The sequence below is a fragment of the Triticum aestivum genome, chromosome 7A (assembly GCF_018294505.1).
Source record: "Triticum aestivum cultivar Chinese Spring chromosome 7A, IWGSC CS RefSeq v2.1, whole genome shotgun sequence".
NCBI classification, from domain to species: Eukaryota; Viridiplantae; Streptophyta; class Magnoliopsida; order Poales; family Poaceae; genus Triticum; species Triticum aestivum.
The window spans coordinates 59,501,867-59,573,314 of NC_057812.1; the positions used below are offsets into that span (position 1 = coordinate 59,501,867).

Genomic DNA, 71,448 nt, shown 5'->3' on the forward strand with positions numbered 1-71,448 from the left:
GGCAACATGACATGAACTTGGCCTCGGCATACTCTTGAGCAAAGAAGCAGCAAGCCTGGTTCGGTGCACAAACCCTATTTGGTGTTGTAGTATCAATAACAGGCGTTTCCGCAATTTGGCGCACAACCTCTCCTTCGTTCGATTCTTTTTCGGCCGCCCCGTTGAGCATTTTTTAACGACAGCATCGTTGTGGTTTTTGAGAAGCTCCCAAAAGCTTCCTGTGTCGCTTTTAGGGAGCTTCTGCAAGCTTCCGATACATTACACTTTTTTATTTTTTTGGATGGTTACTCAAATTGTTGGAATTATCGGATAATTAAATGTTGGAAATAAATTCATTCTCTTTGTACATAAATGTCCATGTCCCCTTATAACTAGAGATGATGCTGAGTAGGAGAAAGTTTGATACTTTGTGACAAAGTTTGCAGCTATGGATGTTCCTTGTTTTGACGCTTTATTGACTTATAAATCCACATCAAGGTGTGACAAGCATAACCGAGTTCACACCTGGCTTCTGCATATTTAGGATGCACATAGCCGATGCAATCCAGATGTGTACACTTACTTGCTGCATACAAGCACAACTCACACAAACCATATGCTAGTGTTCGAGATGTTGTAGACCAAGAGCAAAGCCAGTGCATAAACTGGTAAATAACCTGCTATGGAGAGGAGCCCTTCCTTTTGTTAAACACCAAACCATTTCTACAAAGTAACAGCGACCAAACTAGTGCCCTGCCCCCATCAGGCTAAGCGCAATAATTTTGTACCAAATCCACATAACCAAGTGTCAAACATATTTGGGACACTACGGGGTGGATACAAGCTAGATTACACTTGTATTTTTTTTACTATGTCGCGAGCGGACTTGCGTTGGACAAAATAACATCAGCTACCTCCCATCTAATTTCGTTTCGCAAGGTTTTCTTTAGTGAAAATCACCACTTAGCGGAGAAGTGATCCATCGATTGAGAGCGAGCTCGTTTTGTAATGCGGAATCTCCGATGATCATGCGAGTACCCAATATCTTCCTTGGCTTACATTAACCAATGCATATCAAGCAATGCAAAACTCACATGACGAATCACCAAAAAATGCTCGCCCTCACTTCTACCACAACCTTTTTTCACAGAAGGAGCAAAGAATGTCATCCAGGTACACGTTCGGTCTGCCCAGGAAAATATTTTATTTTCCATCCGCTTAATTTGTCATGGAAATATTTGGTCAACACATACATGACAATACGTGTTTCTCCAACATCTTTTGTTCTGATAGTGTACCTAATATGGCAGAATTTTTTTTTGTTTCGGCCAAAATATCATGGATGTATCATTTTCTTGTGTGATGGACTCTTTGCAGTCCTACCCCTAGATCAAACTGTTATTTGTGGAATCTTTGCGCGAGCATTCACTATAGCTTGTTGCGGCTTATGTAGAATTCAGGTAGCTTTGCGAGACCTCATGGGGTGGGTATGGATGCAAATGCAGGTATAGGTGCTTTAGTCATTATGGACTTCCATGTGTCAAAGGCCTATTGTTTCTCTTCACTCCAATAGAAGCCATTTTCTTTAAAGCTAGGAACAATGGCTTTCATATAAGCGCATAGTTTTGTATAAACCTCTACTAGCCTGCTAGCCTTAGAAATCCTCTCGGTAGAGTGGGAACCCATTCTACAAATATAACAAGCCCCGAAAATTTCTACTTTTGTCTTGTAGAATTCACACTCGCTGCGTTTTGCAAAAAGTTGTTGTTTCTAAGCACCTCTAACACTTCCTTGGCATGTTCCTTGTGCTCCTCTGGTGACTTCCTATAGATGTGGATGTCACCAAAGAATACTAGAACAAATCTCCTAAGGAATGGGGCTAGAAATCTGTTCATAAGAGATTGGAATGTTGTAGGGCATTAGTCAGCCCATGACTAGACACGCAGAGTATGCCACATGAGTGCCAAAAGCATCTTTTCCAATATCCCGAGTTCTCAGATTAATCTTAGGAAAAATCAAATCATTATGTAATTCATCTATTAGATCCTCAATGACAGGGATGGTGTATTTGTTCTTGATATTAGAGCATTGAGTTGCCCGTAGTCAGCGCACAACCTCTAGGTACCATCTTTCTTCCTCACAAGTGTAGATGAAGACGAGAAATGGTTCCTGTTGGGTCTTATGGTCCCATTCTCCATGGAGTTGCCAATAATTTCTTCCATAGTATTCCTTTGGGAGCACAACAATCTATAAGGCCTGATATTAACTATCTTTCACTCTGGGTGAGGAGAATGGTATGGCCACAACCCCTTTGTGGAGGCAACTTAGTAGGTTTAGAAAAAGTATCAATCAATGAAGTTAACATGTTTTGGAATTAAGTGGAAATAATGTATGTCTTTTGTAGGGCTCTGCCTTCAAGGCTATTAATATATAGCACAACCCCCATAACTCCTTACTTCATCATTTTCTATAGTTTCTCCACTTATATGACCTTTACTTGTTTTGGAATGGTCTCATCCCTTCGTACAATCTTTTTTTGTCTGTAGTAAGTAGTAACGGATACAAATGGTTTTGAGCTCATAGTCCATCTCAATTGGTTTGTGTGTGAACATCCACTCTGTCTCCAATATGGTGATATAGCCATTCAGGTTGACAATTCTAAAATTTGAGTGAAAGGGAAATTATCGTATGGTATGACTGCAATCCTAATATTGTATCTTTCTCACAATGTGTGCTTCATTCGTAATAATGACGTTAAGTTTTGGGGCAGCAGTTAGTAGCAACTTTGACTTCAGAGCAAACTTAGTGTCCATGGAAGTGGGCCGCATGGTCTGTGGGAACACCAAGAGGGCACGATGAGGTGGGTGACTTGTGAGTGGCTCTATGGATTCGGAGAGTAACGCCCGGAGGGGGAGGGGACGACTTGTTTCGGTGGAGGGTGGGTGGGGGCAGCGGGGGTAACCGGCGCTCGAATGGACAAATTCCATCGCGCCAATACAAATACTGGTAAACCAGAAAAAAAGTGTTAGAAACAGACATGCCTAGTACATGCGCGCGAAGAAATAACAAAGAGCAAGAAAATAAACACGTCACTTAGGCGCACATAAGGTGTCAGCGACCTGCGACCTGCCACGCCTAATTGGCATGCAGCACTGAAGAAGGCCAGCCTCGCCTAATTGGAAGGCAACACTGTCGACGCCCTACCACACCAAATTGGCAGGCAGACGAACTACCACGCCTAATTGATAGGCGGCACTAACGATATGACTTTCCACACCAAACAGCTGGGCGTACTAAATAATGTGTATGCAACGCCACCGGTAAGGCGAATCATCTGAAGACACGCAAAAGAGATGGTCGTGTTCACTTTCAATTATCGAGGCCTATCTGATAGACGTATCAGGTGTAAATCAGAACATCCAATTAGGACAAAAGATCTACTGATGCAAGGATGCTAGGGATTATAACAAAGGAAGCTATTATAGCATATATAGCGTTGTTTCATCCGGCGCGTTCACACCAGCACAACGCTGGTGGCATGGCCGACGACCGTGGACCATGACCGGTCAAAGGTGCCTTCAAGGGCAGCGTCATAACGTATAGGTTACACGTGTATCTGTAAGGCGCGAATTGTTTGGGGGGGGGGGGGGGGGGGGGGTCAAGCGAGGAAATAAGTTTTCGAGGGATCATTGGGCGACATAAGTTCCATCAGGGGTCATTCAGTAAAAATATACCCCCTTGTGGAATCTTTCTGCTGCAGCAGGCCAGCAGTACGGAAATTTCCCTATAAAATATTTTGCATTGCTCAATGGTTCTGTCGTTAAATTGAAATGCCGAGCAAGTATTGCTTTTCGTTTTCCTACTTTATTATTTTGTTGTAGCATAATCAATGAGGCATCAAATCTCTCCCCGCCGCGGAAATGGTGAACTGGTGATGCATGAATCGGTGGAGGCACACATGGTCTGACTCACCTATCAACCTGGCCTGCATCACTTTTGACAAGTCTTGTTAGCAGTAGGCTGCCTGAGGCCTACAACATGCTGCCTCACGAGACACCTGCTGCTTGAACCCCAGAGCCTAATATAGTCTCCTATGAGGATCGCAATTAGAATAGTCAAATGGCCTAAATAAGCTGCAACCATAGAACACCATACGAATCTCAATGGGCCAGACGGATAGCATAACCGGGGATACACCCGGGAGCTACCACACCTTTTGGTTTGGCAGTTCGTACCGAGTCTTTCTCCCTCCCTTTCTCTCTCTCCCCATTAGATCATCGGATGGATAGCCAAAAATATGAGACGTTGAGGACCCTGAAAGTAAGCGGATTTACTGAAGTAGGGTTCAACCTCTTCATTCGTAATTTTGGACTTTTGCCACATTGTTCGAGCTATCAAATCCATGTATCCAAGTCTTAGTACTGGTTGTTGGCCCTGGACCGAGCAATCTGTTCTATCCAACAATCACAAAAAAACTTCTAGGACCAATGCTTTTGGCTTTGGTTGTCTGGGCCCAGATCAGTTGTTCTCGCCGTCTCGAAACACACACGAGACATACGACACCGATTTATTCCAATACACTTGTTTCGTATTTTAGTTCTTCTGACCTACTCCCTCCGTTTATAAACATTAGTAGTTTTTAAATATTTTAATATGGACTACATACGGATGTATATACATGTATTTAAGTGTATAGATTTACTCATTTTGCTTCGTATGTAGTGCATATTGGAATCTCTAAAAAGGCTTATATTTTGGAATGGAGGTGGTAGTTGCTAGGCAACAAAGTGTTATATGAGTACATACATCAGCTAAAGGAGCCAGCACTAATCCTATTAGGTATCGTTTCCATGCCAGTACAGGACACGGCCCCACGTCGTGGTTAATCCAACTCGTGTGGTCCTTCCGATGTCATCAAGGCGAGGTAGCTCGTTGCACGAGCACAAGGAACAGCAGCGGGCCATCTACGGAGCCTGTCCTCTGAGGAGACATCTAAAACCTCTGTAGAAGAATTGAGTATAGAACATTCATGGACGTCACCAGCACACCGATATTTTCTGGCAGGCAATGACAAATTTGTTCTCCACGTTGTACAACATTTTGAGCACTGATCTCCCCGTGGCTCTGACTTGTAAGTTTAAAAGGACATGCAGTTCTATTTCTGATACCTCCTAACCCTAGATTGATCTGGCGTAGTGTCAAAAAACGTCCTATATTAATGGGACGGAGGGAGTAAATAATTGTGGAACAATTATTCAGAAATGTTATAACCTTGCAAGACCTCAGTTGGTGGATGTGTATACAGATACATACACTCTTCGTTGTCTTTTTGGGCTCCCATCAACCTGGTTGTATCCTCCATGGTCTTTGCCCCACAGGCATCTATGGCCTCCACATGTGCACAACATTTCCGTCAGCTGACAATGGGCAGCCACCGTTCATCCAGATGCACTTATCTTTAATTGGGAGGAAAAGTACAGTATGGCTCTTTAATCCAATGGTCGACTCGTTTGTGGTCCTACAGGACAATGGTAGTCAGATTAGAGCGCCACGTAAAATCCGACTGTTTGTTCTCCAGTGCGTGAGAATTGGGTGGGCTCGATAATTGCGCTTTTATTGACTTGTTAATCTAACAACCCGCCAATATTTGTATGATCTGTTCTACGTACTAGATGACCCGTTGCGTCAATGGCGCAAAGGCCAACAACAAGCCAAGTATTGTAAGAGTAGTGATAGAATAACTCAGACACAGATCGAAATAATGAGTACTTATTGCTGGTTACTATCTCAGTACATGATTACTGTTTCTACTGGAACAGTCTGTGCTAAATGATAGTGCTATATCCCTTTGAGTGGAAGGTGGACGCTGCCAAGTAGGGCATGCCTCTTCCTTGCTTAGCACATTCGTTGTTGCTGGTGAGTACTCAATGTTTGAAACAGAGAAAGTAGTAAAAACAGATAATTATAGATAAGGGTGGCATTATGTATATTAATAGATTGATGAGGAACAACAACAGAGGTTATATAGTTAAAATCATAGGTGGTAGTTGTTCAAAAGCAACAAATAGCATCGTCGAAAAACAGAGGAAGGTTTCATCGTATCATAGAGCTTGATTAGCAGTCCTTAGAATGCTAGATGATATTTAGATACGACTTTCATTGTTGTCGATAGTTTATCTAAAGGCAATGCACAATGAGAACCAGACGCTACTTTGTGGTGACCTTGAAACGAAAGGCACGGATGTCTCCTTCATGGATTTTTGCAAGGCGGCAAAACTTAGACCAGTTGGTTGTTATTGTAGCTCTCTTGTGGGTTCCTAGCATGATGCGACAGGTGGCGTGTAGATAACTGCGGTTGCGCCAATGACGTAAGAAGCCAGTTAGAAGCAATGTTATTAGTGAATAAGTAGAGAGATGTAAATGGAAATATAATGCAATGTGAATTGTATTACAAATAGTAGGATGACCTAATAAGCACATACATGTAGCATTACACTGAGTAGAACATCTGAAAATGAATAATCAATATCATACAATATTAATGCAAGGATGTCATGGACAGATCAAAATGAAAATAGGGCCTATATAAAACCCTCTTTGAAATTCTAACTGGTGAACAGTTGTGAATGCTTGCAATTTCACTCAATGAGTTATGGTCGAAAACAGTAAATGTATACTATTCTTGTTCTGACGGGGGATCATAATACACACAAAAACAACTTTTAGATATAGACATCATCGAGGCTCCAAATTAAATGCACCTCTATAATTAGAAAATTAAGAGAAAGCTAAATTCATAGTTTCCAACACCACCTCATTGTTGTATAGTGACTGGACAGCGGGGACTCACATCTTGCCAGGATAGAGTTATTTCCGGCACCATTCACCATACTGCATATTCCAAACATGCACTCAAAAGAGCTACCCTTCACGCCCAATTAAATCAAATAGTGCGCAATCATAAAAGGCCGCTTAAGAAATCATTTAAAAAACCAATGAAAACACACGTGAGCTCCATCAATCCATGGTAAATAAAGGCATACTGTATTTTCTTTCGAAAATTCATCGAGGCAAACATATAGAGCCTTTAGCCCACGACAGAGAAGACGTGTAACTTGAAACGGTTTGGTTCTTTCAACCCACCCAACTTTCTAAAACCATATGTCATTTTAGATTTTATATTTTGTAAATCATAACATGAATTCATCATTAATGGGTGTCAAAATTGGATTGATCTCAGATTTGATGCTCTGTAAAGAATAAAATATGATAGCAGATAAGAAAGTAAAACTAATAGTGCCCACTCTTTTCTGTCTGGTTTTGGCATTGGGCATAATTAGGAGAAGCAGTGGGAAAACTACATGTAACCTGTCGAAGCAGACCACAGAATGCCTTTCTCCAAGGCAGGGTATACCTTGCAACACTGCAACTAAGAAGGAAAGAATACAAATGAATTAAGAGGGTGGGGGGTCCCTGAATAAAAAGCATGAAAAGACAATACGAACAACATACATGTGTTGACGCAGGCAAAAGAAGCAGACCATGTAATGCATATATAATCTATTGCAGACCTTGCCAAGTAGAAACAGAGTGACAAGCTACACAGGATGCATCAATTTACATATTTTCAACCCAGAAAGAGGGCACCAAAAAAACAAATGCACTAAATTGAAGAAGACATAATGTAACTAATATCTGAACTGGACCTATATTTTAGTTGGAAGAAAAGTACTGAGTATTAACACAATTTACTAATCATCATGCCTTGCTATTTATGCAGGGTTCACATTCCAGGTTGATCTGCCAAGTGCTAAACATGGACCAAGTAACAGTTCCACATGCCAGTATAAAAGTTTGCTTACTCGCGCCTAATATATTAGACATGCACATAGATTTTCTTTGGATTGGACAAATGGAGGCCGGCATTAGTTTGAGTGTAACTCCAAATAACCAAAGCATAAAGCATTGAGAACCATGTATATTTTCTACTTTAACCTGAAAGTGGCATAAAATGAAACTGAAAGAAACAAAAATCAAAAGGTAAAGGTTTGACGTATTTCCAACAAAAACCCACCTTTCAAAGAAAATAGGATTATTTTAGTACACAGTATAAGCCTTAGATAAAAAACCATTGGGCATATAGGGATACACGATGCACAAACTATTGTATCATGTCCAAACCAACATTCACATGAAGCAGCAGTGCATTTTTTTCCTTTCGAAACACGGAAATTGGCAGCCACAAATAAGAAGAGTGAGATCAGTTAGAAGCACCTTGATACTCTTGGACCTTGGCCATCTAAATATTCCAAATAGATGTAAGTCCAGCCTGCTTTTCTTGAAGCATGACACATGACAAAAATCATCCTGTGTAATGAGAACTGTGACTGGCTTCATCTTAAGTAGGCAATAATATATCTAAACAAACAAGGTCATGGCTATGGAAGGCGACGGCACCGACATCTTAAGTAGGCAATAATATATCTGAACAAACTGGGTCGCTAACCTTGACGATCTTCCCCTCCAATTTGTTTTGGCCGAGGGATTACCTTAAGTAGGCTTAGTTTTCTGCATAAATGGAAGATAGATCATGATTTGCAAGAAAATATCGAATGCAATAAACTCAGATAACTGTTTTTTTTCTCAAACACATCCCGAAGCGTGTCATTTCATTGAGTAGAAAGCACCAAAGAAGCGTGAGCAGCCAAGGTCTACAAATATTTGTAATGAGCACCACACCCGCCAATGACAAGGCCATAAAAGAAAACAGAGAAAAACACGACCAACCTCACCAAACAACCTACAACCAGCTGAGACTGTTTTGAGAGATCCGTCAATAATTCAATATTTTCTATGTTTGTAACCTCCTTCCATTTTGCTATAATAACAAGGTGCCACTTTGCCTAAGCCAAATTGCATCTCAGCAGAAACTACTACAAAGTACAATTACACTTTCGTAGTTCATATCATTCAGAAAAATGGTTTTTCAGGTACGTACTTATATTTCTTTGCAAAAAGTGCCTATTTGGCATATAGTAATACTACATGACATGGACCTCAATAGAACTGCAAGCATTGCAGCAACTTCTCATTATCTTAGCTCATTGCAAATGAGTAAAACATACCTGCTCACCAACTACATTTAGTACTGGAACAAGGCTGACATGGACCAGGCAGAAATTTCCAGGTCCTACAACTCAGAATAAGGAAGCTAAATGTGTAAAAGCGAGCAAATACCAAAATATATATAGACATTCAGGGAAGAGCTGATCTTTACTGACCTACACGGTATGAAAATTGACCTAATGCTTCAATAAAAGGCATTGATTTAATATCGCCTGCATCAAGAGTGCCACTGTCATTATGCGCGGTGAGAAAAGATTTTGTCCCTGCACTGGGCAGGCTTACACAGCTATGGGAACAACAGAAGGAAAATAGGCTAAACTACGCAATTTCACATGGTATGCTTCAAGCATGCGGCATTGCAAGCTGTGCTACATATGAAATTATTTTGTTTACCTATAGTTCCACCGAGTTCTATCACACAAACATCAGGAGGCCCTTCTTTACCGTCAACCGGCTTTATTGCCACGCGTTCGATCCAATCCTAAGTTTCATCTGTGTTATGTGGCACAACCTGAAAAGGAAGATAAATTAACACCCAGTAATCTTTGTCATGTATGTTTTTCCCATGAATGCTCCAGCTACACTATATACTGACGACAAACCTGGACGGTTTTCCCCAAGTAGTCTCCTCTCCTTTCTTTGTCAATGACAGCCTGGTCTGAGGACTTTAGAAGGAAAAATGCAGTTAACTTCCAGAAGATAGAAGCAGCACCTACAATTGATAATAAAAGAACACAAAAATAGTTTGAACACAAAAAATCAACCGGTAACCTGCAAAAACAAAAGCTAACAGGGACAAGTTACATGCATGTACACTAATTACAAGCGACTAAACCAAGCAAGCAAATTGCATACTAAAAATACCAATAAATTTAGAAAAATGGATGATCAATGCTAAATGGACCAAACCAAATAAGGTCCAGATACTACAGGTCATAACTAATCACTTGAGTAATTGCAGGTAATCCCAGGTCATCATGGGAACATAAGGAAAGGAAAAGAAAGAGCTGACATGTGCTCGACTCTCCCGTGGTAACTGGGAGATGTCCTCGAACTCTCCGCCTGGGTGGGAGCTAGACGAGGATAGATTCCTCCGTTGTCGTTGTTGCCCTCACTGCATCACACAGTCATGCCGTGGCCTTCCTAGACCGTGTGCGTTGCGTCCAGCCTGTCTGAATGGAAGAGATTGGAGGATGAGCAGCTGCAGGTAGAGAAAAAGGTAGGGTAAGTGGGAAAAGAGAGAGGGGGCTCACCTATTCAGAGCGGCAGCTAGCACCATGGAGGTCACATGTTCCTCGAGATGCCGCCGGCAGCGAGCGCCATGGAGGGACAGAAAAAAAATATGTGCGCTTGGCCATGGAGGCAGCAAGGACGCGGCGAGGAGTTGAAGATGGGCGACGGACCTAGTTCGTCTTCCCCGCCGCTGCACCCACCGCGACCGAAGCGCAGTCCCCGCAGCTCTTCTCCGGCACGGATCCACCGCTCATGTGCGCCTTCTTTTGGCACCGCCACCGGAGAGAAAAGTGAGAGAGGAGGAGGCGGCATAGACATAGTGGAGAGCAGAGAAGGAGGGGAACGGGCTCAGGGGACGAGGTGCGGAGGGAGCGGGGAAGGCGGCTGCGGAGGAAGCAAGGAAGCGGCTGCGAGATTGGCTCGCTCCGGAGGGAGCAGGGGAGGCGGCTGCGGAGGAAGCGAGGGAAGTAGCTGCCGAAAGCGGGATTGGCTCGTGGGTCTAGGGTTCCTTTTACCCGGATTGCGATTGGCGACCACGCGACCCAGACTTCACGTACCAAAATCTGAAGAAAACTCACGTTGATCTTGCGACCCCACGGCTACAAGCCCCATTTGTCATTCTCTTCTGAAGCAGGCGCAAAAGTGAAAAAAAAGCGAACGGTTGACCAGATGCCAGCAGCCAAAAAATTACTGTGGAAGTTCGATCGGGCGGTCAAAAGTGCGAGCGCGAGCGAGGCCCCAGTTATGCGGGTAGTCTACCAGGGTTTATATGTTCAATTCTTAGTATGATAGGTTGGCAAATGGGGAAAAACCTATTTCACGCATAATGCGTCAAACTATCGACGAATCACACACGGAACCGACTAGCGAGCGATTTGGGCCGGCCCATCCGTAGCGTCCGTACAGGTTCCGGTTTCGGGAACCTTCTAGAGCGTTTCCAGCCGGTTGTTACTGGTTTTGGGAACTATTTAGAAGGTTCCGGAAACGTTTTTTATTTTTTCCTTTTCCTTTTTCCTTTTTTACTCTTTCTGTTCTTTTCTTATTTTTTCTGGTTCTTTTTCCTTTTCTTTTCCTTACTTTTTTTCCTTTCTTTCAGTTTTCATTTTTGAGTTAATTTCTCTTTTCAACAAATTTGCTTTCATCGGTTTTTATTTCTTTTCATTTTCTTCTCTTTTTTTCAAACTTTTTTCAAAAGATTCAAGTTGTGTTCGTGTTTAGAAAAAATGTGCATTTTCCAAAAAATGTTCTCAAAATTGAAATTTTTTTCTCATTACACAAAAAAGTTCACGTATTCAAAACAATTCAGAGAATGTACCAGATTTGATTTTTTTGTTCACGTATTAAAAAAATCACGCTTTCAAATTTGTTCGGGGTTTTTCAAAATTGTTCTCCGTTTCAAAATTTGTTCTCAAGATTCTAAAAATGTTCGTGCTTTAAAAAATAGTTCGCGCTTCTAAATTTGTTATCCATTTCAAAATTTGTTGTCGAGATTCAAAAAACGTTCATGCTGTAAAAATTGTTCACAAATTCCAATGTTTTCAAAAAATGTTCTCAAAATTTAAAAACTGTTCTCATTACACAAAAAAGTTCCGTTTTTAAAAAATGTTCAGTTTTCGAAAAAATGTTCTCAAAATTCAGAAAAATGTTCTCAAAATTCAAAAACAGTTGTCATTACACAAAAAGTTATATTTTTTGTTCATGTATTCGAAACAAATTCACGCTTCCAAAATTTTTCGGAATTTTTCAAATTTGTTCTCCGTTTCAAAATCTGTTCTCAAAATTCAAAAAATGTTCGTGCTATAGAAAATTGTTCACGCTTCGAAATTTGTTCTCCATTTCGAACTTTGTTTTCAAGATTCAAAAAATATTCATGCTTTAAAAAATTGTTCACAAATTCCAAAACCTTCATGTTTTCAAAAAGCGTTTGGTAAATTGAAAATTTGTTCATTTTCATCAATTTTGTTTTCGTTTGTGAAAACTTCGTATGTTTAAAAAACTGGGGAAAATATCGGGATTTTGTCAAATAGTGTTAAGCCCAGAACCGTAGTTAGTTTCTTTTAGATTAAGGTTGTATTTCAGTCAACAAGCCAGTTCTATCGCAGTGGTTACCACCGAGCTACCTTTTTTGAGTTTTTTCACACTCGTATTCGAAGTGCACGGCCTAGTCGGCGCCCCCCCCCCCCCCCCCCCCCCCCCCCTGTGCAACAGGGCGTTCCTGGCAAACGGCAGTTTATGGCTTCAGGAGACCACACATTTTTCTATAAAGAGTTGAATTTATTGACTCAAAATAAGATATCAAGATGATACAAACACAATGAGCATACATTCGGCCTGTTGATAGTTAGGATGCACATAGCCAACACCAACGCATGCGCGCCCACACACACACGCACACAAAAACACTGGCAACGATGACTTGATAGTTAGGACCAAAACAATACGTAGGTGAGGAAAAAAGCAAAATGATCAAATCGGCCTATTCACTCTATACTTCCTCCATTCCACAATGTAGTGCACCCGCTCTTTCCGGGAATTGGTATTTCGATACGAATTCAGTGTTATAATTTTTGCTCCCGCCGCAATCGGTCTCGTTGGCTAAATTTATGGTCAAATTTAGATTTCGGGAAACGCGCGCACTACACTGTGGAATGGAGGGAGTATTAAACATGCCTTTCGTTGCATTCAAAATACATAATAGAAGTAGAGGGCACGATACAAAAATATTAGAAGTGGAGGGTGTCGGTGCTAAAACCAGTGGATCTCGGGTAGGGGGTCTCGAGCTGGTGGTCTTGGAACGATGGTAATAGGAAGAATGGGGACACGATATTTTACCCAGTTTCGGGCCCTCTCAAGGAGGTAAAACCCTACGTCCTTCTCTTGTTATATTGACTGTGGATGGGGTACAAAGTAAAGTATGATCTACCTCAAGATTGTATGAATGAGTTCCAAGAGCTAGACCTTGAAATTCTGCCTCTACAGACTAAGCCCCTCTGCTTAAATAGGCATCGAGGTTATCTAGGGTTTACACATGGTTGGTTACAATCTGGTGATAAACATGCCAATCATTCAAATACAGCTCGAAGTGTATGCCAAAGTTTGGAGAACTCCATCTTAATGACGTCGAGGACCAGTGCATGCATGGTCCATTCTTCAGTTGTTGGTGGGTCGTCGGCTCGACACAGAACTGCGGGACGACGTGGTGTGCACCCCCTAATCCAAAGAGGAGACTTCTCCTCCTAGTCTGGCTGGAACAAATTTTGACAACCCCAAACAAGTCTAGACTTCCAATTAGGCCCTAGAGCCTCACGTACAAAGTACCAAAGAAATTTGCCAGCCAGGCAAGCGAAAAATATATGGGTCCTAGTCTCTAGGACACCACAAAAGACGCATAAACCATTGCCAGGAACATTCCGCTTGACAACCTCTATTCCTGATGGAGACAATTCCGTGGAAGTTGCCACGCGAAGATCTTGATCAATCAATGTGAGGGTGCCTTCCACAAAGGTGTGGTCCACACAAGAGTCAGTCGCTAGCATAAGGTGTTAATATATAGGTCAGCTCTTTCATTGCATGTATATATGATTATCCTCACTATATTATGTAGATTGAAGATCGTCAAGTGCAGAAAAGCAGAAATGTATGATATTGGGTTGAAAAGAACGCCGATGATGTTGAGGCCAACTTGCTCAAATCATTGATAGTAAATCAAAACAAAGATAAAATACTCTTTCCTTACAACTTCGAGTGAGTGTTACTGTCTTGTGCATATTCGGTTTCCCTTATTACTCGAGCGAGGTTATAGTAATGTAATTGATGAGTTATGCATGCGTGCACAACTTTCACTATATTCTCCTAGAGATTAAGCTTGAGCAGGGACTAGTAACCGTCTTAGACTCGAGACGAAAATCTCCCGAGACCTATGCAGACATGACTAAAATGCTCGAGAAGTAAGTTCAATTGATCATTATCGCACCATATCGGCAACTTTTTGTTCATTTCTTGATATCAAGTAATTGTTTTCTTTGTCTCGCAGGGTTTGGAAAGTATTCATCGCACAAGCTCCAGGACTGCCGGGGGAGCTACGATGGACATACCCAAAAGTAAGTAGTACTAGCTAGCTAGTTCCGCGCATCTCGATCCCGTTGATTCTAGCTACTTTCATCAATGCCATTTATAATGCTTCATTATCAGTTTGATTGACCTCTATTTCTCGTAAAGTGCTTGTGGCAGGAACAAGGGAATGATTTCTGTGGATACTACGTGTGCGAGTTCATCTACAATGCGACTTGCAAAGATAAGCGGGGTTACTCTAAAAGACAATTTGATGTGTGTAAACAATAATATTCACAATTTCATTTTATTACACCATCATTTCTGTTGAGTTTCATTCATATATATGTATTAACCCCCTTCTTCAAATTAGACGTGGGAGATGCAGAATGAACTCCTACCAGAAGATCGCATGAAAGCAATTCAAGAGGAATTAGCGGGATTCTTTCTTGACCACGTTATCAATAAAGCCGGAGAATACCATGTGGAACTTGATTTCAGATGCTAGGGGATTGTAACAGATCTTACATATTGTATATGTATGTAGCCAGTAGCGTCAGATAGATAATACGAAAACTTGTTGTTCGACCAATCTCTCGGAGAAGGAGAGGTCGATCACTTCTCTCGGTATGCATGACGAACTTCTGTACTTAATGGTTTTCTTCATTTTCTTACTAGCTAGCGTGTCGAGGGCCTCTCTATACGTATAGTACGTAGCGTCGATCAAGCACGGAGATAAGAGAGGACACTTCTCTCTATTAATTAATTAGCTACCTAACACAATATATGAAACACCTTAATTAACCATACAAAACCCCAAATCCACCCCCCTTTCAGAAAAAAACAAAAACCCTAGCCCCTGAATAGCTGACGCGTGGATGCCGATTGGTCCTGGTTGGTGCCACCAACCGGGACTAAAGGCCCTCCTGCGTGGGCTCACCATAGCGGCCACGTGGAGGCCCATCTGTCCCGGTTCGTATAAGAACCGGGACTAAAGGCCAAGGGCATTAGTAACGACCCTTTAGTCCCGGTTCCGCAACCGGGTCAGATGAGCCTTATGAACCGGGACAAATGACCCTTTTTCTACTAGTGAGTGCTGGTCTGAAAAAGCGCTACTGCTAAGTTAGCTATAGCGATTTCCTCCAAAACGTGCTACTGCTACATGAAGTAGCTATTTCTTTTTCTTTTTCTTTTCCTTTTATTTAAGGAACTTAGCTATAGCATTGGATAACGAAACGCGCTACTACTAATGTAGCTATAGCGCCTTGTGAGAACAAGCGCTACTGCTATGCCTTTCTCCATTATTATTATTTTTTTCTTTTTTTCATTTCTCCTTTTTCTATTACTTTCATTTTCATTTACTTTTCTACTTATTTTTTTTCTTAGCAGTAGCGCTCTACAACAAAAACGCGCTGCTACAAGGCACTTAGCAGTAGCGTGTTTCCAGCAGGCTCGCTACTACTAGTCCTAGCCTACCGGCAACAGTGTGGGAATTATAGTAGTAGCGCTTTTTTGTGCAGACGTGCTACTTCTACAACTATAGTTGTAGCGTGCTTTTGTGACAAGCGCTACTGCTACTTAGTAGTAGCGCTTAGTTTTGACTAGCGCTACTGATATACCTCTGTGTATAAGGTTTTTCCTAGTAGTGAACGCCGCTGTGCGATCCCGGCCGGTGTAATGAGAAAGAGGATTCCGGCTACAAAGAAGCTACCTCCTTCATCCACTCCCTCCGCCCCGGAAAGAGGTTCCCCGGCGATGCCGCTTGGTGCTGCTCCCACCGCGATCGAGGTGTTTGACGAAATGGCCGGAAGGTATGCGTCTTCGGTCATGGCAATTTGCTTTGCTTTTCGCCATTTGCGATAGCTCATGACTTGTTGTCGTTCACTATAGCGGTGGTTCGAATACATATAAGATCACCTGACCCTTCCATTGGTATTATTCACAACGTGTAACTAGATTGACTATTGGTATAAACTATTGAATGAAAATAATGATGCCACATTGCAACATAAATGCAAAAAATGAGGGCACTTAGGTTATCATTGAGGAGAGTCTCGTAGTGATGTACTTGAATTATTTTCCCTATTGTCATCATTGGGTCCTAGTGCAACTGCCGAGACTGTGTTACATTGTTTGAATTTGAACTTATTTGTGGGAACTTATGACAAATTCAAGAATTGGACATCTTTAGTTTGCAGGTCGACGCAGCGGTGCCCGAGCAGAATCCGTAAAAAAGTATATTCCACGAATATCCTTTTATACGGGTCCGTTTGGGGGGGGGGGGGTCTGCCTCTATGGCTGTTCGCGCCGACCCGCAAAGTTTTTTTTCCATGAACTGCAAACGCGTTTTGTGGGCCGGCGGGATGCGGGGTCTGCTAGAGATGCTCTTATACATACATTTAAGTGAATGGTAGACATGGACACTTGATGTATATATCTTTTTTTGTCATGAACACGATGCCATTGGTGCGAAAGTGATCACAATTTAGTTTACTGAACTTTATAATAAATTAGTGTAAATATTTGCACAACACCAAAATTATGTCAAATCTCACCAAAATATCTGAAATTTATAAGATTTAGAATTTAATATAGAATCAGTTTGTCTAAAATTCTTTGGATTTGAACAACATTAGTCCAATTATGACTTCAAATTAACTTTGGTTCGGATGTAGGCCAAAAACAATTAGGGTAAAATCTACTTCAATGACCACTAACATTACCAAATTTTATTTTAACTGATTGGCGCTAATTGTTTATCTGTGGAAGATGAGCCGTTCCCATAGAAGTTTTTTTTACTCGGTTCCCATAGAAGTTATCCTTGCTGCATAACTTTCTTTTGCGATTTCATCCCTACAAGAAGGGTTGGACGCACTTAGCTTTGTTGTTGTTGGATTTCACAAAGATATTTTTTGGTTTGGCGTGGCGTGGGAGAAAGATGATGGAGGTTTTTTTAATGTGGTTCTTAGTGGGATTTGTTGGCGGTGTGATTATGTGTTATCTGCTAATCAACAAATACTTATGTGGAGATGTTATAGTTCAAACAAAAATTACTTATGTGGGGAACTTTCTTGCCTTGGTAGCCTCATGTACTATATTGGTGACATAGTGTCACATGTGGGCGCTTCTTTCTTTAGATGGTGAGAGGGCGCACAACATATGACAAGTCTGCTTTTACAAGCTGGTTGCCGTCGATTAATTTGAGAAATTATTGACCCAGTAAAAATCATGAATCAAATCTAAAATAGAATACCTCAACCAAATGAAAGAGTTTGTTGAGAAATAGTTGACCTGATCAAAATCATAAATCAAATTTAGAGTTTAAAACTTCAATTCAGTAGGAGGGCTCCAAAATCAAGGAGCATAGTGAGTTAAATGATAGCTAGTAAAAACCTTTACATTATTTGGCGATCAACTTTGTATAAGACCGCAAAAGGTGCCGCCGCGGACGAGGGAGAAGATAGGAGAATAAAAAGGGTATGTTTAGCTAGGCCTGGGCAATTTTATTAAATTTGTGGTGGGTCCCATCTATCATATCCGACATGGCGGACACAACCAGGCCTTCCCATATCCATCCCAGATATGGGCTGGATAAGAGGAGTGCCGGTCGGCCCGGACGTATAAGACTGATTTGAGGGAGTCGGCTGGGTTGCTATTTCTTGAGCAGTCAGTGACTGAATGTCTTCCCGGATATACAAGGCCAATATAAGGTGTCCGGTTGTAGATGCTCTAAAAATTCAGTGCTAAGAGCATCTCCAGCCGTTGCCCTCAGGAGGTGCTAAAAATCGCCCCTGGGGGCGCACCGGCGCAAACCGCGTACTGGGGCGTGATGCCCCCCAGTCGCGGCGCCCACATTTTTTTCAAAAAATAAATTCTGGCACAAACACAGCGCAAATTCATCGAAACTTCGGCGAGTTCATACATATTTAAAGTATTTAAAAAAAGAAAAAAACGCTACTAGGCCCGCCGTCTCCCTCGCCACTCCTCGCCGTCCGCCGCCCTTGCAGCTCTACATGCTGAGGAGGCTGTAGAACCGTGTGTAGTCGCCGCCGCCGTCGTCGTCGCCTCCTCCACGGCCGTCGTCCCTGCTGCAACCCTCCCCAGGTTGGCGCGGCGGGTTGGACGGTCCGGGGGCGACCTCGTCCTCGCCGCTGTCGAGGATCACCACACTGTGCTCGTCCTCGCGCCCACTATCTCCACCAGGGCCCGGCGTTGCCGGACCATCTCGTCGCGGAAGTAGTCGTCCCGCGCCCACCGTAGGGCGTCCTCGTCGGAGAAACCGTGCCGGGCTATCTCCTCGTACTCCGCGGGGAGGCCGGGCTCCGGCTTCGGCCTGACGAGGACGAGGCGACCAGAGGTGGGGGCGGAGTCATCGATGCGGACACTGGAGCTGCGGTTGCGCGCGCTGACAGGCGTATCTTGGGGCTCCGGCTTGACGGGGCGGAGGCAGGGAGAGTCGGACGAGCGGCCGGCGAGGAGGAGGACACCCCCGGGTCCATGCGCCTCGGCGTCCACGAGCTCCCACGCCAGCGAGAGATGGACGGGGGAGCGGGGTACTACAGCCTCGGCGTGTTGCCGCCCTCGATGTACTCGAGGACGGCCTCAAGCGTGCGGCTGGGCACGCTCCACCATCGGCGCCGGCCTTCGGAGTTGAGCCTTCCGGAGGGCACGATGCCGTTGGTGGCCTCGAGCTGCTCGGTGTGGCGGTAGCGGAAGTAGGGCTCCCAGAGCGGGCTGTCGGGGACGTACCGTGGACCTTCCCTCGCCGCCCGCGGTAGAAAGGCGCGGATACGCGCGACCTCCGCACGCCGCGCCGCCTCGGTGGGCTGTGGTGGTACCGGGACCCCGCCGACGCTGATCCTCCATGAACCGGGCCCCCGCATGTCCGGCGGGACCGGGTACTCGGCCTCGTAGAGGAGCTGAGCTTCGTCCTCATGAAGATGGCGGCGGCCGAAGCCGTTCGCCGCCGCGCCGTCACCTGGGGAGCGCTCAGCCATGGTTGAACTGGGGACGGCGGGAAGAGAGGAAGGAATGGGGGAGAAACGGCGCGTCGGCGGTGGAGAGTTTGTGGGTCTCCGGCCCGCTGGGGGTCGGCTTATATATGCGGGGGCGCAGGGCGTACGCGTGGCCGCCGTGTGCACGCGTGGCGGGCGAGGGACGCGCGTCGTCCGATCTTCACTGCGCCGCCCGTGAGGCATCAATGGAGGAGGCTGACCGGTGCGGCAACGCGCGGCAGCTTTGGCATTAATTCGCTGCAGGAAACGAGACGATGAGGACGACGAAGCGGCTAGAAGAGAGACGAGTCGCTGGCAAGGAGGGCCCGCGGCTCTTTCGCGCCAAAAACGATTTGCCCGACACCACCGAACGCCCCCCAGCACGCCGGGTTCGGGCTGGGTCCGCCGGCGCTGATTTCGGCCCAGGCCGGCGAAAATCGAATTCCTGGGGACGCGACTGGGCCGTTTTTTCGATGCCGGCGCGAAAAAATCGTTAGGGAAGGCTTTTCTAGGACGCGGCTTGAGATGCTCTAAGGACTGGCCGTGTTCACCGACGCGCGCAAAGACAACCACTACAATGCTAGGGAATTTCTAGCTAAAATGAGTACAGTGTATAGTTATATGTAGCTCAAATAAATTTGAATTTAAAATTCATTTGTAAATTTTGAATGGTATCCCATCAGTATTTTTTGGTAACCGCATTTCTAGTCCTCCTTTGGTATTTTTTGGGTATTTGGTAGCCAAAACCTGGGTGAGATCGAGATTCGTGACGACCGGAGATATACGGTGGTGGTGCGAGCGGTGACGGGGCTAGCTAAGTGAAAACCTTTTACGTCATTTGAACAGGTGATCAACGTTATATTTTCCGGCAACCAAGGTGATCGACGCACATGTATAATGCTCAAAGGTGCATATCAACCACTGGCTTTGTACAGTGGGGAACGACGGCAGCCAAACAAAGGATCTGCAGCACACCGCTCGCGGAATTGGATTGCGGCCGGGTTGGCGGAAAACAAGGAGCGCCGGGGCAGATCGCCGACAAAACGGAGGGCACCCTCACTCACATGCTCCCTGCCAACTCCTATGAGGCAGCACCTACGCACGAACAGAAAAAACGATCCCTGCCAACCCCGATCGATCTCGATGCCTAATCTTTATCCAGTTGCAGTGCAGTGGTCACCAAAAAGTAACAGAGGCGTGTCACGTGGGATGGTTTTTATATGTGGACCAAAGAGGCGGCGCCACCTGTGTTCTGCCGCAGCTGCGGCCATCACGCCCGCCCGCCGCTCGTCTCAAAACCACGGTCTCACTTCCCACCATATCAGCTAGCACTCCTCTCTGCACGCCGGTTTCGCGGTTTCTTGCATGCAGCCTATAAATCCGGCCGGAGCACCCAGCACTACCGGACTCGCGGTCTATGCCTACGGCCCGTGGCCGTCGGCATAGATCTATGCCAACAGTTGCCGTCGGCATAGGCCCGTCAGCGTAGATGTTGTCAGCGTAGTCTTGTCAGACCGTCGGCATAGTATAGCCGTCGGCATAGGGGCCTATGCCGACGGCCTGACGTCAGCCGTCGGCATAGTATAGCCGTCGGCAGTGTTTTTCGTCTGACGGCAACGGATGGCGTCGTCAAAAGCGCTAACGAATCACGCAATGCCACGTCGCAGAGCTATGCCGACGGCAAAGCCGTCGGCATACCTCTGCCACGTGGCAACCCGTGGTACTCCTGGTGGCAGGGCTATGCCTACAGCAAAGCCGTAGGCATATCTCTGCCACGTGTCATCTCCTGGTTCCTCCTGGCAGCAGGGCTATGCCTACGGCAAAGCCGTCGGCATAGATTTTCAGCTATGCCTACGGCTTTGCTATAGGCATAGATGTGCCACGTGGCAAGCCTAGTAACTCCTGGGCGTATATATGCCGACGGCTTTGCCGTAGGCATAGTTTTTTCCCCTGTTTTCTCTTTTCCAATTCATTTGACAGCATTTCAAAACAGAACAATATGAAATTATGCAGAAATATGACAATTCATCATGTAAACATACTCAAGTTCATCTAAACATACTCAAGTTCACCATCATCATCTAAACATACTCAAGTTCATCACATCATCTAAAGATCATCACCGACGGAAGTTCATGAACATAAAAGTAGTGCAAGACATGAAACATCATAAAAGTAGGAATATGAAAGGCATGGCACGATGGCCACATGCACGGAATCATCAAGCAAGACCACCTCCGCCAAAACCACCACCTCCGCCAAACCACCACCACCTCCGCCAAACCACCACCTCCTCCGCCAAAACCACCACCACCTCCGCCAAAACCGCCATCGCGACCACCACCACTCTGCCAGATCGGAGTGACTGGGGTCGACGGAGCAGGAGTCGAGCCACCGGTCCCCTACATGTTTCAGAAAAGATTCTAACGGTAAATATGATATGATAGTGTTTCATGAACGAGAACTAGTTTGCCAGTAGTTAGGCAAATGTACTAACCGGACCATCACTGCCTAGTGCCACCCATTCATCGAACGTGGGCACGTGTGGGGGTTCTCCCGCAGGTGGTGGTGGGGGTCCCATTTGTGGTGGATCCGTGCGGTTAGTCCAAGACGCCAACATAGCCTGAATGTTAGTTAAACAAGCAAACTAGAAGATCAGAAGGAATGAAAGTGCAAAAATTTAGCTTGGTTTTAAGAGGGCAAAACTAACCGTCATCATCTGACGGTTGTAATCATCGTTTGCCTTCACTCGTTTCAAGTACTCCCGCACCTCGAGATTCCTATGCTCGACAAACTCCTTATATGCCTACATAATTTAGGTTGTTTCTAAGTGAGCAATGCTGAAAATAAACTGAGAATGCTAGATAGAAAAAGATAAAGAGGAAGTACTTACAGCATGCTGGCGGGCTAAGGGAGTCTGTGAACGCCCCGTACTCTCTAACTGGCTCGGGTTGGTAGCCCGAAGCTGTGTGTACGAGATCGAAGGAGTGATCAAGCCGTCGAAACACGGATACCGGCCATTCTTCTTCCCCTGGATGGCCACCACCGCCGTGTCGTCGATCTGAGACTGGGCGACCTCAGCAACAGGAACATCCGGATGCAACTCCTGATAGTGATGAATGTAAGACCCCAGGTGCTCCTCGGTCTTGCCGTAGTACTGGCTCTCGCCCTCCTTGCGATGACTCCGCTCGCGGGCCAGCTTCCACGACTCCATGTCTGAGAGCGGCCTCTTCAACTTGTCCTCCTACAACGTCAAATAGAAGTCAGCCATACATAAGAACATGACGGTAAAGAAGAACAAAAATGCATTATGCACATAGATATACCTTCATGGCCTTGAAGCCCCAGTGGTTCCTGTTTCCTTGGACGTGTGTCCCGTCCTCTCCACGGTTAGCCCGGGCCTTGATGCTCTTGGCAGCAAACTCTGCATCGGCGCCGAGCCACCTATCCACCAAACTCGCCCATCCGTCATGCCTTCCATAGCACCAACGAGGAACAACCTATGCAAATTTTGGAAGCATGACATGTGAGCACGAAACATATAGTTGACTGCTTGAAACAATGAAAAGTTAGTAATAGTTACCATCATGAACTGCTCCCTGTTCAAGGTAAGTCGTAGCTTCTGCGCTTGAGTTTTGGTCATCTTTTGGTGCAGGTAGATGTGGTAGTACTGCGAGACGGCAACCCAGCGCACCTCGTACTGCAACTGACGAGCTTTCTTCTTCGCAGCCGCAAGCAAGACCACGTCGGCTCTGGTCTTATGCTCGTCAAGAACTCTATAGAGTTGCTACAATCATGCATAAACCAGAAGCAAACAAGGCATGAGTTGAGTGATTCAATGATAAACTATGAACGAAACTGAAGACAAGTGATTCAGAAGAGAACTTACCCAAAATTTGGTGATCACGGCCTTAGTGGCCGTCCCGTACTCCGCGTTGCTGCAAGCCTCGTAGTGGGCCCAGCTCGTGGCCAAAACCCACTGCCGCGGGTCCCTGTCTAGCCACGGGCAGAATAGGCCAGGCCAAAACTCCTTCAACAGGACAATGATAAGGCCGTTCGGTTTACGGCCCTTTCTGCGAAGGATCCAGTTTCTGCAAAAGAATCAAATGATTGCCATGTGTACAATAAGAAAATGTTGTCATGTGTTGAAAATATGATTGAGAGGCACTTACTCTATCCCCACAGGTTCAATGAGCCACTTGTGCTCCTCGATAGAAGGTGGTGTAGGTAGTCCGGCATTACCACGCAGCCACCCCTGCGGAGCACCCGGTGGCAAGTCACCCCACAACGCGGGATCAACCTCCCCTCCACCCTCCTCGCCCTCCTCCTCACCCTCCTCCTCGGCCTCCTCCTCCTCACCCTCCTCCTCGGCCTCCTCCTCCTCGCCATCAGGAACATACTCCTCCTCCTCAGACTCAGAAGGTGCCTCTGTATAGGAGGGCATCGAAGAAGACCCTCCTATTTCGGACACGACCCGGAGTTTTTTGCCCCGGTTGCCTCTCCCCCCACCTCCTCCTCCTCTAGGGGCTCTCCCCCCACCGCCTCCTCCTCTAGGGTCTCCTCCCCCGACCCCTCCACCTCCCTGTGAGGTGTCATCCTCGCGTAGTCGGGAGGGAACCTTGTGGGCTCGTCCACTCCGAGTAAGTCCTTTAAATTTACTGAGGAAACTAGCGCCGCTGGACTTGCCCATGATTAGCAAACCTGCATTGAGAAGAGAATAAACAATTAGTAAGGATATCAATTAAACAAGCATACAGGAAAAACATTAATACCAGAAGAGCACATTAAGCATACTATTGTAATGATCATTAAAAGAACTTACATTTTCTAGAACCCATATGAATCATCACTATTGTAATCTATTTGTGGACCGGTCTCATCATCACTATCACGCATATCTTCTTCGTTGTCTGACGGAGGTGGAGGCTCTTCCTCATCGTCAGCGTCTTCATTTAACTTTTCAAGCATAATTATGTCTCTTTGATTCACAACTGCCTCACCATCAATCCGTGCGTCGTCGTCGTTTGGGTCCAGGTCAACATAACCCAAGTCATCATCCTCGTTGTTTCGGACCACGTCATCATGTTCCTCTTGATAGAACACTCCCTCGTATGTCATGGGGTTTATGTTGTAGTAATCATCATCGTTCGGGTCCGGTAGCTTACCATGCGGCGACACCTTGAACACAACTTCCCAACCCTTTAGGTACTCTTTCTGGCATGGGTAAGGCAGATAATATACTTGTGTGGCCTGGGTAGCGGCGATAAAGAGATCAGCTCCGGCATAGACGGTTGATGGTTTAACTTCAACTAAACCAACAGAAGGCGTATGTCTCAGACCCTTTTTGGGGTCGAACCATCGGCATTTGAACACAGTGAGACTTAGGTGTTCGCGGCCACGTTTGAATGTAAGCTCGTATATTTTTCCTACCCTTCCGTAGTAATCTACTTTATTATCTCCTTCAGTGAAGACTCCGGTATTTATGGTTTTGGGATCAGGCCGACTGTTCTGGTGCTCCTCTGTATGGAAGCGATACCCATTCACATCATACTTTTCGCATGTCATGACGACAGGATCAAAACCCATGGAAACCCATCTCAATTCTTCATCCATTGATTCGGTCGGATCATTTCCCTACAAGTTTAATTGAAATTATAGGGTGCATGAGTTTAATTGAAATTATAGGGTGCATGAGTTTAATTGAAAGTGTGAAAAATTACTTTCTCCATGAACCACGCAACGAAATTTTTCCTTCCATCAGCACCCTTTCGGAGAAGAGCAAGTGCCTCCGCTTCAGTAGGAGGCAGCATTCCCGTCCATTCTTCTTCAACGAATCGACTACAATAAGAAAAGCGGTATAAGAACTAGGCAAAGTGAACATAACGAATTGACTAAAAGAATGGTGCAAAGGTATTACCTCATCCACTCATCCTCAACTTCCTTGATGTTGTGCAAGATATAGAACATGACATCCTCCCACTCATCTCGTGGCATGAGATAAGGTTTCGAGCATCCAGCCCTACCACCTTGCCCGATGAATAGAGGCAACTTGGGTTTATACTTGGGTTCTTCTGTATTGTATCGAGACACCTTATTGTGCAACGTGGGAACATGGTCCGGATAGTAGGCTGTCCTGAGGTCTGCCACCTCCTCTAGGATAACTGCCTCAGCTATGGAAGCTTCAATCTTAGCTTTGTTTCCACATTTCTGTCTCAGATGCTTGTTCTGTCTCTCAGGGCCGTACTGCCAACGATTCTGCACAGGGCCCCCCAACAATACCTCGTTCGGGAGGTGCAAAAGGAGATGTGTCATCGGAGTAAAGAAGCCTGGCGGGAAGATCTTCTCTAGCTTGCATATCAACTCCGGCGCCTTCTTATGCATTTCTTTTATCTTCTCAGGACATACTTCTTTAGCACAAAGCGTGCGGAAGAAATGGCTTAACTCCGCAAGCACACGCCAGACACGCTCGGGAACATAGCCCCGAACCATCACCGGCATAATCCGCTCAATCCATACATGATAGTCATGACTCTTGAGCCCGGTCACTCTGCCCGTTGAAAGATTGACCCCTTACTTATATTCGACGCATAACCATCAGTGAACTTCACGACGTGTTTCAGCCACTTGAATGTCTCCATCTTATGATCCTTTTTAAGTACGAAGTCAGCATCTGGCTTGAACCAAGATTTTCGACTGCCTGTGGGAGGCTGCATGTGTAGACGTGGTCTATCACAAATATTCTGTTGATCAACTCTAGCATTAACATTATCCTTTGTCTTATCAGGAATGTTGAGGATCGTGCGAAAAAGGGACTCTGCGACATTCTTTTCGGTGTGCATCACGTCTATGTTGTATGGAAGTTTGAGGTCCTTAAAATAGGGAAGCTGCGTGAAGGGGGTAATGTGAGTCCAGTTGTGCGTCTCACCATATCCTTCAAAAAAATTTCCCTTTACCTTTTCCTTTGCCCTCGCCCTCGTCTTCGCCTGTGGCTTTGCCTTTGCCTTTGCCTTTGCCTTTGCCTTTCCCCTCACCGGCAGGCTTAAGAGCTTTCAGCTGAGCAAGCACATCCGCACCAGAAAACGTTGGAATCTCGTTTACTTCATGGACAACTTTGCCTTTTGTGAAGTTCTTCTTGTCTTCCCTATCAGGATGGTCTGGAGGGAGGAACTGTCGATGCAGGTCAAATGCAACATACTTGCCACCCTTCTTCAGCCAAATGAAAATCAAGGCCTGCATGCACACTGGGCAAGGCATCTTTCCACTTGTACACCATCCGCAGAACAGGGCATAACCGGGAAAGTCATGCATGCAATATTGTAGCCAAACTTTCATCAAGAAATTTTTCTGCAGATGTCGGTCGTATGTCACCCTCGGGAAGTACCAAGAATGGTGCAAATCATCCACCAACGGCTGCATAAACACACTCAAATTCTTCCCCGGATATTCAGGCCCCGGAATTATAAGCGACAGGAACATGGTCTTGCGTTGCATTATGGCGCCGGGAGGGAGATTCAGCGGAATAACAAATACGGGCCAACAGCTGTATGGATTAGACGACATACCATATGGATTGAACCCATCACCTGTTATAGCAATTCTGACATTCCCAGCCTCGGCTGCTTCCTCCGGGTACTCTATATCGAATGACTTCCATGCTTCACCTCCTGATGGATGTACAATTTTTTTTGGATTGTACCTTTTCCCTTCCTTGTGCCACTTCATCATTTTGGCAGACTCCTCGGTGATGAAAAGGCGCTGCAGTCTTTTTATAAAATCAAGATACCGAAGAACCTTCACAGGGATTTTTAGCTGCTGCTTCTGACCATGCTTATCGACCACCTCAATATACCGAGAGGAACCGCACTTCCTACAGTACTTGTCATCCGCATACTCATGCCTAAACAAAAGGCAATTCTTTGGACAAACATGTATTTTCTCATAGTCCATCGAGAGCGCCTTCATGATTTTCTTCGTAGCGTACATGGTTTTCGGCAGTTCATGGCCCTCAGGCAGGCTGTTAGCCCATACTCCCAGAAATGCTTCGAAGCAACCTCGGCTACAGCCGTACTCAGCCTTGACTGCCATCAGTTGCGAGATGGCATCCAGCACAGACAGCTTGGCACCCTCATAGAGAGGTTTCTTTGACGAGGCCAAGATTTCCAGGAAGGCCTTTGCGGTTTCCTCCGGCTCCTCCGGTTCATTCGCTGAATGTGACGGAGGTGTCGGCTGTGCAGCAAAGACATCATCTAGCATGTCTCTAACCCCATCGTCCTCATAACCAGCGACGCGTTGTCGTATCACATCCTCTCTACCACGGTCCCGCTGGGCAAAGTTTATCGGCATATTAAAGTTGGGCACAAATCCATGCGTGCGAAGGTGCTTAGTCATCTCACTCTTATCTCTGCGGATACGCCTCTTACATCTGGCACACGGGCATTCTGGCACCATCCTCATTGGACTACGGAATATCTCTTTCAAAAACACATCAGTTTTCTCGACCCACTCTGTTGTTACTTGATTCCGACGGAAAAACCCACTATACATCCACTGATTATCTGCCATCTCTGCTTTATTGGAAGCCACACAACAAAATTAAGGATTCATTTAAATTACCCACATCAATATTTTATTTTTTACAAGGTTGACGAGAAACGACATTTAATACACCTACATCTCTAATAGGTAAAGATGGGTCCTAATCCCACCCGAGAATGTGTAGATTGAGTACGGTCCATGCTCTACCCCATTCCGAGACAAAATTTCGGCAGCACCTCCCCGCTGTTCTCCAAATACACGTCTCGGCAAAATGCCGAGAGAATGTGCATCCGGAGAACAACAGGGAGGCGCCGCCGAAATCCTGTCTCGGAACGGGGTAGAGCATGAACAACGTACCCAATCTACACATCCTCAGGTTGTCCATGGAAAGCGCTGGACAATCCGAAAGAGCTGCGGTGATAAATATGCAATTGAATGCATATTTATCGATGCAACCCTTTCGGACGGAAGACCTAGGTTACGCGACTTGATGTGAAAATTTAATCTAGTGACATGGAAAAAAAGTGGACGAGGTCATGGAATTGTTGATCACCCTCCGATGTAGAGGATGTAGTCGATCAAAGGAGGGACGATCCTGGACCAACACCTCCAACGTCGACGGTCACTCCACGAAGATGGGAACACCACAAATCCTATTATTCCATCAAGTGAAAAAAATTAGGTCTTCACCTCACATTAACCATTTGACACAACATTATGAATCGACATGAAACAAAATGTCAAATTGCAAAAAAAAATCTTTATTAAGTGTTTTAGAAACCAAGTGCCTCGATTTGCTTCTTATATATGAATCAACATGACCATAACACTAACTTGACCAATATCCATCCATCTATCACAAATTTGCCCAACATCTAATTCATCTATATTCACAAACTTAGTAAAAACTATCTAGTATGTATCTAAATACCTAATAAAACTACACAAAACTATCTAGTATGTATCTAAATATCCATCCATCTATCTATTCATCTAGCATCCATCTATATATTCATCTAGCATCCATCCATCTATCTAGCATTTATCTATTCATCCAGCCACCACGAACACAAGCAACGAGAACAACGGGTGCTCACTGGGGCTGGGAGGGGGCACGACGGCGTCTGGCGGTGGAGGGAGGAGCTCACTGGGGCGGGAGTGCTTGTCGAAGCAGGGCCGGCCGAAGCCGCGCCCAGGAGTGCTCGTCGGGGCGGCCTGCGGGCTCCGGGAGGCCGAGCCAGGGGCGGGGAGCCCTGCGGCCGGCGGCGGCGCGAGACGGGGTCGGCGCGGGTGGACGGCGGCGTTGTGGGGTCGGGGTGGGGTTGGGAGGCCGAGGTCGGGGTCGGGTGGACGGCGGCGCCGCGAGGAGGGGGCGGAAAGGGTCGGGGCGAGGGGCGGGGAGGGGCACGGGCGGCGGCGGCAGGCGGCGGGGAGCGGCGCGGGTCGAGCGGGCGGCGGGGAGCGGCGTGGGTCGAGCGGGCGGCGGGGAGCGGCGCGGGTGGAGCAGCGACGCAGCGTGGCGGGCCGGGGGCGCGATGGGGAATGAGTGGAGGGGGTTCACCCCGCGGGTGGATAAGGCAGCCTATGCCGACGGCTAAGCCGTCGGCATACGTGAGGAGGCCACGTGGCACCTATGCCGACGGCTTAGCCGTAGGCATACTTTATTTATTTTTATTTTTTTATTACCCACGTCACTGATCCGCGTAACGCCTACCGTATGGCCGCAGCTATGCCGACGGCTTGCCGTCGCATAGTTTTATTTTCCTTTTTTATTTTATATAATTTTTTTAATATTTTCTTATAGTTATATATTTATTCTTTTTTATTTTATATAGATATTTTAATTTTTTTATAGTTATAATTTTCCTTTTTTATGTATTATTATTTCATATAGATTTTTTATTTTTTTAAACCGCTCAGCCCTCTCCTCTCCCGGAACCACACAGAGGGGAGGGGAGGGGAGGCGCCGAATTCGAGCAGCTTCGTCCGCCAAGGCCGTGGCCTGGTCGCGGGTATGGGAGCGCCATGGCCGCCCTCGATCGCGTGCTCGATCTGGAGCTTAGTTCGTCAGGTGAGTGAAGGGGGAGGGGGTCGTCGACGGTGAGGGTGGGGGTGGGGGCGGGGGTAGCTTAGTTCGTCAGGTGAGTGAAGGGGGAGGGGGTCATCGACAGAGGGACACCTGGGAGCAACATCCGGGCCAAACCCACTGCTACATATCCACACCGTGTAGACCCGACACGTTCGTTTCCCCCCTCCCGGTGCCGGCGGCGGCGCCGTCCGTTAGGGGGGCCACACCCCGAAGATGCGTGCCGCCTCTTCGGACATGCCACAACACCACCCTGCTTGTATGAGGGCCCGGTACGACACTCCGGTGGCATTGCTACCCCCTAGGGACCCCGTCCCGCCTAACCCTGGAGCGGTTGACCACGAGATCTAGCCCTTTGACTTCCTACGGACGGGCTTTGACTAGTGGACCTCTCCACCCGATTGTGTCAGGTCAGCCCAGAGGGACACCTGGGAGCAACATCCGGGCGAAACCCACAGCTACATCCACTCTGTGTAGACCCGACACGTCCGTTTCCCCCCTCCCGGTGGCGGCGGCGGTGCCGTCAATGAGGGGTGCCACACCCCGAGACGCGTGCCGCCTCTTCGGACATGCCACAACACCACCTCGCATGTATGAGGGGCTGGTACGATGCTCCGGTGGCATTGCTATCCCCCAGGGCCCCCGTCCCAACTAACCCAGGAGCGGTTGATCACGAGATCTAGCCCTTTGACTTCCCACGGACGGGCTCTGACCAGTGGACCTCTCCACCCAGTTGTGTCAGGTCTTCCCATAGGGACACCCGGGAGCAACATCCGGGCCAAACCCACAGCTACATCCACTCCGTGTAGACCCGACGCGTCCGTTTCCCCCCCTCCAGGTGCCGGCAGCGGCGCCGTCCGTGATGGGGGGCACACCCCGAAGATGCGTGTCGCCTCTTCGGACATGCCACAACACCACCCCGCATGAATGAGGGCCCGATACGACGCTCCGGTGGCATTGCTACCCCCCAGGTCCCCCGTCCCGCCTAACCCTGTAGCGTTTGACCACGGGATCTAGCCCTTTGACTTTGCATGGACGGGCTTTGACCAGCGGACCTCCCCACCCGGTTGTGTCAGGTCAGCCCATAGGAACACTTTGGAGCAACATCCGGGCCAGACCTACAACCAGATCCCCTCCGTGTAGACCCGATGCGTCTGTTTCCTCCCTCCAGGTGCCGGCGGCGGCGCCGTCCGTGAGGCGGGGCACACCCCGGACACGTGTGCCGCCTCTTAGGACATGCCACCACACCACCCCGCATGTATGAGGGCCCGATGCGACGCTCCAGTGGCATTGCTACTCCCCAGGTTCCCCGTCCCGCCTAACCCTGTAGCGTTTAACCACGGGATCTAGCCCTTTGACTTTGCACGGACGGGTTTTGACCAGCGGACCTCCCCACCCAGTTGTGTTCGGTCAGCTCATAGGTACACTTGGGAGCAACATCCGGGCCAGACCCACAACAAGATCCCCTCCGTGTAGACCCGACGCGTCCGTTTCCCCCCCTCCAGGTGCCGGCAGCGGCGCCGTCCGATATGGGGGGCACACCCCGGAGATGCGTGTCGCCTCTTCGGACATGCCACAACACCACCCCGCATGTATGAGGGCCCGGTACGACGCTCCGGTGGCATTGCTACCCCCCAGGTCCCCCGTCCCGCCTAACCCTGTAGCGTTTGACCACGGGATCTAGCCCTTTGACTTTGCACGGACGGGCTTTGACCAGCGGACCTCCCCACCCGGTTGTGTTAGGTCAGCCCATAGGAACACTTTGGAGCAACATCCGGGCCAGACCCAGAACAAGATCCCCTCCGTGTACACCCGACGCGTCCGTTTCCCCCCTCCAGGTGCCGGCGGCGGCGCCGTCCGTGAGGGGGGGCACACCCCGGACACGTGTGCCGCCTCTTCGGACATGCCACCACACCACCCCGCATGTATGAGGGCCCGATGCGACGCTCCGGTGGCATTGCTACCCCCCAGGGCCCCCGTCCCACCTAACCCTGTAGCGTTTGACCACGGGATATAGCTCTTTGACTTTGCACGGACGGGCTTTGACCAGCGGACCTCCCCACCCGGTTGTGTTCGGTCAGCCCATAGGTACACTTTGGAGCAACATCCGGGCCAGACCCACAACAAGATCCCCTCCGTGTAGACCCGACGCGTCCGTTTCCCCCCTCCAGGTGCCAGCAGCGGCGCCGTCCGTGATGGGGGGCACACCCCGGAGATGCGTGTCGCCTCTTCGGACATGCCACAACACCACCCCGCATGTATGAGGGCTCGGTACGACGCTCCGGTGGCATTGCTACCCCCAGGTCCCCCGTCCCGCCTAACCCTGTAGCGTTTGACTACGGGATCTAGCCCTTTGACTTTGCACGAACGGGCTTTGACCAGCGGACCTCCCCACCCGGTTGTGTTAGGTCAGCCCATAGGAACACTTTGGAGCAACATCCGGGCCAGACCCAGAACAAGATCCCCTCCGTGTACACCCGACGCGTCCGTTTCCCCCCTCCAGGTGCCGGCGGCGGCGCCGTCCGTGAGGGGGGGCACACCCCGGACACGTGTGCCGCCTCTTCGGACATGCCACCACACCACCCCGCATGTATGAGGGCCCGATGCGACGCTCCGGTGGCATTGCTACCCCCCAGGGCCCCCGTCCCACCTAACCCTGTAGCGTTTGACCACGGGATATAGCTCTTTGACTTTGCACGGACGGGCTTTGACCAGCGGACCTCCCCACCCGGTTGTGTTCGGTCAGCCCATAGGTACACTTTGGAGCAACATCCGGGCCAGACCCACAACAAGATCCCCTCCGTGTAGACCCGACGCGTCCGTTTCCCCCCTCCAGGTGCCAGCAGCGGCGCCGTCCGTGATGGGGGGCACACCCCGGAGATGCGTGTCGCCTCTTCGGACATGCCACAACACCACCCCGCATGTATGAGGGCTCGGTACGACGCTCCGGTGGCATTGCTACCCCCAGGTCCCCCGTCCCGCCTAACCCTGTAGCGTTTGACTACGGGATCTAGCCCTTTGACTTTGCACGAACGGGCTTTGACCAGCGGACCTCCCCACCCGGTTGTGTTAGGTCAGCCCATAGGAACACTTTGGAGCAACATCCGGGCCAGACCCAGAACAAGATCCCCTCCGTGTAGACCCGACGCGTACGTTTCCTCCCTCCAGGTGCCGGCGGCGGCGCCGTCTGTGAGGGGGGGCACACCCTGGACACGTGTGCCGCCTCTTCGGATATGCCACCACACCACCCCGCATGTATGAGGGCCCGGTGCGACGCTCAGGTGCCATTGCTACCCCCAGGGCCCCCGTCCCGCCTAACCCTGTAGCGTTTGACCACGGGATCTAGCCCTTTGACTTTGCACGGACGGGCTTTAACCAGTAGACCTCCCCACCCGGTTGTGTTAGGTCAGCCCATAGGAAAACTTTGGAGCAACATCCGGGCCAGACCCACAACAAGATCCCCTCCGTGTAGATCCGACGCGTCCGTGAGGGGGGGGGGCACACCCCGGAGACGTGTGCCGCCTCTTCGGACATGCCACCACACCACCCCGCATGTATGAGGGGCCGGTGCGACGCTCCAGTGGCATTGCTACCCCCCAGGGTCCCGTCCCGCCTAACCCTGGAGCGGTTGACCACGAGATCTAGCCCTTTGACTTCCCACAGACGTGCTTTGACCAGTGGGCCTCTCCACTCGGTTGTGTCAGGTCAGCACAGAGGGACACCTGGGAGCAACATTCGGGGCCAAACCGACAGCTACATCCCCTCCTGTAGACCCGATGCGTCTGTTTTCCCCCTTCAGGTGCCGGCGGCGGCGCCGTCCGGTAGGGGGACCACACCCCGGAGATGTGTGCCGTCTCTTCGGACATGCCACAACACCACCCGGTTGTGGTAGGTCATCCGATATATATAAACACTTGGAGTAAAGTCCCCTTCGTATAGACCCGATGCGGCTGTTCCCCATTCCAGTTGCCGGCTGGCGGCGGCACCGTTCGTGAGGGGGGTCACACCGCTCTGTACAGAACCGAAAAATAATGTAGGTATGCTTATTAACACATATGGTATGTAAGTTAGTTAAATAATAATAATAATGAAAACAGTGAAGAAAAGAAAAAAACTATATGTATGCTTATTAACACATACTATATGCTTATTAACACACTATATGCTTATTAACACATATTATATGTATGCTTATTAACACAATCTATATGTATGCTTATTAACACATACTGTATGCTTAATAATAATAATAATACTATATGGAAAAAAAGAAAAAGAAAAAAAAACTATGCTGACGGCAAAGCCGTCGGCATAGCTGCGGCCAGGGCAGATGGACAGCGCCGCAGATCGATGACGTGTCAGATATGCCTACGGCTGCCGTCGGCATAGGTCCTGGTCGGTGCGCTCTGGATCGGTGACGTGTCACTCGTATCTATGCCGACGGCCGCTAGATTTGACGTCGTTAGCTGGCCGTGATGCCCGTTGTCGACGGGCCCGCATCTATGCCGACGGCCTATATATGCCGACGGCAGCTGTAGGCGTAGTCTCGGATAAGCCGACGGCTGTTGTGTGCCGACGGCTGCTGTCGGCGTAGACGTGGATAGCCCAACGGCCGTTGTACGCCGACGGCCAGGAGCTAGCTGTCGGCATAGCTCAGACTAGGCCGACGGTAGCCGTCGGCATATATTTGGCTGTCGGCTTAGAGCCCTGTTCCGGTAGTGCAGCTCTGCCCCATCTCATCTCACACACCGCTACTCATCTTGCCTCACACACTTCACTGCCAGCTACTAGTTCACTTGCTTGGGTTCTCCTGCCACCAACCTCGCTCGCCAACATGTCGACGGTGACCCGCGCCTACCTCGACCAAAGGCTCGACGCCGCCAACCGCTGCTCCAGAGGTAACCAAAACGACACGATGGCCTGGCCCGCCGGTTCACCGTGCCGGCTCTTGCCACTCTGTTCTACTCCAGTAGTACATTGCAGCTTTCTGTACTGTCTGTGCTGAAACTTGGTCGTCATTAACACCCCGGTGTTGGTTCGAAACTGCAGAGGCCGCCATGGCGGGAGCCAAGGCCGTGGCTGTCGCCACCGTCGCTGCTGCAGTCCCCACTGTAAGTGCCCCCGTTTCTCAGCCAACACAGCTAGTTGCAAGGACGAACAATCATCTCACCAAGTTCTTCCTCCATGCCTTTCTCTGCAGCTGACGAGCGTGAGGATGCTGCCGTGGGCGAAGGCCCACCTCAACCCGACCGGGCAGGCCCTCGTCATCTCGACCGTCGCCGGGATGGCCTACTTCATCGTCGCCGACAAGACCATCCTCTCCATGGCCAGGAAGCACTCCTTCGAAGACGCGCCGGACCACCTCAAAAACACCTCCTTCCACTAGTTTGATCCATTATTAGTAATGCCCAATAAACCTTGTACGCCAAAGTGCATAGCGTACTGATCAGCAAGGGAGGTCAGGGATGCTCCCGTCCCGGATAGTCTTGTACTGCGAGTGCAATTGCTCATTTCGTAATATATTTTTCATCATGCAAGTAGCCATGTACAGTATCTTTTGAGCTGGCAATACTGAATGATGCACCAGCATTTGTTTAACCAGATTTTTCCAACTATCGTGGCTATTTTTATGAATCAGTCAGATTATATAAAAAGTTAAGCAACCTCAAGCTGACGTTTAGTTTAATCTTGTTGGCTCGCTGCCACCCACGTGACTAAGACATCAACTTTTTTTAATAATACATACACAAGCGCTCATACATACGCGCATGCACTCACATCTGTGAATGCACACACGCACCAGGACATTGACTTGATCAGCTAAGAACATCTAGTACTCACATCCTAGTTTCCACTTAGCAAATTCACCGACAGTGCTGTTTTGATCCGAGGTGATCTCAGAAAGATGCCGAAATTTCTCAAAGCGGGGTATTTACACACCATGCATCATGTCAAAAACCAGTATTACATTTTCATTGCTTGCTGCCAGTGATCTTCCCAGAATATATAGTTGTTTAACTATCAATAAGTCAGTCCACACAACTGAATCGTCATGTTCGGTGGCGTTTGGTTGTGTGGTTATCCACCATAGGGACAGGGATAACCAGTTTTCCTGAGGATGCCACTCGTTTGGTTGGAGAGCAAGAGAGGATATGGATAGCCAGATGCCTGGGAATATTCGGCTAAAAGCTGGCTGAGGAAAGTCGCGAGATTCTCGCGAATGAGGGCAGCCACTCGCGTGCGAATCGTTTTCCTTTTCCTTCTTCTGTCTTACCCCTCACCCGAGCGAACCTTCACAGCTCCCTTGACCGAACAAAGAAGCGGCGGCGATGATTTGGATCGGGGTGGCGGTACGAGTCAACAAGGACTCCGGTGCATTTCAGGTTCAAATCCTCAGCGTCTCTCCTCCCCCTCTCTCTTCTCCGTCTCCTAGTGGCGAGATGTGGCCATGGGCTGGTGGGGAGTGGGAAGCGCCGGCGGCTGGGAACGGGGAGATCTGGCGGCGGGGAACGTTAAGCTCCGGTGGCTGGGAACCGCGAGATATCTGGTTGTGGGGATTGGAGAGAGCTTTGGCTAATTAGGAACACGAGAGGCAAGCTTCTCTGTTCTTTCTATACATGTGACCTGATGCTCTTCTCTGTCTCGTTTCTTTTTGCAGGTCAGACGAAGACACCCGTAGCATCGTGCCAGTGAAGAAATAGTTGTAACTTGTCTATGATGTTGGACTATAGTGTTGAGTGTTGGATTATGAAGTTCAACTTTAATTCTATTCACAGCAAACATACAAATGCCTATCCCTAGCCACCTCTTATCCTCCCAACCAAACAATAAGATGTGGTCATCCAACTCACCCAATCCCTCACAACCAAACAGCATAAATTGGCTATCCCCAACCACCTGGTTAAGGATATCCTCAGCCAAGTCATTCTCGCCCACGAACCAAACGCCAGCTTCGTGTTCAATCTGGCAATTACTCCGGCGAATCACACATCTCGTTTTGTATATGCATATGCGATGTATAATATGTTTTTATGTGTACTTATTTATAGTACATAAATTTAAGTGAATGGCAGACATGCACATGTGATGTGCTCCCTTCATTTCTTTTTAGTCTGCATATAAAATTTGGTCGAAGTCAAACTTCGTCAATTTTGACTAAGTTTATATAAAAATATATCAACATTTACAACATGAAATTAGATGCATCACGAAAAATTAATTTCATACCATATAGCTTTAATATTGTAGATTTTGATATTTTTCCTACAAAGTTAGTCAAACTTTTCAAAGTTTGACCGTGACCAAATTTTATATGCAGGCTAAAAAGAAATGGAGGTTCTCATATAAGTTATCATTGCTACATAACTTTCTTTTGCGATTTCATCCCTACAAGAAGGCTTGGACGCGCTTCGCTTTGCTGTTGCTGGATTTCAGAAAGATAGTTTTTGGTTTGGTGTGGAAGAAAGATGATGGAGTGGTTTTTTAATGTGGTTGTTAGTGGGATTTGTTGGCGGTGTGATTATGTATTATCTTCTAATCAATAAATACTTATGTGAGGAAGTTCCGTTCAAAAAAAATACTTAGGAAAGTTTCTTGCGTTGGTAGCCTCATGAACTATATTGCCGCCATAGTGTCACATGCTGGCGCTTCTTTTTTTAGATGGTGAAAGGGTGCACAACACAGGACTAGTGTACTTTTACAAGCTGGTTGTTGTCCATTAATTTGAGAAATCATTTACCCAGTCAAAATCATGAATCAAATACAAAATTGAATGCCTCAACTAAATGAAAGAGCTTGTTGAGAAATAGTTGACCTGATCAAAATTGTAAATCAAATTCAGAATTTAAAACTTCAATTCAGTAGGAGGGCTCCGAAATGAAGGAGCATAGTGAGTTAAATGATAGGTATAGTAAACAGCCTTTACATTTTCTGAATGAGCGATCAACACCTGGCAAAAGGGCTAGCATGAACACTGGGGAACGATACCAGCCAAACAAAGGATATGCAGGGAACCGCTGGTGGGGTATGATTGCCGTCGGGTTGGCGGTAAACTGGGAGCGCCCACCCCACACACATCGCCAACAAAACGGAGGGCACCCTGACAGACACTGCATTCACGCACATGCTCCTACCTACTCCCTTCGTTCCGAATTACTTGTCTTAGATTTGTCTAGATACGGATGTATCTAGCACTAAAATGAGTCTAGATACACCTGTATCTAGACAAATTCAAGACAAGTAATTCGGAACGGAGGGAGTATGTCTTATCCTACGCACGAACACGCTCCCTGCCAACCCCAATCATCGATCCACGCCTTATCTTTACGCGGTTGCAGAGGCGAGGCGCGTGTGCTCTGCCGCAGCGCCGGCCATCCCGCCTGCCGACAAGGGCAGGCCCACGTTGGCCCAGGAGGTAGCCCATGACACCGGGTAAAAAATCATCTTACCTTATACATTAGAGCCCATGTAGGCTTAGACACCCCTAAATTTCTTAAAGGGACACCCGGTCCAGACCAAACGGCTACAACTAGCCAACTAGGGCCCAGACGGTCCAGCCGACAGGCAGCGCGTGACGCCCTGGAAAAGGCCCACTACACACATTGATCGATACGTACCTGCCTTCGCCTGTCGCCTCGCCTGTTCCTCTAATCGCCGCTGCGCTTCGTGCCCCTGTACGCCTCGCTCGCAGTCGCCGCCAATCGTCAGATCGCCCCAATTCGCCCAATCAGTGTAGAAACAGATAATAGGTATCTTGCACTATGCGTCCGCCTCCATTGCAATTTCCAAATTCTGTTCTAATTCTTGCGTTCTTTCTCTAACCCTTGGAAATTAGGGCTACTGGATAAGACTAGAAATTTTGATTGTATTGGCTGTTGGACTATTTGGCTATTGTAGTGGTAAGTGGAGAAGAATATTTCAATACTCTAGGAGACTAAGACGGCTGGAAGCACCGGCAACATGTAAGTAAGTTTTATTTTACAGCCATGCAATTGCAATTCAAGTAGACATGATTCGTAGTTTTATACAGTTTGCCAAAAAATTGAACTACTTGTCTGCTCGGCGGCTTTGATCCCACATGAATCATTTCATGATTTCAACTTAGAGCATTTGATGAGTCTAGCTAAACATTATCCAAAAGATTTCGATGATGGAGAACTCACGGACCTCAGACATCACCTTCATCTTTACATTGCGTATGTCCGAGCAAATGACCGCTCCTCTGGTATATCCCTTAGTTTATCGACTTTTGAAGCTAGTACTAATATTGACTGTTGCCACTGCTACAGTTGAGATATATTTTTCAGCTATGAGAATTGTGAAGACATATTTGCGGACTCGTCTTGGTGGCGACGCCTTGATGCACAACCTTATTTGTTATGTGCAGAAAAATGAAATGAGGAAGGTTAGTAATGATCCGGTAATTGTGATCGCTTTGAGGCCATCAAAGAATTTAGGAAACCATTATAGAAAGGTAATGGTTTTAACTTACTTATTACATAACTGTAATTAATATGTATACCTGGTTGCTAAGTGGTTTCATTTCTTTTAATTTGTAGGCAATCAAGATCAAGTGCTGCATTTCCTCGTCATCAGTTATACTTTATTCACTAATTGGGGACTTTAATTTGATTTCCTTTACCGTTCAATTTCCTACAGTGAATAAATATTTCCTTTACCGTTTAATTTCCTACAGTGAATATTATGACTTGATATTCACATATATGTGATAGACATGGGACCCCGGGTCATTTTTGTCCTGGGTCCGCCCCTGCCTGCCGATACCACCGCTCGTCTCGAAACCACGTTCTCGCTTCCCGCCGTATCAGCTGAGCTCACCGTCCTCTCCGTGCGCCGGTTTCGCGGTTTCTTGCAGCCTATAAATCCGGCCAGAGCACCGAGCTGTGCCCCATCCCATCTCACATACCACTACTCATTTTGCCTGACACGCTTCACAACAGTTCACTTCCTTGGGTTCTCGTACCACCAACCTCTCTCGCCAAGATGTCTACGGTGACCCGCGCATACCTCGACCAGAGGCTCGCCGTCGCCAAGCGCTGCTCCAGAGGTACTAACCAAAACGATATGATGCATGGCCCGCCGGTTCACCATGCTGGCGATGCTCTTGCCACTCTGTTCTACTCCAGTACATTGCGGGTTTGTGTAATGTTTGCGCTGAAACTTGGTCATGGTTAACATCCCGGTGTTGATTCGAAACTGCAGAGGCCGCGGCTGTCGCCACCGTTGCAGCAGCAGTCCCCACCGTAAGTGCACATTGCTCAGCCGGCACGGCTAGTTGCAAGGACGAACAATCTCACCAAGTTCTTCCTCCGTGCCTTTCTCTGCAGCTGGCGAGCGTGAGGATGCTGCCGTGGGCCAAGGCACACATCAACCCAACTGGGCAGGCGCTCATCATCTCCACCGTCGCCGGGATGGCCTACTTCATCGTTGCCGACAAGACCATCCTCTCCATGGCCAGGAGGCACTCCTTCGAGGAAGCGCCGGAGCACCTCAAGAACACCTCCTTCCACTAATTAGGCTGTAATAGATCCATATTAGTAGTGCGCAATAAGCCGTATGCGCCGGCTCTATCGTACGTATCCGCTGAAAGATAGTATAATGTTCAGCACTTACCCGAGATCAGGCGAGGCTTGCAGACAGTGAGTGGTGTGGTGCACCTGCTCTTCTCTGCGTGCAATTAGCACTTATCTGATGAACAGTGGCGGAGCTTGGGCAAGAATCATGGGGGGGCCACTGGCTGGGGGGGGCAAACAAATTCACTATAGGTTGATTTTTGGTGCAAAAATAGGCCTAAAACTAAGATATATACATGTATTTTCTTGTGAGCTGGGGGCCACCACCCAGATTGGCCCCATGAAGCTCCGCCACTGCTGATGAAGTAATCATGCATGTATCCAGCCAGTAATCTTGAACTAATTATAACTTGCGTTTGTCCAACTTAGGTTCACCTACCATCACCCATATTGCATTTTCTTGTTTGTGGTTATCATTTGACATGTGGCAGTGTCAGAACATGCACAAGACCGAAATAACTCTGCATTCTTTGGACCCCTAATAATCCTCCCCTGTTTTGCGATGCACATGGGGATCATGCCATCTCACTTGTTAAATCGGATTTGTCTAGGACACATCTAGATGTGCCTTACTTATTGCATATCTAAGTGACACAATCAAACATAAAAATGAAAAGAAAAAGAAAAAAGAAAATATCCACACGAATCTTCGCGTAAGATCAATGACATAGGACTTAGATGTGCAATACTTACGACACATCTAGATGTGCTTTAGCACAGCTGTAAATCATTTGATAAGATTTAATAGATGTTGTGGCAAATTAGGAAAGTTTTTAAAGAAAAAGGAAAAAAAATCTCATAGCACTCCTTCATTTTAACAAAGCAGAGCACAAGAGCATGACGTACGCATACGGCGTTTCCCCGATGTTGATCATCATCATCAACTCTACATCATCATCGTCCAATTCCGATGAATCGATGAACTCTTTTCGAATGAATTCATCAAGCTCCTTGTCTTTATACTCCCCATCCAATGAGCTCGACGAATCCATCGTTTTACCTACAAAAGAATCCATGAACTCTTTTCGAATAAATTCATCAAGCTCCTTGTCTTTATACTCCCCATCCAATGAGCTCGACGAATCCATCGTTTTACCTACAAAAGAACCCATGAACTCTTTTCGAATGAATTCATCAAGCTCCTTGTCTTTATACTCCCCATCCAATGAGCTCGACGAATCCATCGTTTTACCTACAAAAGAATCCATGAACTCTTTTCGAATGAATTCATCAAGCTCCTTGTCTTTATACTCCCCATCCAATGAGCTCGACGAATCCATCGTTTTACCTACAAAAGAATCCATGAACTCTTTTCGAATGAATTCATCAAGGTCCTTGTCTTTATACTCCCCATCCAATGAGCTCGACGAATCCATCGTTTTACCTACAAAAGAATCCATGAACTCTTTTCGGATGGATTCATCAAGCTCCTTGTCTTTATACTCCCCATCCAATGAGCTCGACGAATCCATCATTTTACCTACAAAAGAATCCATGAACTCTTTTCGAATGAATTCATCAAGCTCCTTGTCTTTATAGTCCCCATCCAATGAGCTCGACGAATCCATCGTTTTACCTACAAAAGAATCCATGAACTCTTTTCGAATGAATTCATCAAGGTCCTTGTCTTTATACTCCCCATCCAATGAGCTCGACGAATCCATCGTTTTACCTACAAAAGAATCCATGAACTCTTTTCGAATGAATTCATCAAGCTCCTTGTCTTTATACTCCCCATCCAATGAGCTCGACGAATCCATCATTTTACCTACAAAAGAATCCATGAACTCTTTTCGAATGAATTCATCAAGCTCCTTGTCTTTATACTCCCCATCCAACGAGCTCGACGAATCCATCGTTTTACCTACAAAAGAATCCATGAACTCTTTTCGAATGAATTCATCAAGGTCCTTGTCTTTATACTCCCCATCCAATGAGCTCGACGAATCCATCGTTTTACCTACAAAAGAATCCAAACAAACTGCTCGGACATTATTGAACACATAGAGTGTAAGATGTAGACGGGAGGAGCAAGACGTACCGCGACGCCGAGAATGGCGGGTAGGAGTTTTGTGGCGGTGATGCCAATGTTGAGGACGGCGGCGAAGCTAGTGAAGGGCCGGCACGGACGAGGGAGAAGAGAGGAGAGAAAAAGGGCAGGTTTGACTAGGTTGGGGCGATTTGATGAAATTTGTGGTGCGTCTCGTCTGTCGAATCCAACATAGCAGACGCATCCATACCTCCCCATATTTGCTCCAGATATAGGTTGGATATGAGGGGTGCCGGTCGGCCCTGACATATAAGACCGGTTTGAGGGTGTCGGCCGGGTTGCTATTTCTTGATCGGTAATAAGTGACCGGACCATCCGCCCGGACATATAGGGTCAATATAGGGGGTCAATTGTAGATGCTACTAAAGTCCCGTGCTTGACCAGACATATAAAACCTGTTTGAAGGAGCCGGCTGGGTTGCTATTTCTGTCAGTGATCGAACCGTCCGCTCGGACATATAGGGTCAATATAAGAGTCTGGCTGTAGATACTCTAAACTATACTAAAATTCAGCCCAAATGAGTATAGCGCATAGTTATACCTAGCTGAAATAAATCTAAATTTGAACTCATGTGAAAATTTTGAGCGGCATCCACTTGGTATTTTTCGGTACACGTGTTTCTCGCCCCCTCTTGGTGTTCTTTTTGGTATTGCGAAAAACCTTGGTGAGGGTCAAGATCCACGACGACGGGAGATCTACGATGGTGGTGCGAGCAGTGACAGTGAAAACCTTTACGTCATTTGCACCGCAAAAAAAGCCTTTACGTTATTTGAATAGGTGATCAACTTTATATTTCCCGGCAAGCAAGGTGATCAACAAAGGATTTGCAGCGAACTGGATTGCGTCCGGGCTGGCGGAAAACAGGCAGCGCCGGATCCGGGTCCTCCCGGGCGTCGGCAGCGCGGATCTCGTCGAGAGGGTTGGTTCCGGGGGAAACCCCTGGCCGGCGCAGCCACATCGCAGGCGACGCCCTAGGCGCCGTACCCCTCCCTGGAGGCTGTGGTGAGGATCCTTCCCCCCCTCCTTCCGTTCCCTGCTAGGTGAAAGCCTAGGTCCCCTGATTCGGGCGGCGACGACACATCCGTGTCGTGTTCCTTCTTGGAGGCGCAGTCCGGGGATTGTAGGGGCGGCGAGAGAGTCGGGTTGTGGGCGTGATGGTGGAGGGTGGCAGCTTGGCTCGACGCTTCATTGCCTTTTCTTCGGTGGCTCATCGCTGTTGCCCTTGTTGCTGCGACTGTGGCCGACAGCTCTAGCCCTTCGGTGTGGCTTAACCGCGGACGACGACGGTGCTCGGAATGGTGTGCTCTGAGCTAGCAGGTCTGCTCCTAGTTCTTTCTTCATGTGCAGCTTGGGCGTCTTCCTCTGGGTTCTAGGGTGAACCGAGCTGCCGCATGGCGGTGCGGCATCCTTCGAGCCAGGATGGAAGGGCAGGGGCCCTTTGCAGTGGCAGTTCCAGAGGAGTGTCAGTGCTGTCTTCGAGTTTGGCTACGATCACGAAGCTTGCGCGGTGGTGCATCCTCTCAAGTCCGTAGCTTGTCCGGTTGGTGTAGGTCGTCCTGTAGGGTGTTGGCGGCAGCATGGCGTGTTCTTGCTATCGCTGCTGCCTTTATGAGTCTGTTTCGCTTTGCTCCTTGTATCAGCCGCTTGGTTTTCTTTTTGCTTTTCTTGTTAGTTGGTGTTTTTGTAATCCTGACCGGTTAATGGCTTTGTTAATTTAAAGAGTCATGTTTTTCTTGGGCCTTCGTTCTAAAAAAACAGGCAGCGCCGGGACAGATCGCCAACAAAACGGAGGGCACACTCACGCACATGCTCCCTGCCAAACCCGATCCATCGATGCCTTATCTTTACCCAGTTGCAGTGTAGTGGTCACCAAAATGAATCAGAGACCGCGGGGTAGGATGGTTTTTATATGCGGACCAAGGAGGCGGCGCCACCTGTGCTCTGCCGCAGCGCAGCGTAGCGCCGGCCATCTATCCCGCCCGCCCGCCGCTCGTCTGAAAACCACGGTCTCCGCACGCCGGTTTCGCGCTTTCTTGCAGCCTATAAATCGGGCCGGAGCACCCAGCTCTGCCGCATCTCATCTCTCACACACACCGCTACTCATCTTGCCTCCAACTTCCCTACTACTCTTCCTCCTGCTGCCGCTTGCTACTAGTTCACTTTCTTCACTAGCTAGCTACAAGTTCACTTCCTTCGTCACCAAGCTCTCTCCGGCGAAGATGTCGACGGTGACCCGCGCCTACCTCGATCAGAGGCTCGCCGCCGCCAACCGCTGCTCCAAAGGTAACCAAAACGATATGCTGGCCTGCCGTTCTGTTCTAGTATTACATTGTAGCTTTCTGTACTGTCTGTGCTGAAACTTGGTGATCATTAACATCCCTCTGTTCATTCCGAACTGCAGAGGCTGCCATGGCCGGAGCCAAGGCCGCGGCCGTCGCCTCCGTCGCGGCCGCAGTGCCCACCGTAAGTACTTCATTACAAGCAACCATTCACTCTGCACGGCAAGTAGAGAATACCGTCTGATGTCGTCCGTGCGATTTGTCTGCAGCTGGCGAGCGTGAGGATGCTTCCGTGGGCGAGGGCGCACCTGAACCCAACCGGGCAGGCCCTCATCATCTCCACCGTCGCCGGGATGGCCTACTTCATCGTGGCCGATAAGACCATCCTCTCCATGGCAAGGAAGCACTCCTTCGAGGACGCGCCGGACCACCTCAAGAACACCTCCTTCAACTAATCAGCCTATAATAGATCTATTAGTAGTACTGTAATGTTCAGGCAGCACTTATGTGATATCAGGCGAGGCTTGCAGACAGGCAGTGGTGTAGTACCGCGCTTCTCTGCGCGCAAGAACTTATCTGATGAAGTGATCTTGAATTAATAATGACTAGCATTTGTACAACTCTGCTTCAAATGTGGTGAACTTGTTGGTGGTTATGATTTGAATTGTTCACTGGCAGAGCATCCTTTGACATCCCCTGCTCCTCCCCTGTTCTGCGATGGACGTCAGGATGATGCCACCCCACTTTGTTAAATCTTTTGCAGACCGGGCTGAGGGAGGCAGGTGGCTCTGTAGGGTGGCCCCTGTAATCTTTCACTTCAAATGTTGTGTACTGCTATTTTGAACATTTGTGATGATAAATGTGAGTTTAAATCGCCACTTTTCATATACAATAGTAACCTACATTTAGTATTTTCTTTGACCTTTTAGTTGAAAAACACATCCGTTTCTAAATATAAGCCCTTTTAGAGATTTTAATATGAACTATGTTCGGATGTATATAGACATATTTTAGAGTGCAAATTCATTCATTTTGCTTTATATGTAGTCAGTATTGGAACCTCTAAAAGGGCTTATATTTATGAACGGATGGAGTAATAATAAGTAAAAGTTGTCAAAAGGTTAAAATTTGACACGGTGTCCTAATATTGGTACATGAACTTGCCATGGAAATCTCACATGATTTCTCAAAAAGTGGAGAAATCATTTACTACAAATGGCCCCTTTAGGCACGGCATCCGAATATTGGTACATGCTTAGTAGTTTCAAACCTTGGGCAGATTTCACTAATATAGGCCAAAATTTCTCCAAAAATATATATTTTAGAAATTCATATAATTGCATAGCACAAGCATTCAACCATTTGAAATACATTGTTCGCCAAACGGAAACATAACACATCAACTCCAGCGTATTAATAGGGATCCCCATACATTACCACAACTACAAATCCCTACATTTTCCGCTTACTCCTTGTACTTGTGTTCTCCGGGAATGTAGAAAAATAATACAACGAAAATGGCACAGTCTTTCTTCTCTTCCTGCAATTGATTTCCCACTCTTGCTCATATGCATTCCACTATGCTGAAGCAGGTCCGCGTCTCTCGCTTGACAGCAGAGTAGGGCAGGTGTGTGACTCCGTGTTAACCTTGGCCTGAAATGAACAAAAATTATGATACCATAGGGAGAACAACATTAATAAGATATGGAAATACCCACTATACATAGGGGATTACCTAAAGTTGGTGATCATATTTCATTGCAGGTGCATGCAATCATCATTTACAACATTTCGTTTGCCTACAATGCACCCTAAGCATTTTTTGGTTAATCTTTTTTAGTGATAAACTCAAACTCCCTTCTATAGGCATAAGTTACAAGTGCATATCTGCAGTCCTCCACGGAATCAATGACAGTCCCCACTTTCATATCAGAGTCACCCTGTCAAAGGAGATCATAGATCTATCATCTTCTTCTAGACCGTGAGCTGCCACAGCCTATTCCTTGTCCTCGCCACTCAAATAGCCAACCGCATACACATGTCGATAAGTTTTCTCATCATTAGTGACTAAATGTTAACAAGTCTAATTGTTAACAACATGAAACAACATCCACACAGTCCTCATAGACACGTGTCTACCAAACATCAACAACAAACAATCATCATCGGCTACGTCAATAAATTTCTCTAGTGTCATAGTGCCTCATCAGGTAATGCTCGTTGGGATGATAGTGATACTTCTCAATTGCTTAATCGGATCCTTCTGAGTTACTACAATAGTGTCTACAGGCAATTGATAGTGAGACCCGCCACTAATTGCCAAGCTACCACCGGGCAAGCGATGGGTGTGACACCCATGCAGAATCTTCAACAACATCATGAAGTTGTTTGGAGGTACAATCCAACGCAAAGTACCAAAGCATGACCGCGATATTCGAGTAAAAAAGGTGAATCATCAAAAAGGTACAAGATCATGGTGGATTTCTTACCCCCATGGGAGAAACAACGCTTTCACCGGGCTCCATAGGCCCTGGCCGTCGTAAAGATCCGTCCGAGCGGAGGTCATGAGAACAACTAGGCAGACGCGGTGGTGGCCGCGGAACAGTGGGGGAACGCGACTGCAAGTGGTGGGAAGAAGAGGGCCCAACCGGCCAAAATTTAGGAACGTGCCACTATCGACAGCTGTAGGTGGCCCACAACAGACGAAGACATCAGGTTGGCAAAATGGAGATTATGGGCTCAATTGTGTTTCCCCACATTGGCCGGAATGGTCAAAGAGGCTCCTTATCAATATTGGTGGCACGATGTCAAAGTGGATTTTTTTTTGGAAATTATTGCCTCAACGGTGTTCCGCCACATCGGCCGGAAGGGTTAATTGAGTCTTCTCGTCGCCGCGGTTGACGTGGGTCCTAGATGGAATGAGATGGTGTGTGGGGCACATCTAACTCCTTTGTAATCGCTAGTGGTGTCGACTAAAATACAGAAGTTTGAGTGACAAGACTCGAATATGCAACTTTGTCAGTGGCATAGATCGATTTTTCCATAGATATAATATTAAAAAATGTCTGATGGGTTTGATGATATTGATTGGAAATGTATATGTTAATATTCCTTTCCTATAAACTAGATCCAAGCGTTATTAGACAAAACTAATATACACTCTATTTTGAAATGTAGGGAGTATGCCATATCAATAAGATATCATGACCATGGCTATTGATGATTTCTCTATACTACTCATGACATTTACTAGGATTTATTGGCATTTATTTGGATAAGGATAAACTTTTGTTGTGGGTCGGATAAGGATAAGCTTGATGCAAAAGAAACTGAAACATGTCGTTTAATGACATTAATTGGATAAGGACAATCTTAATGCAATCACATCTATATAAGACGACTGAACGGTACTAGTCATGACCACAAAAAACATATCGATCGATAGACTATTGCATAACTACATATTCTCCGTTGGTCTGTGTTCTTAAGCAATGGCGAAAAATAGCATCTTCCAAGTGATCATTGTTTTACTTATGGTGCAAGTCTGCTTGCTCATGATGATGGCAGCACCGACAGCACATGCAGGTGCTAGGCCAGTGGGGTACAATCCAGTGTGTTTCCCTAGGAACATTTACTGTTGCGGGTTCGGTGGCGCATTCGCCAATGCCACTGGTGGAAAAAGGGCCTTTGGTCGCGGTTCGCAACTGCCATTAGTCGCGGTTGCGCAACCGCGACCAAATAGGCGCGACTAAAGCCCCCCCCCCCTTTAGTCGCGGTTGCTTAAGAACCGCGACTAAAGGTCCGTCCACGTGGGCGCCAGGCGGCCGTCGGGGCGGAGGACCTTTAGTCGCGGTTCTTCTGGCCAACCGCGACTAAAGGCCGCCGCAGGTTTAGGGTTTTAGCCCCCCCTAAACCTGTTTTCTGTTTAATTTGTATTGTTTTATTTCTTTTATGCTTTATTTTAATTTTGAAGGAGTTTCACATATTCTACGGTACTACATACATGCATATGAATGTACAATTTCAAACAAATTTGAAATTAGAACCAAAAAGAATTCAAGAGGAATATACAATATATATTCAATATCATCGGATGACCATATACAATTTTGAACAAGTTTCCATACATAATTTAATGCATATAAAGTTCTACGTCCTCGTAATGGTGTTCTCCTTTAGGATGGAGGACTTCCCTCCTGAACCATCCAGCTAGTTCCTCTTGAAGTGGTCGGAAGCGAGCTTCTGGACTAAGCATCATCCGGAGGTTATTCCTCTGAGCATTGGTATCACTCGGAACCCGCTCAGAGGTGTATCTCCGGATCATCTCACAGACATAGTATCCACATAGATTGGTCCCCGCTGGCTGAATATCCCCACCATTCTTAGCCTTTGACCTTTTGAATTCTAGCTCTTTTTTGAATTCACCGACCTTTGTATCTACGAACCGTCTCCAAACCCTACGAGGCAAAGAAAATTAAATGAACAAGAGAGTTATTAGTTACTTGATATTAGGAAATGAACGAAATAGGCCGATCGATATAGAGCGCAAATGAATGAAAATAATTACTTCTGCAGCATTCTTCTCATGCCGCCCCAAAGCTTTGGATCCATATTCAGAGAGTCGTGGACGAGACATTCTGAGGTGTCAACTTTAATTACTAGCAGAATCCAGTGGAACCTGCGGACACGATACATGCACAGTACGTCATGCATAACTCATCGATTAGCCGGCCACATACCATGCATGGAGTAAACAAAAGAGAATGTGCTCAAGACAGAAACACTCACCCAAAATGGTAAGGAAATAGAATATCACTTTTGAGTTCCTGCTTTGTAAGAAACTGCCACAGGTCTGCCTCCATGTCGGCGGGGTGATGCTCCAACACATATCCATTAACGATGTGTGGGTCAATGAACCCAACATCATGGATGTTCCTTACTCTGCATTCCTTAATCTTCATTCTGCATGTATAATAGCGGACACAACAATATAGTTAGGACATATATATAGTGCAGGCAATATGAACGAGATGGGGTAGAAATAAATCACTTACAGAACGTAGCAACTGATGATAGATTTGTCGAGCTCGCGCAGATTGAAAAGCTGGAACAATTCACTCAGATGAATTTGTACATAGTAATGTTTGAAGTGATGCTCATATCTAACTTCCGCATAAATATATTCTTTGGCGTTTTTATTTTTTATGTAACCCTTGTACCATTTCAGCAGACCTTTCATTTGTGGAGGTAGATCCTCTTCCTGCGCAGGCTCGACGAGAGGCCCATTCTTCACATATGTAATTACTACCTCCTTCACTGGCGCCTCATCAAGGCCTAACAGTTCACGAAGAGTAATACCTAAGTTGGCCGCTTGTTCTCTGGCACTCGTTACAGTCAATCCATGTGCTGCCGCAGCTGCTATGATATCGGGGTCATCCGGACCGGCGGCTTTCACTATAAGCGGGGCAATCGATTGTTTACTTTGTTCCCCGAGCTGGGCAACTCGTTTCCCGCTTTTTTTACTTTCTAATTCCGTTTTCTCGGCCTCCTCCAAGGCTTTGTTCTCCTGGTTCTCCGCCCGCTCTTTCTTCTCCTTCAACATGAGTGCCTGCCTACGAAGTTCACGTGCATAGTCGTCAGGCAGATTCTTCGCGGCTTGGGACGGTGTGCTCAAAAATGACTTAGCCCACTTCTTTTGCTCATCAGAAAATACTGGCTTGGGCTCGGGCTCTCTTTTCTTCTTGCAGTCCGCCTTCCATTTCTCATGATCAGCAGCCGCGGCCGCGGCAGTTTCCTCGGCACTACGTTCCCAAGGCCTTGTGGGGAGAGGCTTCAGTGATGGCTCCGGTACCTTTGTGGTCTTAGGTACATAAGGGTCCGGGTTAATAATCCAGGACTGCTTCTGCTTCTTTGCCGGAGGTGGATTGGGGGGCGGCGTCTGATCACCCGCCGGACGAGGACTGGGGGGCGGCGTCTGATCACCCGCCGGACGTTGTGGACTGGGGGGCGTAGGCTGACGTGACGGAGGTGTAGGTGAACCGCCACCACCACCACCACCACCACCACCGCCACCGCCACCACCACCACCGTAGGGGGGTGGACTTGTTGTCCTTGGCGCCTCGCCTGGAAACTTGATAAACTTCTTTTGCCATAGAATGAAATGGCGCTTGACATCTCCAAGTCTTTTCTCCCCTTCAGGTGTAGCAATGTCAATCTCCAGGTCCTCAAACCCTTGGACTATGTCCTCCACCGTGACACGAGCATAGCCATCTTGAATGGGGTTGTTGTGGTGGAGTGCTCCAGGTAAACATGGTAAAGCACTGCCGATGGCTACCTTCATGGACATGTTCCCGATAGGATAATACAGATGACATTCTTTCATCTCCTTTATATCGTCCACGGGGTAGCGAGGAGGCTCCGGTGCAGTAATTTCGACCACCAGAGGCTCCGGTGCAGTAATTTCGATCGTCGGTGCATCTGCACCAGCCGGTGGGGCCTCCGTGGAAGCCACGCTGCTTCTCCGCTGCTGGCTTCCGAGATCCGCTGGATGATCTTCATGCTGCGCCCGAGCTGCATCTCTTTCGGCTACTAGTACACTCACGGTTTTCTTCATCACATCCATTTCCGATGCCAACCGCGCCACAACATCTGCTTCCCGATCCATCTTTCTCTTCCGGCTTCTGTAACCGTACGGGTCATCGTTCTGGGGGAACCCTATTTTCCACGGAATGTGCCCCATGCCTCGTACACGTCCTCCGTGTTCAGGATTCCCGAGGGCTTTTGTCAGCGCGTCGTTCTCTCTGTTGAACTTGATCTTCCCCTCTTGAGCATCCCTCATTGCGTCAATAAGGGCTTGGGTGGGTTTAATTATTTTGCCCCGGTAAACACACTCCCCTGTCTCCGGGTTCAGCGTTCCCCCATGCCCGTACCACCAGCTTTTGGCCCTTGGGTCCCATCCCTCCGTACCTGGACGGATTCCTCGCGCCCTCAGCTCGTTCTCCATCTTCTCCCACCTAGGCTCCCAAAGGCGATACCCTCCTGGCCCCATAATATGATTGTACTCCTTCTTAGCCGCATTTTCCTTATTTTTTTCGATATTTGAATGAACTGCTCCGATTTCTTTTGCTTCACAAATTCTGGCCAATCATGTTTCAGTTTCTCATATTGTCCTTTGAAATCCGGAGTCTTGTTCTGCTTGACAAAGTCATGGGCTAGATTTTGCTTGAATTTCCGGAATGCGTCGGCCATCTTATGAAGAGCGAACTGTTTGACTAGCCTCCTCCTCTCCTTGTTTTCCTCAATCTTGTTACCCTCCTCATCGAATTTGTTGTATTCCGGAGGTAGAACGAAATGTTCCATAAGCTTCTTGAAGCAATCTTTTTTTGTTCTCTTATCGACAAAAGTGAAACCAGCAATTCGTGCCTTCTTTGGCTTATTCCACTCCTGGACGGTGATCGAGACGTTGTCTCTAACAACGGCTCCGCATTGGTTGACAAACTTGGTGGCGTTCTTGCGGGGCTCCAGCGGCCTGCCGGTTGCACTGTCGACAACCTCGATGGTGCATGTTTCTCCTTGTTTCATCGTCTTGGTTGCGCCACGCTTTGACGACGTACTCGATTGTTTCGACGATCCGGCCGAGGGCTAAAATAAGAAAGAGAGTCGCGCGCGTTAGTACACACATATTTATTCAAATCAGTTAGTTTGTATCACCAGAGGCTCAATGTATATATATACCTCGGCGCCGGAGGTGGTTGCTACTTCCATTTGAAGATCGTCGTTTATCGACGTTTGTTCGGCATCATCTTGCTGACGGCGCCCTTCATCTTCACCGTCAAGGTTCAGATAAGAAGAGATATCATCTTCTTCTTGTCCGGTCGGCACATATAGAATATCGCCGTTTATGATGCCGAACATATGTGCTTCACCGTCCGGATCATAGTTGTCTATAATCGGGTCAGCTCTATCGTCCGCCATTATGTCAGTCCTGAAAACATGTAGTAAAAACAAATTAATTAAGTGAAGAAGGGGGGCGGTGGCGGTGGCAGTGGCGAAAGGGCGGTGGCAAAAGGAGGGGGCGAGGAAGGGGTGGGAGAGGGTGTCGTGGTAGAGCGCGAGACGGGGCGGCAGACGACGGCGTCACGGAGAGGGAGGCCAGGACAACACACATGTATAACCCTCGCCGCCCCCTCTCGATCCCAAAAAAAACACCGCGCGCATCGCCGCCCCCCTCGCCGCCCCCTCTCCGTATATGCGCGGGGTCGTGTACATTTTTTTATAGCGGGATCGTTGTACATTGACGCGCGGGGTCGTTGTATATATTGATTATCAAGTTTTACTTTTGTTGTTGTTAATTATCAAGTTTTATATACGTTTTTTTGTTAATTATCAAATTTTACGGTTTTTTTTGTTAATTATCAAGTTTTAAGTTATTTTACCATTTTTGTTAAACTAATTAACTAGTTAAAATTAAAAAGAACAAAAAAAAGAAAAAAAAGAAAAAATTCCGGTGGCCCGCGGCGCCCCTCTCTCTCTCCACGATCTCGCTCTCTGTCTGAGAGAGGCGCGCGCGTGCGCGCACGGCAGTACCGAGGCCGGCCGGCGGCGTTGAGGGCGGGCGAGCGAGGCGGCGCGCGCGCGGTGGGCGAGGGAGGCCGGTGATAGCGGTCGGCGGCGCCGTACGTGGGCGAGAGGGGGCGGCGCGCGTGGGCCGGGGCGGGGCGCGGTGTGCAAACATACGGCGGACGGGGCGACGGCGGGCGGCGTCGAGGGCGAGGGCGACGACGGCAGGCCTTCGGCGCGGCAGAGAATTGGAGAAGACGAGAAATGGAGGCGATGGTTCGGGCCCTTGTATTTATAACCCCCCCCCCTTAGTCGCGGTTGGGGAGGCGACCCGCGAATAAAGGGTAACCTTTAGTCGCGGTTGGCCAGACCAACCGCGACTAGAGGGTTTTTTGGCGGGTTTTTGCGTTCCCGCGCGCAACGACCTTTAGTCGCGGTTGGCCAGGCCAACCGCGACTAAAGGTATTTTTCAAAATACTTTTTCTTTTTCAAAATCTTAAAAATACAAATAATATATCAAAAAATTCAGAAAAATAAAACTAATTCAATTCAATATGTTAAAAACACAAATATTATATCAAAAAATTCAGAAAAATAAAACTAATTCAATTCAAAATTCTAAAAATACAAATAATATATCAAAAAATTAAGAAAAATAAAACTAATTCAATTCAAAATGTTAAAAATACAAATAATATATCAAAAAATTCAGAAAAATAAAACTAATTCAATTCAAAATTTTATACGCCTAGGCAGGAGTACGACAGCGACGACAGCAGCGACGACGACGGCGGCAACTTAGAAGGCGACGACTACCAGTACAACGGCGGCGGCTATGAAGACTACGAGTATGCATATTATACGCCTAGGCAGGAGTATGACTAAATCACTCCAAATTTCATGTATCATCAGTGGTATCTCGAATCATTCGAAAATGGACACCAAACACATCACGGGTAATATAATTCACATGATCCATTCAACAAAGTTTGGTACAATAAATTATTACACATCATTTCTTCCCTTGTGTCCCTGCTTGCTTACGATTGTGCCGTATCCATGGAGCATCCTCATCATTTAACTTAATGCTTGGGTCGGTGTTCACTTTGAAGGGCGGAATTTCAGCAAACATATTATAATCTTCTGACATGTCTGTCTTGTCCTCCACTCCCACGATGTTTCTTTTCCCTGAAAGAACAATGTGGCGCTTTGGATCATCGCATGATGTACTGATCGTTTTCTTATCTTTCCGTTTCCTCGGTTTGCTACTCATGTCCTTCACATAGAAAACCTGAGCGACATCTTTCGCTAGGACGAATGGTTCGTCAAGGTAACCAAGATTGTTGAAATCCACCATTGTCATTCCGTATTGCTGGTCCACCTTTACCCCACCTCCTGTTAGCTTGAACCATTTGCACCGGAACAAAGGGACCTTAAAGGAGGGTCCATAGTCAAGTTCCCATATCTCCTCTATGTAACCATAATATGTGACCTTTTGCCCATTCTCGGTTGCTGCATCAAAGCGGACACCACTGTTTTGGTTGGTGCTCTTTTTATCTTGGGCGATCGTGTAAAATGTATTCCCATTTATCTCGTACCCTTGGAAAGTCGTTATAGTCGAAGATGGTGTCTTGGCCAACATGTACAGCTGATCTACAACATCATTGTCATTCATTAAATGTTTTCTCAACCAACTGCCGAAAGTCTCCATGTGGGCCTTCCTAATCCAGGATTCAGGCTTCCCCGGGTTGTCCGAGCGTAAAATATTCTTGTGTTTCTCAAAGTACGGAGCCACCAAGCTGGAATTGGTCAGTACAGTGTGGTGTGCTTCAGTCAGAGAATGGCCGTCCATACATATCGTTGATTTCCTTCCGATCGTGCCTTTTCCACTTAGTCTCCCCTCGTGCCGCGATCGAGGAAGACCAATCGGCTTAAGGTCAGGAACAAAGTCAACACAAAACTCAATTACCTCCTCATTTCCATAGCCCTTGGCGATGCTTCCTTCTGGCCTAGCACGGTTACGAACATATTTCTTTAATACTCCCATGAACCTCTCGAAGGGGAACATATTGTGTAGAAATACAGGACCGAGAATGAAAATCTCTTCGACTAGGTGAACCAAGAGGTGCGTCATAATATTGAAGAAGGATGGCGGGAACACCAACTCGAAACTGACAAGACATTGGATCACATCGTTCTGTAACCGTGGTAGAACTTCTGGATTGATTACCTTCTGAGAGATTGCATTGAGGAATGCACATAGCTTCACAATGGCTACTCGAACATTTTCCGGCAGGAGCCCCCTCAAAGCAATCGGAAGCAATTGCGTCATAATCACGTGGCAGTCGTGAGACTTCAGGTTTTGGAACTTTTTCTCCGCCATGTTTATTATTCCCTTTATATTGGACGAGAATCCAGACGGGACCTTCATACTGCTCAGGCATTCAAAAAAGATGACCTTCTCTTCTTTGGTCAGAGCGTAGCTGGCACGACCTTGAAACCATTCCGGATGCCGGTCATCAGGGTCTTTCAAACGTTGCTGGTCCTGCCGTGCTTCCTTTGTATCATTTGTCTTCCCATACACGCCCAAGAAGCTTAGGAGGTTCACGCAAATATTCTTCGTAACGTGCATCACGTCGATTGCAGAGCGGACTTCTAGGACTTTCCAATATTCTAGCTCCCAGAATATAGATTTCTTCTTCCACATGGCTGCGTGCCCGTCAGCTCCCTTCGGAACTGATTGTCCGCCAGGACCCTTTCCAAAGATGACTTTCAAATCCTTGACCATATCAAATACCTCAGCACCAGTGCGTTCCGCAGGCTTCGGCCGGTGATCTGCCTTGCCGTTGTAATGCTTGCCTTTCTTTCTTACTGGATGAATTTTCGGAAGAAATCGACGATGCCCAAGGTACACGTTCTTCTTACAATTTGGCAAATGTACACTTTCAGTCTCATGTAAGCAGTGCGTGCATGCATTGTATCCCTTATTTGACAGTCCCGAAAGGTTACTAAGAGCAGGCCAATCGTTGATGGTTACGAAAAGCAACGCTCGTAGGTTAAATTCCTCTTCTTTGTGCTCATCCCACACACGGACACCAGGTCTGCCCCACAGCTGTAAAAGTTCATCAACTAATGGCCTTAGGTACACATCGATGTCGTTGCCGGGTTGCTTCGGACCTTGGATGAGCACTGGCATCATAATGAACTTCCGCTTCATGCACAACCAAGGAGGAAGGTTGTAGATGCATAGAGTCACGGGCCAGGTGCTATGGCTGGAGCTCTGCTCGCCAAAAGGATTCATGCCATCTGTACTTAGACCAAATCTTATGTTCCTTGCGTCAGCTGCAAAATCTTTGAACTCTCTGTCGATCTTTCTCCATTGCGTTCCATCTGCGGTGTGTCTCAACTCCCCGTCCGACTTACGGTCCTCTTTGTGCCATCGCAACAACTTGGCATGCTCTTTGTTCCTGAACAGACGTTTCAACCGTGGTATTATAGGAGCATACCACATCACCTTGGCGGGAACCCTCTTCCTGGGTTTCTCGCCCTCAACATCGTCACCAGGGTCATCGCCTCTGATCTTATAACGCAATGCAGTGCATACCGGGCATTCATTCAAATTCTCGTATTCACCGCGGTAGAGGATGCAGTCGTTGATGCATGCATGTATCTTCAGAACCTCTAAACCTAGAGGGCAGACAACCTTCTTTGCTTCGTACGTACTGGCGGGCAACTCGTTATTCTTTGGAAACATATTCTTCAACATTTTCAGCAAGTTTTCAAATGCCGAGTCAGCTACACCTGCCTGTGCCTTCCATTTCAGCAAATCCAGTGTGCAGCCCAGCTTTTTCAGACCATCATCGCATCCGGGGTACAACGACTTTCTGTGATCCTCTAACATGCGATCCAAATTCTCCCTCTCCTTTTCAGTTTCGCAGCGTCTCCGTGCATCAGCAATGGTCCGACCAAGATCATCAACGGTCTCATCACGTGCCTCTTCTTCACCTTCACCTTCCCCTTCACCTTCCCCTTCACCTTCAGCATCCTCCATGAAAGTATCACCGAAATGAGCAAGATAGCTTTCATCGATGAAATCATCCCCTTCTTCATCTTCTTCCATTATAACCCCTCTTTCTCCATGCTTGGTCCAACAATTATAGCTTGGCATGAAACCGTGCCGAAGCAGGTGCAGGTGAACTTCTCTTGAGGAAGAGTAACCCTTCTGATTCTTACAGTCAACACATGGACAGATAACAAAACCCTTCTGCTTGTTCGCATTAGCCACTACGAGGAAATCTTTCAAACCCGTAGTGAACTCGCGGGAGAGTCGGTTACCGTACATCCATTGCCGATTCATCTGCATTATTATAATATAAAATATATAATTAACCATCATGCATTTGTTAAACTAACTAGCTATAAACAATAGAAATTAAACAATGAACAACACACATGCATATTTTATCAATGACACACATGCATGAAAGGTTCAAGTTGCTAACCGCGATCGAGGAGGAAAAAATAAATGAGGAACCTCAAGTGTGGCTCCAACACTTCATATCATGTTTGTTTCACGCTCTTGGGGCATTTCATCAAACACCTTGTGTGCATAAGAGGAACCAAAAGCAAACCTACACCCCCTTGTGAAGCTTGTGAAGAGAAGTGGCACCAAATGGCTAAGTGAGTGTGCTGAACTGGTATATATAGGGGAGGAGCTTTAGTCACGGTTGGCCTGGCCAACTGCGACTAAAGGCCTTTGGGCACCTTTAGTCGCGGTTGGCCTGGCCAACCGCGACTAAAGCCCCTCACGTGCACCAGCTGGCCACCGAGCGCCCTGGGCCCAGTCCTTTGGTCGCGGTTCGTCTGCCGAACCGCGACTAAAGACTTCATTAGTCGCGGTTCCTACAGTTTCGCGACTAATGGGGCTGGACGGAAGCCTCTTTTTCTACCAGTGCACCCGCGCCATCCATTGAGCCATGATGTGTGGTTTTATTCTCCTCGCGGTAGTAAGCTTGGCATATAAATGATATATGTAGTGTTATTGTTTCATGTGTTACCTATTCCCGAATATTTGTGATGCTATTTTCAAGAATATATTGTACTAGCTACTTACCTAATAAAATTGGAGGAGATTATTATATATATAGTTTTAAATATACTGCAAAGAGATTCAAATTTATGTTTACTTTAGTCCTTTTGGAAACAAGATTACTTGGCCGCATTGATTTGTGGCTAAAAAACGTGTGGTGAGGTGCGTGCCTTTGGGAATTTCTGTTTTATCATTCCGTTGGTCCTCCATTTGTCTAGATTGTCTGGGGTCGTGGCAACATGCTTTATTTTTCACAGAGGTCATAACTTTTTATATCATTTATTGAGTGATGGAGTACATCACCAATTAGTAGAAACCAACCACTGTTTGGCGATGCTTGTTAATGAATCAAGGGATCCACACTCTCTTCCTTTTTTGCAAGAAGGCCAAGGCCACGTATTAAAATTGTCCAACCCTTACAACACCATCCTTACAAAAGAAGAAAAATAGAAAACATATCCTGGGTTATATCAAGGGCGTCTTCCTTCCGGACTTGTACGGTGTTAGCAAAGCTCGACGTCGCCTTTGGATTTCCAGAACAACCTTAGAGCCAGGGTAAATCATTCTCTACATTTTTCAAGTGAGTGCTCAATTTCTCAAAAAATAGTCAAATAAACAGTATATGGATACAACTTTTTATTCTTTGATGGAGCACGAAGGTTTGTTTGCCGTGGATCCTATATGTGTATTCTATCTGTTAATCTATTACTATACTAATTAGAGACTATTTCAAAATTCCCACGATTAATCAGAAAATATGAACTGCTCATCTACTGGACCGAATTATTACGGTGTAGATGTTTTAAAATTTTCTCACATTAATACAGATTATACAGTAATTTTAAGCCACCCATCTGGTGGGACTAAGTTATTAGATCAACCCATATTGTCCTTGGCCATAATTTTGCACCATTCTAGTAAATCCAAATAATAATCACTCAAAACATAGTTGTAAAAATAGAACCCTAAAAAATTACAATTCATTCTCTAGTGTCAACAATTCAAAAGAAAAAAAAGAACTCCCATCTCAATATAGGCACTACACAGTCTCTTCCTCTCCCCACTAAAAAGGTCATCAAATGGAAGCAATCTCCATATATTCCATGGTCACGCATAGCACTGTCCATTGGATCTGCGATCGACGGTCTTGGTCGTTGGCGGAGGCCTTCTTCAATGGTGTGTCCGAACTCGATCTGCGGGTGAGGTCAAGATAACGGCTTTGGTCCTAGGGGTTTGGTATAGGGTCTTACGTAAGGAAACTAGACGAAAAATGAAGTGAAGCAGAGAACCCATAGACAAAGAGAAGCGAAGTCTATGCCCCAAGGTACTCACTATGCGCACTCAATTTCAACACTAGATGATGTTTGTTATTACCAACCGTTTGTAGGCGGTTTGGTTGTTCTAACTAAACCCGGGCAAACGTTAGGCCGGGTCGGCTTTGAAAAGCCCAACCTTCATTTCTCAAGCCCAAGCCCAGCCCAAAGCCCAAAATGCTCTATTTTCTAGCCCAAACCCAGCCCAAAATCAAGCCCGAAAGCCCTGCTTGAACGTTGTTTTTAGTGTACGCACGTGCAAGCCCGACCCGAAATACAGATAAAGAGAAGCCCAAGCCCAGCCTGAATTATCTTCTAGGCTGCAAAACAAGGCCCGAGCCCAGCTTCAATGTCAAGCTCGGCCGGGACCAACCTGTCCATGCCCGGGTTTAGTTCTAACCATCACCAGTGTCGGCCTCTGCATAAGCGATGCACATAGTCATTTATTAAGAAGTACCGGGTCTCCAATATAAGTAGCATCTCAAGTTGCCAAACAAGAACAAGAAATCAAACAAATAGCCACAACTGGCAAAATAGGAATATGCCTAAACACCTATCTTATTAGTGGACCACCATCTAAACAGGTTGTACGTAGCTCGTGCTACCATCTCCCATCGGTTGCACCCAAAAGCCATAAGCCCCCACTCTACCGCACGGTGTAGTAATGACCACTTAGGGATCTTGCCAGCCGCCCTGGTAGATAACCTGCAAAAAGCTTGTGATATTTGTCCTGTTAAAAACACAATCATTCTGATAGTTTCAAATAGCACAAATTAATGCAGAAACTAATTCATGCCGTAGTATTGAGGTCAACCCCGTCTAGCCAGTTACCAAGCAAATTGGAGATAATATTAAGAGGTGTTACGTTCAATGATACTTGTATTGTTCGTCAAGGTAAGTTGGATATGGGGCAAATGAGAGACAAATGTTCCAAAACTACACTATTTACTCGATTCATCTTGATCGCAAAACTACACCATTTACTCCCCTCCCACCTACGTTTTAGGCCGACTCTAACCGATCCCTTACAAAATAGATGATGCTCCGTCCGAGTAAAGCTTGGTGTAGTGTATTTACTCCACTAACTTTTGGCCGGATATAGTCGATCCCCTAAATATAAAAGAGTAAAACTTATAATTGTCTTATGCAATTCGTCGCACATTTGGTGTGCGTATGCTTGGGGACTCCGGCATGACGAGCACCCTGATGGCGAGGAACACGGGTTAAACACATAGCTGACCAGGATGCAGACATTGACAAATAGCTGCCACCAAGATGGCAAGCTAGACATTGGCAATTGCAGCTTGTTGGTTCTGCTGGCAAGCTAGACATTGCCAATCACCGCCCAGCTCCGCTTGCTCGGCCTGGACCCCGCCTCGTCCCCATCGCGTGCTGCAGCTCCTACTGCTTCCCCCTGACGGTGGACTGCACCCCACCACCGGGCTCGACCATGTAGCGCCTGAAGAGCCTAAACTCCTCCGTTGGACAGGCCTAAAGAAAGCTGAAACTGGATGGCATCGTCGACTGCCTGCGAGATGGGCGCCGGCAGTGAGTGTGGTGCTGCATGGCACGATGGCAGCATGAGCTGCAGCTTGAGGTCGTGCCAAAAGCTCATGCCACAGTCGCTCGTGATGATGCAGCTCGAGGTCGCCTTCGACTACGGCACATGCGATGATGCGACGGACATGTCCCTGTCCGAGCCCCGCAAGGAGAGGACACTGTCGCTGTCGAACGCCACCCATGATGATTTCGACGACCATGCCGAGGAGGAGGGACATGACCCGGGGAGAAGCTAGTGGTGGCGGTGAGGTCACCGGGGGAGGGGGTGACTGAGGCTGCGGGTGGTCACCAGGTAGCCATAGAGTGGGGACGGGCGGTCTTAAGAGAGGCCACAGATTTTACCCGGCCGCCTTTAGGAGGAGTAATTTTAGTGGTTGGATAGGTGGAGGAGTAAAATTTAGGCTCCCATATAAGTTTTAGTGCTTTGGGTAGGTGCGGCATAAAGGAGGAAAACCAAATTTACCCCCCCCCCCCTTCTTTATTTTAAGGGTCGATTAGAGTTGGGCTTACCAAGTTGTCCTTTGTTAAAATCATCACTCCTGTATGCACGAATCATATAAAGTTGTTGATTTTAAAGGGGCATTTGATTTTTAAACTTGATTTCAGCACGTCCAAAGACTAGTGTGGGTATTACGGAAAAAAAAACTCTTTTGATGGCCGCTTCAAATGCCCTTTTGATTTCGTGCATCTATTTGGGATGATCGCTTTGCTCACGGTGTCCATCGGTGATGTCGGGGTGGCTGGTCGCCTGCGTGCAGCGATGAAGTTGTTCACGCAGTTTTTTTTTGTTAATTAATGAAAATGACAAGTTTTTATCGCTTTAACAAATCAATACTAGCATTATGCCGAGAAACTACGCCAGCCAAATAGCCGCCGGTGGAATTGGCCTGATCGATTGCCGACGCGGCTAGCCGAGCTAGGCCAAAAACTGGGAGCACCCACACAGATCTAATCATCTGAACCGAAATGGAGTGCACGCCGATGACACTGCACTCACGCACATGCCTACTCCTACCAACTGGTACGTGTTATCCTACGCACGCTCCCTGCCAACCCTGACGGATGCCCGCCTCCTCTTATCCGGTGCGCCTGCCCATCACATGCTCCGATTTTAATATGACCAAGGAGGCGGTGCCACTTATGCTCCGCTGCAGTGCACGCAGACTACCTTGCCCGCCCGCCTACTGGTACTACCAAAACCACGGTCTTGCCTCCCACTGTATCAGAGCATTTTCAGCCGCGCCCCACACACCTCTCTCAGGCGATTTTTTCGTGCCGGCGCTCAAAGTTTGACCCAGTCGCGTCCCCAGAAGTCCGTTTTTCGTCGGTTTGAGCCAAAATTGACGCCGACAGACTCAGGCTGAACCTGGCGCGCTGGGGGGCGCCCGGGGCGAGCGATTTTGGTGTGAACTAACTGCGGGCCCGCCGAGTCAGCGACATTCGCCTCGTCGTCCTCACAACGCCTCGGTTTCCCGCGGGAAATTAATGCCAAGACTACCGCCGGTCAGGCTTCCATTGATTCCTCACGGGCGGTGCGGCGACACCCTCCCTCCCGCCACGCGTAGACACGATGCCCGGCCACTATAAAAGCAACGCCTCCCCCTCGCCTCTGGCCACACCCCGCCGTGCTCTACCTCTCTCTCCCCGTGCACAGCCGCCGCCGACGTTCCTCCCCTCTCTCCCCAAGCCCAGCCACAAACCATGTGCAAGCGATTCCCCGACGATGGGGCGGCGGCCAACGGCTTCGGCCGCCGCTCACTGCACGAATGGAAGGCCTACTTGCTCTTCGAGGCCAACATCCCGGAGCCTCCCGACATGTGCGCATGGCTATGCGGGTGGAGGCTCAGCGCCCATGGCGTCCCCATCCCCCCACTGCCCGATGTCGTCGTGCGCGTCGACTACTTCGCCGATGAGGTCGACCGCGTGTGGGCGTTGCTGACGGAGGAGCAGCGGGCCCTCCCGCAGTACGCTGCCGGCAACCACGAGGCGTGGGAGGCGTACTTCTAGCACCGGCAGGCGCAGCGGCTGGCCTCCACCAACGGGGCGCCGGTGGTGCGGGGCACCAAGAACAGTGAGGGGCGCCGCCTGTGGTGGGGCGCCCCCGGCCGCTCGTTTCACGCCATTCTCCGGCACCTCGAGGGCGCCAACGACCCGCCCTTGAGGCACGCTGCCGCCCCGGCCGCCCGTAGCGGCGGTCAATGGATGCCGAGGAGGACGGCGTCCTCTTCTTCTTTCTCCTCCCGCTCCTCTTCCTCCGGGTCACCGGCGTTGTTCAGCGCTAAGGCCGAGTCCGCGGAGACATCGCTCGGAAGGCGCACCCGCATCGCCGGCATCGTCATCAACAAGGGCGGGCGCGCCTCCTCATCGGCTCCTCCCCGCTTCGTCAAGCCGAAGACGGAGCCGGGGCTCGCCGCCGTGAAGACGGAACCCGGGCTCGCCACCGTGAAGACGAAACCAGGCTCGCTACTGCGAAGACGGAGCCGGGGCTCTCCGACGAGGCGGCATTTGAAATGGGCGCGTGAAGACTGGGAGAAGACCAAGCTAGAGCGCCAGTGTCGCGCCCTAGAGCAGTTTGTCGCTCGGCGCTGTGGCAGCGACGAGGGAGGCGTCGTCGTTCTCGACGACGACAGCGACGACGACGCGCCGCCACTGGTCCATCAGGGCGACCCCGGGCAGGGGTCCAGCAGGGGCGGCCGCATCAAGGAGGAGAAGGATGACGAGGACAACGGCGATGGCAGCGACAGCAGCGACTTCGCCGCACTGAGCGCGTTCTTAGTCTAGGCCTTTGTTTTTTTAGTAAATTTTAAATTCGCTATGTAAAAACTGTTTAAGTCGCCGAAGTTTATGCCCGTTTCCCAAATAATAGCTGAATGTCTTAAAAAAGCCATCTGGGGTCGTATGTCTCCAACGTATCTATAATTTATGAAGTATTGATGCTATCATTTTATCATTCTTGGGTGTTTTACAATCATTTTATGGCAACTTTATGTCATTTTTTGGGACTAACCTATTGACCCAGTGCCCAGTGGCAGTTGCTGTTTTTTGCTTGTTTTTTACATCGCAGGAAATCAATATCAAATGGAATCCAAACACCGCGAAACTTCGCAGGAAATCAATATCAGAAGGAACCCAATGGCCAGAACTGCACTTGGGGGTGCCCCGAGGGGGGCACAACCCACCGGGGTGCGCCAGGGCCCCCTGGTGCGCCCAAGTGGGTTGTGCCCACCTCGGTGGCCTCCCGTACCCCTTCTTTGCACTATAAATTCCCAAATATTCCGAAATCCTTCGGGGTTAACCTAGACCAGAAGTTCCGCCGCCGCAGGGCTCCGTAGCCACCGAAAACCTATCTAGACCCGTTCCGGCACCCTGCTAGAGGGGGGGGGGGCATCATCTCCGGTGGCCATCTTCATCATCCCGGCGGCCACCACGACGAGGAGGGAGTAGTCAACCCCCGGGGCTGAGGGTTTGTACCAGTAGCTATGTGATAAATCCCTCTCTCTCTCGTGATCTATATCATGGTCTTGGTTAATATAGTCGGATCATATGATGTTTCTCCCCTCTATACTCTTGTTGTGATGAATTGAGTCTTTACCCTTTGAAGTTTTGTCTTGTCGGATTGAATATTCAGAGATGAGAACACATGATATATGTCTTGCGGTATGAATACTTGAGGTGACAATTGGGGTATCTTATCGATTCACTTGATATATCTTATGGCATTCAACTCGGGGATTCCCGCGGTGATATTGGGGTAATCTATGCATAGGGGTTGATGCATGTTTTTATTATCTTTTCTCCGACGGAAACTTTGGGGTCTCCTTGTAGTTCTTTGTGTGGATTGAGTATTATGAATATGAATTTTCTTTGGTGTTATTCTAGTATGAACTCTAGGATAGATCGAACGAAAACAATAGCTTTGTGTTATTTTAGTACGGACTCTTGAATAGATTGAACAGAAAGAATAGCTTTGAGGAGGTTTCGTACCCTACAAACAATTCCTATCTTTTGTTCTCTTCTAATAGGAACTTGGGAGTGATTCTTCGTTACACTTTGAGGGATAATCATATGATCCAACTATGTTAGCACTGTTGAGAGATTGCACTAGTGAAAGTACGGACCTTAGGCCTTGTTTTTAAGCATTGAAATACCGTTTTTGTGCCCGTTTACTATTTGCTACCTTGCTGTTTTTATTTATTCAGATTATAAAAATATATTTCTACCATCAATATTACACTTTTATCACCATCTCTTCGTCAAACTAGTGTACATATACAATTTACCATTGTATTGGGTGTGTTGGGGACACAAGAGATTTCCTGTATTTGGTTGCAGGGTCATTTGGGAGAGACCATCTTCATCCTACACCTCTCACGGATTGATAAACCTTAGGTCATCCACTTGAGGGAAAATTGCTACTGTCCTACAAAACTCTGTGCTTGGAGGCCCAACACGTGTCTACAAGAATAATGTTGCGTAGTAGACATCAAGCTCTTTTCTGGAGCCGTTGTCGGGAAGGTGAGTGCTTGAAGGTATATCTTTAGATCTTGCAATTGGATCTTTTAGTTTCTTGTTTTGTCACTAGTTTGGTTTATAAAAGAAAACTACAAAAAAATGGAATTTAGGTTGCACCATATTATTGGTCATCTTTATAGTATCTTTCTTGAAAATGATGGTCCGGAAAATTGTGCTAAATTGTTAGAAGAAGACGTAAATAAAATGCTTGGCACAAAATATTTGAATGATGAGCGTGATTTCAATGTTGTTAGTGTGAATTCTTTGAATATCCAAAATGCTAATGATGATTGCACAAGTCATGACAAAAAAGTTTCTTATAAGCATGTCACTTTTTTGTGGAGTGAATTGGGAGTGCATTTGCACACCAAAAAGGGAAGATAGATTTTGTAAGAAGCATAAATATTTAGAAATGAAAAAAGTTGCAAGAGAGGCTAGATGATTGTGTTGAAAGATGTAATTTTTTTTCACCATCCTTGTGAACTTTGCAATGAACATGGTCATTTAAATCTCCAGTACAAATTGTTTATGATCAAATCGTGTCCAAAAATTATGATAACTTGATTTCCCTTGAGCATCATAAGGAGCTTAGTCTTCTTTTGGGGTATGAACAAATGAAACATATAACTAAGGGATTTCCAAATCCCGAGAGATTTCTTGATTTTGACCTAGAGGAAATTTATATGTTTTGTGCAGTAAATTGAATTGATAATCCTTATATTGCCAACTATCTAAAGGCAAGAAAACAAATGAAATATTAAGATACTACTAATGAAAGGGAAAGTATTTCCCAATACCCTCCTAGTGTTTATTATGATGAATCAGGTAACGAGGAGGAGCTTCCTATCCAATCAATCTCTTCAACAAGAAGCTTGAAAGAATTAATTAAACCCACACATGGTGTGGTAAAGAAGAATAAAAGAAGAAAGAATAGAGGTAAAAAGGTATCTCTCCCAAATAAAGTTGCTCCCATCACCATTGTGCCTCATGAAAGTGAATCAAATATGTTGATGGAGGATGATGATATTAATGATGATTTTGTTATGCCTATTGCTTGTTGTGATTATTATGATTAGGAAGACAACGATATCAATTATGATCTTGAAAATATTTTTTGCAATTTCTTGGAAGAACATGATAATAATGTTTGCTATACTATTGGTGCCATTCATGCTATTGATAAAATGATTGTGATGATATGCAAAACCACAAGCTTGGGGATGCTATGTTTGATGAGTATGATATGTTTGATGATTTATTTGCTGGAAATAATGCTTGTGCTAAGCTTGGGGAAGCTTTGCTTAATGAATATGATCCTTTGATTCCTTCTACTTTCGATAAGAAAATTTATTATGGTGATAGCATGCCTCCTATTTAGGATGATTACATTGATGAAAGTGGGTTTGGAAGAGTGTCAACTTTAGGTAGTAGTGATCCCATTATTTTGGAGGGTGTTGAATCTTATTACAATATTGATGAAAGTGGATTTGGAGAGGTCATGACTTTATTTAGTAATACATCCACTATTTTGGAAGAGGTTTCAATTGATTATGACAATGAAGTTGCTATCTATGATGGTTATTATGATGACATCTATGCCATAAAGAGTGATAAATCTTCTATGCTTGTGCATCATGAAAAGAGTGATGTATGTGATGGTTATATTGTTGAATTTATTCATGATGCCTCTGAAAATTATTATGAGAAAGGAACTCATGCCCTTATACATATCTCAATAATATCAAGTTTCTTCTCGATGTGTTGATTGTTTTGAAGTTACACTTGTTTTGCCTTCCTATGCATACGATGTGTTGATTCTTGTTCCCATAAGTTGTTTGCTCACAAAATCCCTATGCATAGGAAGTGGGTTAGACCTAAATGTGCTAGTCATATGTTTCATGATGCTCTCTTCATGTTTCAATTCTTATCTTTTATGCAAGCATCATCAAAATCATCATGCCTTACGTAAAAGGCATTGATACGTCTCCGTCGTATCTAGAATTTTTGATTGTTTCATGCCAATATTATACAAGTTTTATATACTTCTGGCAACTTTTTATATGATTTATTGGACTAACCTATTGGACTAACTTCTGGAAACTCCATGGCCAGAGGAGGAACTCTCCTCCCATATAGGGTGAAGGCTAAGGAAGAAGAATAAGGAGGGGGGCTCTCTCCCCCTCGCTTCCGGTGGCGCCGGAGTGCCACCGGGGCAACGATCAGGACGACGATCTACATCAACAATCTTGCTACCGTCAACACCAACTTGCTCCCCCTCTATGCAGCGGTGTAACATCTCTCCCCCCTCTGTAATCTCTACTTAAACATGGTGCTCAACTCCATATATTATTTCCCAATGATCTATGGTTACCCTATGATGTTTCAGTAGATCCGTTTTTTTCTATGGGTTAATCGTGATCTTGGTTGGTATGATTGTATATTTTATTTATGGTGCTGTCCTATGGTGCCCTCCTCTCCCACGCAAACGTGAGGGCCCCCGCTGATGTAGGGTAGGAACCCTAATTGGCCGATATTTCACGAAAGGAGCGGATTCCGCGATGAACACGAAGAACATGAGGAGGGAAACGAGGGGAAAATCACAAGGGGAACACAAGAGAACACTCAAACCAACAAGTACGATCACACATGCGCTAGATCCATGAACACAAAGGAAGATACAAGATCCAAAGTCAACAACGGACGATACAAAGGTAGCCGGTCTTCTCTGAGAGGAGGTTTTGAGGTTCTTCCCGTAAAGGGGTCTTGAATCCGCTTGGGGGATCTTCTCCGAGGAGGTGCTATCTCCGAGGAGAAGGTAACCAAGTGGATGAGCAAAGCTCTCACACGAAATATGAGCTAAACCTTTGCTAACCCTAGCTAGGATGAATAGGAGGTCTATTTATAGTCTTAGTGCAAATGGGGGGAGAAAGGAGGGGGTACATGGGCTTCGGGCCCGAAAATGGACACAACCAGGTACCGGATGTCCGCTGGGGACCGATCATCCGGTGTCTCATGGGCGGCCGGACGTCCGGTGGTTGCCGGTCGTCTGCTCGTTCTGGCTCGGATGCTGGTGTAGCGGATTTCCGGAGGAGGCCGGTCATCCCGTCGCCGGACGTCTGGTGGCGTCGTTCGTCCGCTCGTTTGGCTCGGGTGCAGGGGCACCGATCGTCCGGTCCGGGCCGGATGTCCGCTTGCTGGGGTTTGGCTGGAGCTTTAGGCTCCGGACGTCCGGTCCCGACCGGTCGTCCGGTGGCTGGGACTTCTTCTCAAGCTCTCCTTCTTCTCCGTCTTCACGTCCATCTTCCTCTTCTGATCCTCGTTGCTCCTTGGCTTCTTCATGGCCAACTCCTTGATACCTGAGTATGCACAATGTCTCTGTTTGAGGTAGTAGCCATGTCTCATGTGCATCGAAGTGGAAATGTGAGAGGAGAGATGTCACCTCGGTTTCGAGAGCTCTTGCACATGCTTGTGTCATGGGTCCGCTAGGCACTTGGTGAGGCGATGGTAGGTCCATGGGGATGACCTTGGGATGCTCCGCATCATCTCTCCTCCCTTGGGGAAGATCCGTCCTCGTATCAAATTCTTCATCACCATGGTAGGGAGATAGATCTTTGACGTTGAAGATGTCGCTCACGTTATACTTGTCGCGCGGGAGGTCGATCTTGTAAGCGTTGTTGTTGTAGCATGCAAGCACCTTGAAGGGTCCATTCGCTCGTGGTCGAAGTTTGGACTTGTGTTATTGGGGAAAGCGGTCCTTGCGAAGTTGTATCCACACGAAATCACCAATTTGAAGACCATGGGGTGCTTGTTGATGTTGAGCTGGGTCGCAAGTTGTTGTACTTGGCGCTCGAGAGTATGTCTTGTATCTTCATGCACCTTCTTGAGATGATTCACACGTGCACTTGCGTCCAAATTGATGCGCTCTTGGAGTGGTAGAGGGAGAATGTCCAATGGGGACAAAGGGTTGAATCCGTAGACGACCTCGAAGGGGGACTTGCCGGTTGTGGAGTGTCTTGCGCGGTTGTAGGCGAACTCGGCGATAGGTAGACACTCCTCCCACTCCTTGATGTTCTTCTTGATGCGTACTCGAAGTAGAGCGGAGAGTGTGAGGTTGGTCACCTCCGTTTGGCCGTCGGTTTGTGGATGATACGCCATGGAGAAGAGTAGCTTGATTCCGAGCTTGGCGCATAGGGTCTTCCAAAAGTAGCTAAGGAATTTGACGTCGCTATCTGAGACGATCGTCTTTTGCACTCCATGTAGACGCAATATTTCCCTACAAAAGAGATTAGCAACATGTGAAGCATCGCCTATCTTGTTGCAAGGAATAAACTGTGCCATCTTAGAGAAAGGGTCCACAACGACAAATACCGAATCCTTTCCATTTCTAGTCCTAGGCAATCCAAGTACGAAATCCATGCTAATGTCTTTCCATGGTTGATATGGATTTGGCAGATGCATGTAAAGGCCATGGGATTGAGCTTTAGACTTAGCTTTGTGACATGTAGATCATCGGTTGGTGAAACGGTTGACGTCGTGAAACATCTTGGGCCAATAGTAGTTCTTGGAGAGCATGGCGAAAGTCTTGTCGCGTTCAAAATATCCCATTAAGCCTCCTCCATGAGATTCCTGCAAAAGCAACAAACGAAGAGAAGACTCGAGGATGCAAAGCTTGTTAGCTCTCATAAGATATCCATCTTTGATGTAATAGCGTTCCCAAGAGGTGTGCGTCAAACACTTGGCATAAGGAGTAGCAAAAGTAGGATCATGCTCATACAAGTCTTTTATATGCTCAAAGCCAATGACATCCAATTCAAGTTGAGTAACAAGCATGCATATGCGGGAAAGGGCATCCGCCACAATGTTTTCCTTACCTTTAATGTACTTGATGACATAAGGAAAATACTCAATAAATTCACTCCATTTAGCATGATGCTTGTTCAAATTGGTTTGGCCCTTAAGATACTTGAGCGTTTCATGATCGGTATGAATGATAAATTCATGAGGGCGAAGATAGTGTTCCCATTCATGCAAAACACGGACTAAAGCATATAGCTCTTTGTCATAGATGGGGTAATTGAGTTGCGCTCCGGAAAGTTTTTCACTAAAGTAAGCTATGGGGCGCTTCTCTTGCGTTAACACGCCTCCTATGCCATTACCACTAGCATCACAATGAATCTCAAAGGGTTTGTCAAAGTTGGGTAATGCAAGCACGGTTGCATAAGTAAGCTAATTCTTAAGCTCATTGAAAGCGGTATCTTGGGATGGTCCCCAAACAAAAGGCACATTCTTCTTGCTCAAAGCATGCAAAGGCAAAGCAATGGTGCTAAAATCTTTCACAAAGCGACGATAGAAACCCGCAAGGCCAAGAAAGCTACGCACTTGTTGCAAGTTGGTTGGTTGTGGCCAAGTCTTAATAGCATTGATCTTGGACTCATCGACATGAACACCCTTAGAAGAAACAACAAAACCCAAGAAAACAAGGTTATCAACA

At 47.2% G+C, this 71,448-nt stretch overlaps 3 protein-coding genes and 1 long non-coding RNA gene across 7 annotated transcripts; 3 read left to right on the forward strand and 1 right to left on the reverse strand.

Annotated features, from left to right (window-relative positions):
* Window positions 1-5,803: 5,803 nt before the first annotated feature.
* On the reverse strand, window positions 5,804-10,804 carry LOC123151039 (uncharacterized). Of its 4 annotated transcripts, none has more exons than XR_006475470.1 (9): window positions 10,359-10,804; window positions 10,118-10,277; window positions 9,708-9,817; window positions 9,499-9,616; window positions 9,261-9,317; window positions 9,105-9,169; window positions 8,486-8,547; window positions 8,254-8,346; window positions 5,804-7,408 (listed from the first exon to the last, which is right to left on the reverse strand). It is a non-coding gene; the product is annotated as an uncharacterized lncRNA (long non-coding RNA). The 4 variants fall into 4 exon arrangements; XR_006475469.1 differs by having other exon boundaries at window positions 5,804-6,328; window positions 6,793-7,408; window positions 9,708-10,277; XR_006475471.1 differs by having other exon boundaries at window positions 5,804-7,402; window positions 9,708-10,277.
* Window positions 10,805-34,837: 24,033 nt separating this feature from the next.
* On the forward strand, window positions 34,838-35,389 carry LOC123153823 (early nodulin-93-like). The gene is made up of 3 exons (XM_044572752.1): window positions 34,838-34,901; window positions 35,053-35,114; window positions 35,204-35,389. The coding sequence occupies exons 1-3, from the start codon at window positions 34,838-34,840 to the stop codon at window positions 35,387-35,389; spliced, it is 312 nt and encodes a 103-aa protein (XP_044428687.1).
* A 4,511-nt stretch (window positions 35,390-39,900) lies between these two features.
* On the forward strand, window positions 39,901-40,965 carry LOC123153822 (early nodulin-93). The gene is made up of 3 exons (XM_044572751.1): window positions 39,901-40,069; window positions 40,225-40,265; window positions 40,350-40,965. The coding sequence occupies exons 1-3, from the start codon at window positions 40,006-40,008 to the stop codon at window positions 40,533-40,535; spliced, it is 291 nt and encodes a 96-aa protein (XP_044428686.1). The 5' UTR covers window positions 39,901-40,005; the 3' UTR covers window positions 40,536-40,965.
* A 3,585-nt stretch (window positions 40,966-44,550) lies between these two features.
* On the forward strand, window positions 44,551-45,544 carry LOC123153821 (early nodulin-93). The gene is made up of 3 exons (XM_044572750.1): window positions 44,551-44,928; window positions 45,047-45,108; window positions 45,194-45,544. The coding sequence occupies exons 1-3, from the start codon at window positions 44,865-44,867 to the stop codon at window positions 45,377-45,379; spliced, it is 312 nt and encodes a 103-aa protein (XP_044428685.1). The 5' UTR covers window positions 44,551-44,864; the 3' UTR covers window positions 45,380-45,544.
* The last annotated feature ends 25,904 nt before the right edge of the window (window positions 45,545-71,448 follow it).

Excerpts from the sequence above, each read along its gene's own strand:
- LOC123153823 (XM_044572752.1), top strand. The coding sequence starts at position 34,838 with ATGTCGACGGTGACCCGCGCCTACCTCGACCAAAGGCTCGACGCCGCC. Across the intron at positions 34,902-35,052 it reads CGCCAACCGCTGCTCCAGAG|AGGCCGCCATGGCGGGAGCC; the intron begins GTAACCAAAACG and ends TCGAAACTGCAG. Across the intron at positions 35,115-35,203 it reads TCGCTGCTGCAGTCCCCACT|CTGACGAGCGTGAGGATGCT; the intron begins GTAAGTGCCCCC and ends CTTTCTCTGCAG.
- LOC123153822 (XM_044572751.1), top strand. The coding sequence starts at position 40,006 with ATGTCTACGGTGACCCGCGCATACCTCGACCAGAGGCTCGCCGTCGCC. Across the intron at positions 40,070-40,224 it reads CGCCAAGCGCTGCTCCAGAG|AGGCCGCGGCTGTCGCCACC; the intron begins GTACTAACCAAA and ends TCGAAACTGCAG. Across the intron at positions 40,266-40,349 it reads TTGCAGCAGCAGTCCCCACC|CTGGCGAGCGTGAGGATGCT; the intron begins GTAAGTGCACAT and ends CTTTCTCTGCAG.
- LOC123153821 (XM_044572750.1), top strand. The coding sequence starts at position 44,865 with ATGTCGACGGTGACCCGCGCCTACCTCGATCAGAGGCTCGCCGCCGCC. Across the intron at positions 44,929-45,046 it reads CGCCAACCGCTGCTCCAAAG|AGGCTGCCATGGCCGGAGCC; the intron begins GTAACCAAAACG and ends TCCGAACTGCAG. Across the intron at positions 45,109-45,193 it reads TCGCGGCCGCAGTGCCCACC|CTGGCGAGCGTGAGGATGCT; the intron begins GTAAGTACTTCA and ends ATTTGTCTGCAG.